Source organism: Pinus tabuliformis, chromosome 1_2 (genome assembly GCF_031772625.1).
Source record: "Pinus tabuliformis cultivar Carrire ecotype Pingquan chromosome 1_2, CPIR1, whole genome shotgun sequence".
NCBI classification, from domain to species: Eukaryota; Viridiplantae; Streptophyta; class Pinopsida; order Pinales; family Pinaceae; genus Pinus; species Pinus tabuliformis.
Genome location: NC_142298.1, coordinates 503122860 through 503194948, shown reverse-complemented (window position 1 = coordinate 503194948; position 72089 = coordinate 503122860). Strand labels below are relative to the sequence as shown.

At 37.7% G+C, this 72089-nt stretch overlaps 1 pseudogene; it reads left to right on the top strand.

Moving 5' to 3' along the window:
• The first annotated feature begins 24157 nt into the window (after positions 1 to 24157).
• On the top strand, positions 24158 to 56600 carry LOC149206547 (S-adenosylmethionine synthase 1-like; annotated as a pseudogene).
• The last annotated feature ends 15489 nt before the right edge of the window (positions 56601 to 72089 follow it).

Sequence of the window (72089 nt, the reverse complement as noted above, 5' to 3'; positions counted from 1 at the left end):
GGTAATCCGTGAGAATTTCCTGATGAACCTCTTGTATTAACCTGCTAACCCCATGAATGATCTAACCTCATCCACATTCCTAGGAGCTTCCAATTCCATGATAGCTCTTATCTTTTCTGGTTCCACTACTATGCCTTCCTTGGAAACAACATGTCCCAAATAGTGTACCTTTGTCTAAAGGAATCTGCATTTATTAATATTGGCATACAATTGATGCTCTCTTAGCAATCTCAATATTGTTGCTAAGTGTTCGGCATGTTCTTCCTCATCCTTAGAATATATCAATACATTATCAATGAATACAATCACAAACTTGTCCAGGTAAGGACACAACACATTATTCATCAAACACATGAAAGTAGTTGGAGCATTAGTCAAACCAAAAGGAACTACAACAAACTCATAATTCCCATACATGGTCCGGAAGGTAGTCTTGTGGACGTCCTCTTCTTTGGTGCATACCTAATGATGTCATGATCTCAGATCAATCTTCGAGAACACCACTGCTACCTTCAACTAATCAAATAAGTCATCAATCCTTGAAAATGGATACACGTTCTTAATTGTTCCCTTATTCAGTTGCCTGGAATCAATGCATAACCTGAGAGTACCATCCTTCTTCTTCACAAACAATACTGGTGCACCCCAAGGTGACACACTTGACCTAATTTATCCCTTGTCAAGCATTTCCTTCAACTACAACTTCAATTCTACTAGCTCGGGAGTGCTCATCTTGTAACATGTCTTTGATGCCAGTGCTACTCCTAATACCAACTCAATAGAAATGTCCACTTCCCTATGAGGTGGAAATTCTAAAATCTCTGCTAGAAATACATCCTGAAACTCTTGTAAAACCATATACCTCTTCAATACTTCAACATCCTTACCTTTCTCACTAGAAACGTGCATTGAAAACAATAAACACCCTTTCCTGCAACTGTGCTTTTCCTGCATAGTTGTAACCATTCTAATTGATGTCGCCTTCTTCTTACCCTATAATATTCTCTATTCACCATTGTCATCCAAGCACTCAATAGCCTTCTCATAACAATCCACCTTAGTCCTATGAAGGTACAAACAATCCATACCCAGAATCATATTATACAAACCCAACAGAAGTACATTCAGATGCGCTGATGTAGGCATACCATTCAACCCAAATGCACAAGCTCTTACCCAATTATGAACTCTTTTCTTAGTACCTGTAGCCAACTGCACCGACCAAGGCTCTACATGCACTTATTTTCTCCAACAACACTTATCCACTAGGTCAGGGTTATCATAACTATAATTAGATCGAGGGTCAATCAAAATAGAAATAACTCTATCACGGAGCTTACCTTCCATCTCAATAATAAATGCTTGGTGATTTGCCTACCTATTATCCAATGTTGCATAGATCTGAGGAATACTCTGTCGAACATCCTCCACTTTATGTCCCTCCTCAACACTATATATTTGAGGCCTACCACCCTAATACGATAGACAATCTTTCTTGAGATGCTCCTTGCCACATATCGAACATTGCAACTATCTCCTACCATCACCTCTACTTTATTATTCTCTAAGATGTGAACCATGTCCCTTCTCAACTGCGTTAAACTTCTTATAAGGAACAACATTCTCTTCCTCACCTACATCATGAGGTCTTGTTTGCTTCGGTGACCATTTACCTTTAGTCTTGCCATTCCCTTTCCAACCTTGCTTAGACTCATTCTTACACTTCAATTGCTCATAACAGTGCTTCAACTTTCCAATGTCTTCTTCCAGCAACCGAGGCTCATCATACTCAATTTGATCCTTAAATTCTAACGGTAATCCACTGATAAATATCTGAACTTTTTTCTTCTCATCCTTAAGATACAGCACATACAAAAATAACTCCAGGAACTTAGTCATGTTCTCCTCATCTGTCATTGATCCCATTTTCAGCTCATAGAACTCCTTGGTTTTTTTATCATATTACCTCTCTAACAAATACTTCTTCCTGAAAAGTCTCTTGAATTCATGCCAACTCAACTCCTTTGTCTTGATGTCTCTGACATGCTTCACATCTTACCACCAAATATATGCCTTCCCTTTGAGACTGAAAATAGTTATTTTGTCCTTCATGTTCTCTACGTAGTCATGAAGCTCAAATAATTTCTTCATCCCTAGTAACCATGCCTCTACATCTTTCAGTTTCTTCAACTCTCCATCAAATGTAGGTGGCTTGGCCTTCTTTAACTCATCCGGAAAATATCCCCTATCACTCCACCTGTAAGGATGATAGTGATGATGACCATGATACATGTCTAAACCACAACTAAAGTAGAACCCATGTCCACTGGCTCTCCTATCAAGTGTATCCAATAATCTTTCATCTCTAACGGTGTCATCCCTATCCAACCTGTGGCCACCATGAGACTTTCTACCATGTGCCCCATTAGTCTTGTCCTCTTGTCCATGACTAATCTTTGGCTATCCATGTCTCTGCAAGTCTGACAAATTATGAAGGATAACTACATTGACCTCTACTTGCTTCTCCTATGCCCTATAAAGTCTCTCTTGAGACTGAATGATCATATCATTATATGCTTTGCAACTTCTTATCTCTGCCTTCAAACTTCTCAACGTGTCTGCTATGTCCAAAGAGTACTCATCTTTTGGTTGTTCATCTAATCTGTAAGGGGAGTCTCGTGAAATGTAATCCACCATTTTGCTAGTCATCTTTGATCCTCTTCTTCCTACAAACATACCATGTCAGACAAACCAAATACAAACATAATCAACATACCTCAGTGAAGTTCAGGGGAGGTTATCTCATCTGCAAGATCAGTCCATATTAGCACAATACATATATATACACAATCATATCAATGTACCATCATCATGCATGTTAATACTAACTGCATACCATGACCTCATGCATGAAAACCATAACCATGACAATGCATTCATAAAAACCATATAGACATTGACATGCATGTATAACAAACACATTATGCCCATTAAGTCCAAGTATTGAAACATGCTCTGATACCAATCTATAACCATCCCTCCTACATTTACCCAATTTCCCTGGCCTGCTAGGGTAAAGATGAAACGGAGAGCAACTATGACATGACAAAACCTCCTAGATCCCATTAAGGAAGTGAGACCTACTACTAATAGAAAACTGACCTTTCACAACATCCTACAAGTGCTATAGAACACTCATGGGATGAGAAACCATCCCATGTGGCCAAATTGTAATAACCCTCGTTAAAAATCCATGTAAAAAAATATAAGACCACAGTCATTAGAGACATATTCCAAGATGAATGGTGGGAAAAACATCCTAGTGGGTGTTCATTTCGGTTATTATGGCTAAAGTAAATTGGCAAAGGAAATGGAAAAGGATTTGGAAAGGAAAAGAGACATTTATTGGCATTTTATTTATGAAAATAAAGGAAATCGGGAGAAAAGGAAGGTGAAAGGTCGCAGGTTGCATGTGAGGAGGAAATTGAAGGAAAATAATGGAAAATGAAGAAAATAAAGGCCTCATTGATAAAAAGGCTTATGAGGATCAGCTCATAAACCTTTTTTCAATTCAATTTTGGAGCTCTTTCATTATTCTCTCTCCCTCTCTCACTCTTGGACACTTAGAGTTTTCTTGGAGCACTTTGGCATTGGATCAAGAAAGGAAAAGGAGGCAAGAGGAAGGAAGGATCAAGCCTAGAAGAGCATGAGCAAGTACTACAGTAGCATTCTTTCCAGGTATCAATTTGCATGTATGTTTTGCTTGCTAGATTTGGCATACATGGTGTTGCATGTGGTTCTTTGCTGTTATGGCATGGGTTTTTCCAGGTGTGGCAGTATTTTCAGCCTAGCCTTGCCATTTTTAGATAACCATGGTGTGATGGGGTTCTCATGTGTTGGTTGAGCTAGATTGTCAGATGGATTTGAAGATGAGTGAGGTGAATCTTTGCATAAAAGAACACATGGCCTAGTGATCCCTGAACTAGATTGTGGATTGCGGTAAAGCCATTGGCTTAGTGACACCTGAACCGGACTATGTGTTGCGATAAAGCTAGGTATTGTATCCATCGGTGGGCCTACAAATCCTCGATCGGTTGATGGCAGGATATACGATAAATCCTAGAGGTGTTTGCCCTTGATTAGGCCTAGGAATCCTTGTCGTTGAACGGTGGGATATACAGTAAATCCTAGAGGGTGGAGTCTCGGTTTAGAGCCTAGTGATCCTTGGATCAGATTATGGATTGCGATAAATCCTGAGAGACTAGGAGACAGGAAAATTCCTCACGGTGTAGGTGGAAAAATTCAATGGCATCCATGCTTTTTGTTGCTTAGTGATCTGGTGGAGATCATGGTAAAGCCCGATATTACATGTTTATTGTTTTGGCCTAGTGATCTAGTGTGGATTGTGGTAAAGCATGGTTTCTATTGATGAGGGTGAGGTGGTTTAGCCTCGAGATGCCTTGGTTGGTTATTTTGGTTTGAGTCCGAAATATGGCATGGGGGTTATTGGCTAAAGAGAGATTTAGCTCAGCCAATCTATGGCAAGGTGGAACTTGGTAGTCCCATCCCAGGTTGTCTTTTAATAAGAGGTTCTTTCCTTGACATATTATGTGTAAATGTATTGGTTTATATGTGGATTCTATGGTTGATGTATCCTTGATATTTTTGTTGTTATTATGTTGGTTATAAGCATGTATTATGACAGTGATGATGTATGTCTCTCCTCATGTTTTGATTTGTAAATGAATGAACAATGTATCTATGACCTAATAGATGATAATGTAGCTAATGATATAAGGGAACAATTCTTCTTAGAAATTCTCAGATAAGTATGAGACCCCTATGCTCATATTTGTTGTTTAAACCTGTAGATTACATATTTGTGACATGTTTGATGAAATGCTTGTCATGGCTAGTAGGGGTCCAGTCAAGTCCTTGTTCAAATAATTGCATTTGTATCCTTATTTTGTTGTTATATTTCAGTTCTGAAAGTGTCATTGAGTTTTGGGCAGTGACTTGGGCTCTGGGCTTGAAAAAGTGGCACAAATCCCGAAGTCCCACGCACATGTCTGAGGATAAAAATCCCCAGATGCATGCATAACCATGTTGTGGGAACGTCTAGAGCCTCCTAGACGCATGCATGTCCATATCAAGGGAATGTCTAGGGGTTTAATGGTCTAAAACTTCAGTTGGTCTCATGGGTTGGTTACCTGAGTGGTTGGGATGGCTCCTACGAGTTTTGTTGCTGACGTGGAAGGTCTATGTGGTGTGTTTCCATTGATTCCACTTCCTTAAGGTCACCTAAGAGGTTGAATCCCATTATAGTGGCCTCTCGTCACATATTTACCCTAGTTGGTCGGTTACTTAGGTAGATGTGGGATGAGGGTGTTACACAAAACCTGAGTTAGACCCCTCCTTCTCTGCCCTGGACCCTCAACCGCTCCCACAACAAGCCCTCCATTTGGTTGGAAGCTACCAATCACGTTCACAAGCCTGCATCCATGCGGTTGCAACCTAAAATGTCCAATTCAGAGCATGCGGTCACAGATTCTGAACCTAAATTCCAAGTTAGCCTCCAAACCACTGCCCAGAACTTCATGTAACTTCTCATATGCATAAATGACATCACAACAATTCTATACATACAAAATTGAGTCAAAAACTTGACCTCTATAGGCCTAACCATGATAGTCATTTCGTCAAGCATATTGAGAACATGTAATCTACAGGTCATGAATGCATATCTGAACATAAGGGTTTGATACTTATGTTAGAATCATCAAGAAGGTCTAATTATTGGGTGTGGAGCATGATTATCTTCCTTATTGTTCAAATATTTTTTGTTTCATCCGCTTTGGATCCATGTTCCTAATGGGGTGGAAACTCCACCTGTTCAATCGTCGTCAATGGGGTCTAGTGGGGGACAACAACGACTTTTGTTAGGCCCCCCTAAGCGGGGATTCAAGGGCAACGCCCCCGAAGCTAAAAATAGATGAAAATTTGCCTTGTAAAATATTGTAATTTTGTAGTCAATCTAAGTCGTTCGTTAGGCAGATGATCTAATAGTAGAAGTTATGTTAATTTAGGGTTTCCCCCCCTCCCAGAAGACAACCCTCGGTTTATATGACGGAATTGTATTTCAGTTGTGTATTATTATTCTGAACGAGAAAGAGAGAGGAGGATGTGTGAGAGAAGAAATGAAATTACAACGGATCTGTTGTAGGTTATATCTCTTCATTTTGTTGGATGATATAAAAGAAAGGACCGGTTTTTTCTTCGTGGATGTAGCCCAATCTGGGTTAACCATGTATATTTGTGTCTCTCTTGGTTTACGCATTTTTGTATTTGTGTTTCCACAATATTTTATGTATCTCGTTGCTCCGTTAATTAATTTCTAACACTAATTCCCTCTCATAATAGTTACAATAACATTTATTAGCTTATGTATTCATCAACCATTCATTAATTAATCAAACATGTTAAGAGTCATAATTAGAAAATGTAATGAAACCACGCTTATAACCAACATATAACCAGAATAATAACCATGATAGAACAACCACCATATCCACATAATAACAAGTACAAGTACTCATGAAATATAAGGGAAAAATAGATCTTATTAACATATGAAAAAGGCAACCAAGTCAAGGACTTCCACGTACCACCCGACCATAGATTGAGTTGAAACAAATATTTCTTACAGTCAATCACCCCCGTTCCATATTCCAAGAATGAATATGGGACTTAAGACAACAACAACCAAGGCTTCATAGAGATTAAACCACCTCCACCCTCAGGCTTTACCGCAATCCCACCAAAACCAGTCAATCGATCACTAGGCCCAAAACAAGAACATAAACCGTCAAGATTTATTGCAATCTCACCAAAACCATTCAAGGTATCACTAGGCCCGAAATAATCTTCGATGCCTAATAATTTATTCACCAATACCTTGAGGAATTTTCTCATCTCCACCCTCAGGCTTTACCACAATCCCGCCAAAATCGGTCAAGGGATTCCTAAAGCCCTTGGGAATTTTCCTGAGACCATCTCACCCGATTCCCAAACCATCTGGCAATCCAAAACTCAACTGAATGAAAGAAACCCATCACACCATGCTATCTAGAAATGGCAAGGCAAGGCTGAAACCACTATTGCACCTGGAAAAACCCATCCCAATGACAATATGAGAACCAAATACACACATGCATGTACCACGCATTCTCAAACCAACTAGGAAATCACACATGCAACCTATTACCTGCAAGTATTCATGTTGAAGCTTCTTGATCCAACTTTTCCTTGCTTGTCCCTTGCTTTCCTTGTCCTTCCTTTGCCTTCCTTTGCTTTCTTTCGTCAATGCTAGAGTGCTCTAAGAATACTCTAAGTGCTAGAGTGCTCCAAGAATACTATAAGTGTGAAATAGTATGAGAGAATAGGGAGAAGCCCCAAAACTAAACTGACAAAAATATAACCAGCAAAAGTTGTGAATTGATCTTCAGAAGCCTGTTTAACATTAAGGCCTCTATTTTCTTCAATTTCCTCTATTGTTCCTTCAATTTCCCTCCTCGTGCAAATTTTGTGACCTTTCACCTTCCTTTTCTTTTATTTTCCTTTATTTTCATAATTAAAATTCCAATTAATGCCTCTTTTCCTTTTGAAATCCTTTTCCAATGCCTTTGCCAAATTCCCTTAGCCATAATAAACCAAATGAACACCCACTAGGATGTTCTACCCAACATTCAACTTGGAATACATGTCCCATGACATTGGTCTTATTTTGCCTTTATTAACTTTATTACATGAACTTTTAACCCGGGGTTGTTACACTCCCGAGTACGTGGGGGTTATAAAATACCGAAAGGGCCCTAAGGAGATCAACATTCCCCAATGATTTGCAAGCTAAGGGGGCACCCTAAGGCTTGCAATGCCTAAACCAAGCAGCATTGTGGTGCTTGTTGAAGACCTCCAAGACTGCTAAAAATGCAAGCCTAAGAAGCTTCTAGCGTAAATTCATAGGTTATTAGAGTTAAAATAGGAATTCATCCTCGGCATCAACACATGCCTCATAAACTGATTCACAGGCTAGTAATAGTATATATATATATATAGATAGATATGGAAGAACAAATGTTATCAATAGGTTGTCTTTCTTGTAATGTTACTCTGTAATATAAGGGTTCATATTGTAAATATTGTAATGGTTGAATATGATTCTTATGAACCATTTTTATGTCTTTAACCTATGTACATTTTTATTATTCCTTATTTCATAGTCTAGTTCAAATCCATGGGGACCATTTCAATGTTTTTAACATTTCACAACATATCAATCCTTCATGTTATATCCATAGTACATTCATGTATTTCGTAAGGCATATCAGATCAAACCAAAGATGCATTATACTTTTTTCATCACATTCATGATCAATATTTCAATTCAGAGTGCAAACACATACTCATTACAGATATAGGCATCATTTTAATCCAGAAATGAACACATGTGCTCATTACAGAGATAGGCACCATTTCAATCCAAAATGTAAACATATACATGCATTATCAGTTAGCAAAATACAGAAAGATCACTTATCTTGTAATATTCAAGGCAATTGAGTCTGGGACAAGGACTCTCCACCCAACCATAGACAATTGCAGCCAAGCTCACTTGCAGCTCTCACCCTCAAGCCAGATTCCAGAAACTGAGGAGCTTTCTCAAGGGATTGAAACACCAACTGCTAGGTGAAACATGGAATCTAGAGCACCTTCTTCCTCCACTCAGCAGTCCAATATTATACAAGGAATCCAGAGGCTAACTGCCTCTACCCTCCAACTACCCAATGGAAGCTAATCAACTCATACAAGGAACCTAGAGGCTTTTTTCCTTCACCCCAAAGCACACAGGCAATCCAGAGGCTTCTTATCCAACCAAGTACACACAAGGAATCCAAATGCCAACGAACTCCACCCTAAGAGTGTCAAGGGAATCCAGAGAAGCAAGTCTCCACCCTGAACATAGTGGTTCCACCCATTCTGCGGAATCCATAACCCACTGCAAAATCACAACAAGAGATGCTTCAGAGGTCCTCTCTCCAGGAATCCAAGGACATAATCCTCCACCCACACAATCAAGGGAATCCAAAGAAAACCATCTCCACCCTTTGCTTTTACAAGGACTTGAGAGGCATTTTTCCTCTCCAAGGAGAGACCATCTATATTCCAATCATGCCAATCAAAATTTTGTCTTTGGTGTAACACCCTCCTCCCACATTTACCCAAGTTAACTGGTCCATTGGGGTAAATGTGTGGCAAGAGGCTACTACAATCTGATTCAACTCCCCATGTATAGTTAGGGAAGTGGAACCAACATAGCACAACCAATCTAACCTTCTGCACATGTCACAGAACCTATAAGAGCCAGCCAACCCTTCCAGTTGATAAATCCCTGAGAAAAAATGACACTTCACTACCTTAGAGCCTCAATTTCTCCCATGACATGGGAATTCATGCAACTAGGGCCCTCTAGTTGCTCTCACAACATGGGCATGCAAGCGACTAGGGTATTTTTCAGCTAGTTTTGAGCCTACGACCCCAGATTCTGTGCCACCTTTTCAGGGCCAGGACTCAGGCCACTACCCAGAACTCCATGAAACTTTCAAGAATGAAAAGTAACATCGAGACAATGATACAAATGCAAATATTTGAACAAAGACTTGAATGGACCCCTACTAGCCATGGCAGGCATTTCGTAAAACATATCACGAATATGCAATCTACAGGTCATAACAATAGATCTAAGCATAGGGGTCTCATACTTATCTGAGAATCACTAAGAAGCATTGATACCTTATCACATTAGCTTAATTATCATCTATTAGGTCATATATTCATTGTTCATTCATTTACAAATCAAAACATGATGAAAGCCATACATCATTACTGTCATAAAACATACTCATAACCAGCATATAAACAACAAAAATAATAGGGATACATCATCCATAAATTCCACATATGAACTAGTATATTTTCTCATAAAATACCAAGGAAATGAACTCTCATTAATGGATGAAAAATCCAATCGGGTATGGGACTTCCATGAACCACCCGACCATAGATTCCCTCAACCAAATATTTCCTTCATCCAATCAACCTTGTGCCATATTCCAAACATGAATGTGGGACTCATAACCAAAGCTCAACCAGGGCTTCCCGAGGCTACACCACCTCACCCTCATCAAGATTTACCATAATCATCACCAAAGCACTAGGCCCAAAATATGCATGGATGTTGCTAGAGTTTCTCCTCCTACACCATGATGAATTTGCATGTCTCCTAGTCTCTAGGCTTTATCGAAATCCACATCGGATCACTAGGCTCTAACTAAGACACTAATCTCTAGGATTTACCATATATCCCATCACGGTATTCCTAGGCCTAATTGAGACTCCACCCTCGAGGCCTTACCATCTATCCCATCCTGGGATTCCTAGGCCTGATGGAGAGAACCCACCTCTAGGCTTTACCGTATGTCCTGCCATTCATCAGTCGAGGATTCCTAGGCCCACCGAGGTAACACAAAATATGGCTTTACCACAACCCACAGTCTAGTTTAGGGGTCACTAGGCCATGTGTTCTTTCTTTCAGATATCCACCTCACTCAGTTTCAAATCCATCCGGCAATCCAGCTCAACCAAAAACCTGAGAACCCATCACAGCATGGATATCCGAAAATGGCAAGGCAAGGATGAAAAACATTGTCACACCTGGAAAAACCATGCCCGTGACATAAATAGAACCAAGAAAACACATGCATAACCATGCATGCCAAAACTAGTAAGTAAATCACACATGCAAATCGATACCTGCAAATAATGTCATTGTAGTTGCTTGATCCTGCTCTTCATTGCTTAATCTTGGCTTCCGCTTGCCTACTTTGCTTTCCTTGATCCAATGCTAAAGTGATCCAAGAAAAATCTAAGTGTCCAAGAGTATGAGAGAGAGAGAATAGAGAGAGAGCTCCAAAACTGAACTGACAAAAAGGTACCAATTGATCCTCATAAGCCTTTTTATTAATGAGGCCTCTATTTTCTTTAATTTTCTATTATTTTCCTTCATTTTCCTCCTCACATGAAACCTGTGACCTTTCACCTTTCTTTTCTCCTAATTTCCTTTATTTTCTTAAATAAAATTTCAATTAATGCCTCATGCCTTTCCAGAGTCTTTGCCATTGCCTTTTCCATTTTTCTTAGCCATAATAAACCAAATGAACACCCACACTAGGATTTTTTTGCCCAACATTCAGCTTGGAATAAGTGTCCCATAATCGTGGTTATTATTTTACCTTTATTAACTTTATTACATGGAATTTTCACCAAGGTTGTTACAGAACCCTTCCCCTTGGGGGAACACCATCCTCGATGTTCAATGACACCTACAACCAACAAGACTACTAAAAGAAAAACATATTTCCCATGGAGCTTTATAACTTAGACCATTGTAGTATTTACAATTATCAACTTGCTGAAAATCAAACCAACATGACAACCATGATGACATGACACCCATACCGCTTATTGGAGCTTTATAACATAGCTCATGGCAGTATTTATATCCATATACATATGTACATATACCAAAACATCACACCAAATCATATACCAAAATAGAGAAGGATACATAGCCCGCATTTGATCCGCCATCTCCCATGTAGCTTCATCAAGCCCAAAGTGCTTCCAATGCACTTTTACCTGCTCGATTGCACGGTTCTAGAGCATGGGAATTTTTCTTTGCAATATAGACTGAGGTTCTAGTTGGAATTCTCCATCTAGCTCCACATGCAATACAGACTATTCAATCACATGATAGACATCTTTAACATATTTCTTAAGCAATGACGCATGGAAAACATCATGGAATTTCATTGTTGGAGGCAATGCAAGTCGATAGCCTACTGGAACAATCCTTTAAATAACCTTGAAAGATCCACAAAACTGAGGTGCCAGCTTTTCACATGATCTAATCCACAAGGATCTCTTCTTCGGCTTGATGCGCAAGTACACCTGTTCCCCAACCTAAAACTCCTTAAACAACTTGTTCCGGTCTATATAAATTTTCTGTTTGCATGTATTGTCTTTAAATTCTTCTTTATTACCTGCATTTCCTATTCTGTTTCTGCCAACATGCTCGGTCCAGTCAACACCCTATTAATTGTATCACTCCAACTTATGGGAGTATTACAATTCCGCCCATACAATGCCTCAAACATAATCATCCTCAGAGATTCCTGATGCAAGTTATTGTAAGCAAACTCAACCACTGGAAGATACTCTCCCCACCTCTGCTGATGATGCATCACAAAAAACTTCAACATATCTTCTAATATCCCATTGACCCTCTCTGTCTTTTCATCTATCTGCAGATGATAAGTTGTATTGAAGGCCAACTTTATCCCTAAACCTACAAACATCTCCTTCCAAAACTTGAGAGTGAGCTTAGCATCCCTATCTGACACAGCCTTCTTTAGAAGACCATGCAATCTTACCACATCTCTGATGAAGACCTATACTACATCACTAGTCGAATAAGTAAACTTCACTGGAATGAAGTGTGTTACCTTTTCCAACTTGTCTACCACAACCATGATGGAATCACATTGTTTAGATGCCCTCGGTAAACTTCTGATAAAATCCATGGAAATGACAACCCATTTCCACTCTGGAATCGCAATCGACTGTAGTAGTCCACCTGGATGCTTACATTCTACGTTTACCTGCTGATAGTCCAAGAACCTAGCCACAAACTCTGCCATGTCCTTCTTTAGATTCAACCAATAATAAAACTTCTTCATTGTTTTCAATGTATTTTGATATCCCGGGTGACCTGAATACGACTTAGCATGAAATTCCCTCAAGATGAGCTTCTTGAGTTCACTGTTGTCTGACACATATATCCTGTCCCTAAATCTGACCAAGCCATCTACTGTAAGATGATAGTCCACATCTTGATCACATTTACCTGCACATGTACCTGTACATGTACTTTGTTGTAACCTGTGCATAAGCTCTGTGTACCTGTCATCCTGTTGACCTGCCTATAAGATCCAATCCTGTAACTTTGTCCCATAAGAACTCATAGCTGCTATATGATTCACCTATATCCGCCTACTAAGAGCATCTGCAACCCTTTTCTCCTTACCCTTGATGTACTTGATCTCAAAGTCAAACTCACTAATCGTGTCCAACCATCTAGCTTGTCTGGCATTCAAGTTCAACTAATCGAATAAGTATCTCAACCCACTATGATCACTCATCAATACAAACCTCCTGCCAAGAAGATAATGCCTCCACATTTTCAACGCATGAATGATTGATGTCAGGTCAAGATCATGTGTCGGATAATTCTACTCATGATCATTCAGTTTACGTGATTCATAGCATACCACCTGCCCTTCGTGCATAAGAACCCCACCAAGTCCTCTCTTGCAGGCATATGTACATACCATTGTAACAGCCCTGGTGAAAATTCCATGTAACAAAAGTTAATAAAGGCAAAATAATATCCACGGTTGATGGGACACTTATTCAAAGCTAAATGTTGGTAAAAACATCCGAATGTGGGTTTCATTTGGTTTATTATGGCTAAGTAAATTGGCAAATGCAATGGCTAAGGCTTTGGAAATGCAAAGTGGCATTAATTGACATTTTATTTATGAAAATAATGGAAATTAGGAGAAAAGGAAGGTGAAAGGTCACATGTTGCATGTGAGGAGGAAATTGAAGGAAAATAATGGAAAATCAAGAAAATAGAGGCCTAATTGATAAAAAGGCTTATGAGGATCAGTTGGTACCTTTTGTCAGTTTAGTTTTGGAGCTCTCTCATTATTCTCTCTCTCTCTCTCTCACTCTTGGACACTTAGAGTTTTCTTGGAGCACTTTGGCATTGGATCAAGAAAGACAAAGAAGACAAGAGGAAGAAAGGAGCAAGCAAGGAAGAGAAAGATCAAGCAGCTAAAACAGGATTCTTTGTAGGTATCGATTTGCATGTGTGTTTTCCTTGCTAGATTTGGCATGCATGGTATTGCCTGTGGTCTTTGTTGTTATGGCATGGGTTTTTCCAAGTGTGGCAATGCTTTCAGCCTAGCCTTGTCATTTATGGATAGCCATGGTGTGCTGGGGTTCTCATGTTTTGGTTGAGTTGGATCACCAAATGGATTCGAATTTGAGTGAGGTGGATCTTTGAATAATAGAACACATGGCCTAGTAACCCCTGAACCGGATTATGGGTTGTGGTAAAGCCGTATTTTTTGTTGCCTCGGTGGGCCAAGGAATCCTCAACCAGTGAATGGCAGGGTATACGGTAAATCCTAGAGGTGGGTGTTCTCCATCAAGCCTAGTAATCCCAAGATGGGATATGCAGTAAATCTTGGAGAGTGGGTCTCGGTTTAGGGCCTAGTATTTGTTCTTCCTTAATATTTTAAGTTGGTATCAAAGCATAGGAGTTGAGATTGTGTTGTGGTTGAATTTGTTAAGTGTTGTTGGGAGTGGCATATAGGCTTGGTTGATCATTGTCATGCTATGTGTGGAGAGTTGATCTGCGGTGAGATTCGATATATCAATTGGAGAGTTGATTTGTGTGCGAAGATACATGTTTGCGCAGTGCCTAAAAAATTTAAGTTCGCATGGACTATTACTAAGCGTGGAAGTGCACGTGGGACTGTCACCCTCCTTCTTTGCTTGGTTGTGCCTGCTTGGCGAAACCGTCTTGCATATGGAGAGGTGTGAACAATTATAGTAGAGATAAGATCTTCATTGTATGGTATTGAGGCTCAAGATAAAAGAAGTTGTCGTTCAGGAGTTGCCTATGGAGATGTGAAGGCATCCATTGTGAGGTCAAAGCAGAGCTAATGATTTTGTAAGATATTTTGTGAACCGAGAGGAAGAGTGCCACATTTTGTTGGCAAATCAAGCTGCAATGTCCAATTGAACTAGTGTTTTTTGTTAATAGTTTCACACGATTTGTACATGACTAGTGTGCAAATTTGGATTTGAGATTTGGTGCGGAGGAGTTTTAAAAGTTGACTTGCTAGCGAGTTGCTCAAATCATAGTCGTTCATTGTTGTTATGAGGATCGAATGGACGTGAGCTAGCACTGTGAGTAAAGAGGCCAATTATCACTGTAATTTACATCCACAATTTGTAAAGCACTGTACAAATTAGAGACGTGTGATTGTTGTGGCATGAGGCTGAGTTTGTTGCTACAACTAATAGGTATGCTAACAAAGGTATACAGAGTTTAACATTGGGCAGAATAACTCATGCAACCACAAGTGTTTGTTGGAGGAGCTCAACTTGAGAAGTCGTGAAAGTGGAGAAAGGTAGGGGTGTTTGGAGAAAGGCCATTGTTGAAGAAAGGTTGTAACTGTGTGTGACGACTATAGGACCATTGGTATTTTTTTTTACTGGAAAGTGAAGCTGTGTGGAACTAGAACTTGACAACTGGTATTTGGCATGCGTAATGCCACTTTCAGATCTGGCCTAGCTTTAATGTTGTGGTGAGGAGCATTGAATTTTTTTTTATTTAGTCTTTTGTTTCTCTCGAGCGCTACTGCCTTCCAGAGTTGTGTCCAAGCAAAATGTGTTACCTTTGTGGTGAAAGTTTAGTTGTCGAGAGCTTTTTGTGGGACGATTTGTGTGGAAGTTTGTTGTGTTTAAACTTGTTGTGACAAGGAATGGCATGTGGATGTAGAGGAGGAGTGTTAGTCAAGAAGAAGAGCCTTTGTCATGCAGAGAATGTTGAATTATATTCCCTGGTATGTGCGTTGAAGCTCGTGACAAAAAGTTATGTGCATAAGTGTTTGCATCCTACATTGAGAAGACATTTTGGACTAGTTGAGAAGACTGGACATAGATCATATTTAAAGAAGACAAAAAGGAGAAGGAAATTATGGGTAGGAAAAGTAAAATTAAACAATTTCGAAGAGAATTTAAACAATTCAAGAGAAAGTATCATAGGGCAGAGGCAACATATGAAATGCCAAATATAGATTTGAATCAACCTGAAATGGAATGCAGTGAGATAGTTTAAGATGAAGGTGTTGTTGAAAGTATGCATGATGATGATAGTAAGTAGCATGTGATAGTAAGGAAACTCATTGTGATTCAATATTTAATGATGAATGTGCTACAACTTATGAACCACTATATGATGATGAAATTTTTTCAAGTGAAGGTTGGTTACAAATGCTACAGGAGAAGAAACTAATAGATGATTTGTTAAGTGCAAAAGTTCAGTGTGAAAATATTAGTAGTGACAAGGAAGAAACAACAAAATTTGAAGAAGAGCTACAATTCATTAAAGCGTGAGTTGAAACATTGTGTCTTGATAAAACCAGCACAAAAGTCACAACTACATATGAAGAATCAATGAACAATGAAGAAAGTGAAAAGGTTCATGACATTCTAATGCATTGGAGTCCAAAGGTGTTAGGGTCCAACCCTAACCCCCTTATTTATGTAATAGGGTCGAGTCATAGTATAGTTAGTTAAAGGGTAAATAAAGCCCATATTAATAATTGTAAGTGGTTGACCCGCATTTAAAGAAGGGACCATAGTTAGTTGCAAATGGGCCATGGTATTAGATAGATGGTATTAATAAGAACCATGGTACTGACCCATGGTATTGCATGTACGAATCCTATATAAAGGATAGAGACTCCCCATTGAGGAGCATTGTGTCTTACTTTGTAATCGAACCCTGCTCTATTGGAGGTTTCCCCCTCGAAGAGGCAAGTGAACATTGCTTTCCTTTCTGAATAATAAAATACATGTTGTTATTTCTCATTGTTTTGTGTTCTCGGTTATATTTTCTTCACATATTTGGTATTCTAGTATCTTCTCGCAGATCAAGAGCATAACAAGTGGTATCAGAGCACTTTCCAAGGCCGGTGGGATCTCCATTTTTAGAAGAATTTTCTTTTTGGCTAGAGACGTGTTTTGGTGTCTTTAAACCACGGGATCTGTCGTTGAGCGCATAAACCTACGGATTTGGGGAGGCATGTACGCAGGAAATACAAGAGGTGGTCATGCCTGTTGGAATCCCTTGTAACCCCTGTGGGTACCCCTTCGAGTAGTAGCACATTAGACAGAACTGCGCACAGACTGTCTTCCAAGTACCCTTTGGGTATATCAGAAGCCCCATAGGCTCACCTGAAACCTTGCCATAGATAAACCGTCGGCCGTCTTGCTGCTATAGTACACCGAGAACAGCACTCGGGGAGATTACTCGCGCGTACAATAGGGTAGTCGGGTAGTACGGCTAAGGGTACGGTTGATCCTCCTTAGTTAGTGCCCTGAAAGATTAGGCCGAGTACTGCTGTTGGACCCTTATGTATATTGCGATCTGTAGCACCTGACACTCCTTGAGACCATAGTTCCCTTGTCTCTCTATAGATCGCACATCATCTTCTTTGCCAGATCAGATCTAGCAGGTTGGGTTCTGTCACAGCCGCAACAATCAGATCCGCCATTCAGATCTAGCAGCGGGGGTTCAATCGCTGCCACATTCCTACTCATACTTTGCAGTTGAGGGTTTCGTCGACAGATCTGACTATTTGTGCAAGGAGGCTTGTGGCTCCTATACCTTGGAGTGATTCTTGCAGGACATTGGGCAGAATTAACTTTTCTCGGAATCGGCTACTGCAATATTCCTAAGCAAGGAGCAAAACTCCTTTCCGAGTTAAAAAAAAAAAAAGGTCTGAGACCCTCCCTGGATTCTTATAGGAGACTTAGCCATAAGAATCAGGTCGATGGGCTAAGCAAGGTGGTACCATTCACTTGTCAGCGTCAAAATTTCGGGTGGTCCCAAAAAAAAATCACAGTAACGACAAGTGCACCAGATCTGTGCATGGTACAAACCAGAGCTTAAGCTATGGCCAATGAGAAGATAAACACCCTTGAACAAAAGTTGGAGGAGTTAACGAAGCAGATCCAGTCCTTAAATGACACAATCACAAAGGGCAAGTCGGGGGTACAATCGGAGGCATATGCTTTTAATGAAAACCATGAGGGCGAATCTAGCCATTCTCTTCACTTCTATGGAAACCACCAACAGTCCCATCCTCAACCACCCAAGTTGGACATGTATAAATTTGATGGCTCTTATCTAGCCATATGGCTATCACAAATGGATCAATATTTCACTTTGAATCACCTCAGAGATGATGAGACTAATCTAAGTGTGGGAAGCCTTTACTTGGACCAAGAAAGATGGCAATGGTGGCAGTGGCATCAACAATGCTATGCAAGGCCAATGACTTGGCAGATATTCTCAAAATCCCTTTCTGATCACTTTGACCATGAATCTAACTTTTTGGGTCGTCTTACTAAGCTCCAATAGACAGGCACAATGCAAGAATATATTAAAGCCTTTGAAGCATTAGCCTTCCGCACAGGAGGTCTAGCAGATGAATTCTACTTGGAATGTTTTATCAGTGGTCTCAAAGACGCCATACAAGCCCACGTCCAGATGCACCACCCAGTCACATGGCTGGCAACTTGCATGACAGCTCGTGAAGTAGAACGCACGTTAGCGGCCCAGTCGACTCGTCCAAATTTCATAACCAAGGGACACCCCACCTAGGCTCCGAGCACTACCCAAACACTTAAGGTTCAAAAGGTGTCACCAGCGGAAATCGCAGAAAAAAGAAAGCAAGGATTGTGTTACTACTGTGATGACAAATACTCCTCGGGGCATAAATGCAAGGAACCCAAATTCTTTCAAATTGATGCTACTGATCACAGTTCATCTGAGGAAGCTCCACCATTTGAGGGACCAGAGGAGGAAGATGAGGACAACCAGTAGGACAATGAGCTCCCAGCTACACCAGAAGAACCAGTTATCTCGCTCCATGCTTTGGCAGGCATTTCTTCTCCCCAAACTCTCAAAATCAAAGGTTTTATTAAACATCGCCCTGTAGTAGTCTTGATTGATAGTGGCAGTACGCATAACTTTATCCATCAAAGGGTCACCGAAGCAGTGCATTGTTTTGTCAGAGTAGTCTCTAATTTCTAGGTCCAAATTGCTGATGGGGGGACAATGAAATGTGACGGCCGCTGTGAAAATGTCAAACTTCAGATGGGGGATTATCACCTAAAGACCCACATGTTTGCCATCAACATGGGTGGGTGTGACATTGTCTTGGGTGCTGAATGGCTCCACACACTCGGCCCAATCACAATGGATTTCCAGGAGTTATATATGAGCTTTAAGCAGAATGACCACATGCATACCCTCCGCGGACTCCAGGCAGGTGCTCCTTCTATCATCAACTCGCATAGGATGGAAAAGTTTTAAAAAAAGGGCCACCATGGAGTTATAGCCCAATTTTATTCCATCCAGGCCTTCGAGACCACTTCTCTTCATATTCATCCTGAGATGCAATAGGTCTTAAACAACCATCTGCAAGTTTTTGACAAGCCTCATGAGATTCCACCCTCGAGAGGGGAACATGATCATAGCGTTACTTTGGTCCCAGGGGCACAACCACCAAATGCGCACCCATATAGATATCCTTTCGCCCAAAAGAATGAAATTGAAAAAATCATTAAGGAGCTTCTGGAAATCAGTGTCATTCGTCCTAGCATTAGTCCTTATTCATTTCCTATGGTTATGGTGCTCAAGAAAGATGGGGAATGGCGTATGTGTCCAGACTTCAGAGTCCTCAACAAGCTAACGGTCAAAGATAAAGTTCCCATCCCAGTTGTTGATGATTTGCGGGATGAACTAAATGGGGCTCAATTCTTTACTAAGCTAGACCTTCGCTTAGGCTATCACCAAATTCGCATGAAAGAAGTAGACATTCTAAAGACTGCTTTCCGAACTCATGAAGGCCATTATGAATTCCTGGTCATGCCATTTGGTCTCTGTAATTCCCCATCCACTTTTCAGAGCCTCATGAATCACCTGCTCAAACCATATCTCAGAAAATTTGTCCTTGTTTTCTTTGATGACATCCTCATCTACAGCCTCACCTAGGAAAAACATCTTCAGCATGTAGACCTGCTCTTGCAACTGCTCCGGAAGCATAAATTATTTGTCAAATTGTCCAAGTGCTCTTTTGGCATGAAATAAGTCGAGTATTTGGGCCACATTGTGGGGCGTGAAGGTGTCAGGGTGGATCCCAAAAAGATCCAGGCAATGCAAGATTAGCCCCAACCAAAGACCTTGAAGAGTTTGAGAGGATTTTTGGGTCTCACCGGCTGCTATCGCAAATTTGTCCGCAATTATGGTCGCATTTCTAGACCCCTCACTCACCTTCTCAAGAAAAATTCATTCCTCTGGAATGATGAAGCGCAACAGGCATTTATAGCTCCCAAACATGCCATGTGTTCCACTCCCATATTGGCACTACCCAACTTCACCAAATCTTTTGTGATTGAATGTGATGCTTCAGGTACAAGTATTGGGGTTGTCTTAATGCAAGAAGGTCGACCCTTGGCCTTCACTAGCCAACAACTAAGTGGGACAAATTTGGGACAATCTACCTATGAGAAGGAGATGATGGACATCTTACATGCAGTGGATACCTGGCGACCATACCTATTGGGGTGGCGTTTCCAAATCTGCACAGACCATCAAAGCCTTAAATATTTTTGGAGCAACGCTTATCCTCGCCACAACAAAATAAATGGCTAGCCAAAATGTTGGGATATGATTATGAGATAATTTACAAGAAAGGGCGTGAAAATTTTGTAGTGGATGCTTTATCACTCCAATTTGAGGAGGAAAGCACCTTGCTAGCAATCTATCTTCCCATTCCAGAGTGGATTGAAGAGGCTCGCAAGGAATGGTTTTCACATCCTTCGGCTCCCAACTCATTAATAAATTGTAGGCAGATCCAAATTCCACATCGGGCTACTCTTGGCAGGATGAGATTCTTCGCTACAAGGACAAAGTAGTGATATCACCAACATCCACCCTCAAAAGTCGCATTTTGGCAGAGTCGCACTCATCTCCCACTACAAGACATTCAAGCTTTCAAAAGACTTATGCTCGCACTCGTTGTGCATTCTTTTGGACAAGCATGAAAAAGGACATTCTTACTTTTGTAGCTGAATGTGATGTGTGTCAACGCCACAAAGGATAAACACTCAAATCCCCAGGCACTTTACAGCCATTGCCCATCCCTGCCTCAATCTGGATGGAAGTTTCTATGGATTTCATTACTGGTCTTCCGAACTCAAGCAACAAGTCAGTCATCATGGTGGTTGTGGACAGACTTTGTAAGTATGCTCATTTTTGCGCCCTACCCCACCCTTTTACACCCGCTTTGGTGGCTCAATCTTTCATGGACCAGATCTTCAAATTGTATGGCATGCCCACTTCCATTATGTCTAATCGTGACCCGATCTTCACCAGTAACTTTTGGCAGGAACTCTTCAGGCTACAAGGTACCCAACTACAACTCAGTACTTCTTATCATCCCCAAACTGATGGTCAAACTGAAGCAGTCAACAAATGTCTGGAGACCTACCTCAGGTGTTTCACCTCAGAAAAGCAACATCTATGGGTACAGTGGTTACCTCTAGCCGAATGGTGGTATAATACTAACTATCATGCCACTACCAAGATGATTCCATATGAAGCAGTTTATGGTCGACTCCCCCCTTCACTTACTTCTTATATCCCGGGATGCTCTAAGGTACAAGCAGTGGATCAACTCCTACAGAACCGTGCAACCATGCTTGCCCACCTCAAAGATAATCTCCATCAAGCTCAAAATCGCATGAAGCAATAGGCAGACCAACATCGTTCAGAGCGCACATTTCAAGAAGGGGATCAGGTATTCTTGAGGCTGCAACCATATAAGCAAACATCACTCAAAGACAAGGGTTGTCAAAAATTATCTCCAAAATTCTATGAACCGTATCAAATACTTCAGCACATCAGAGAAGTAGCCTACAAGCTAGCCTTGCCAACCACTGCAAAAATCCATCATGTCTTCCATGTCTCATGCCTCAAGAAAGTGGTTGGGAACAATTGCAGAATTCAAACCAGTCTACCGGAACTAGATGAAGAAGGTTCAATCTGGCTCTAACTTGAACAGGTTCTTGACACGCGAGAACGACACCTCTGCGGCCGCACGATCAAGGAAGTCCTCGTCAAGTGGAAAGACACCTCTCCAGAAGATGCGATCTAGGAACCAGCCACTGTTCTTCAGCAGTGTCCGCAGCTTCAGCCTTGAGGACAAGGCTATTTTTATGGGGGAGGACATGTTAGGGTCCAACCCTAACCCCCTTATTTATGTAATAGGGTTGAGTCATAGTATAGTTAGTTAAAGAGTCAATAAAGCCCATATTAATAATTGTAAGTGGTTGACCCGCATTTAAAGAAGGGACCACAGTTAGTTGCAAATGGGCCATGGTATTAGATAGATAGTATTAATAAGAACCATGGTACTGACCCATGGTATTGCATATATGAATCCTATATAAAGGATAGAGACTCCCCATTGAGAAGTGTCGTGTCTTATTTTGTAATCGAGCCCTGCTCTATTGGAGGTTGCCCCCTCGAAGAGGCAAGTGAACATTTCTTTCCTTTCTGAATAATAAAATACATGTTGTTGTTTCTCATTGTTCTGTGTTCTGGGTTATATTTCTTCGCATATTTGGTATTCTAGTATCTTCTCGCAGGTCAAGGGCATAACAAAAAGAGATCAGACATTATTATAAGCTAATGTGGCAGCAATCCACTGAACATGGTATTCAACAATGTAATGATAAAACACAACAACCTATTTATGAATTTGTAAGCATTGAAGAAAAATTCAAGCCACAAGAATCTGATGAAGTACTACCACAACCTAATCATGTCACGCAGTTAAAGAGGAATAAATTAAGGAAGAAGTGTTATTATTATTTAACAACAAGAAAGGTAAAGATGAAATTGTTTATTGTAAGTCTTATTAAGACTTAGACCAGCAAGCATTATGATCCATTTCTCTATTAAGGAAAAGACGAGAAATTAATGAAGAAATATAAATTATTCTAAAGTGTATTATGATTAGATATTTATTGTGATTGCGATGTCTCAACCAAATTATGACATTTATTTAAGATATAAATGCTATTTATGAAAAAATTGTTCCAACTCCTCAACACATTCATAATCCTTTAAATGTATGAGCTTTCTCACCAATAAATACAAATGTTGAATGCAAGCACTCACCAAATTAAACTAGGCTCACCTGAAAAGGCCACATTTCATTTTCATATCGGTTTTTCCTTAATATTTTAAATAAAACTCCCTTTTGATTACATAAAAGTGGACCAATTACACCTTTATATTTAATATGCAACTTATCCTTTCATAAAACGATTTAATAAATATATATCATATGTACTAGTTATGGACAGTAATGATCACGTGCGTATCATTTTTGTTTGGGAAGAAAATGAAAGTAAAAAATCTATGATAACTTTAGCGCTGGAATTTTATAATAAATGTGGTCCCCACTTGCAAATCATATGCACATCGTAACATAAATTTCAGTGCGGGGTGAGAGGGCATTATTGTTGCCCACTAGTAGATATATAGTAATCATTCATGAGTACTTTGACTCATCTAAATTACAGATAGCGCTCGTGATAGGATATATAATAGAATATTCAAATGGGCACTTGATTGATCTAAAATCAGAATAGAAAGCGATAACGATAGGAATTTTCATAAGAAAACAAAAATTATTAATGTTGTACATATATTTATTTGTAGAAAATAATAAATTGTATTTAGTATTTTTTTATTATTATAAATATTTGAAATTAAGATAGATATATGTTTTTATTTTTTCACAATATCTTTTTTAATAAACTTGTCAAGTTTGTCTTATTTAAAAGACTTAAATTATATTAGTTAACACATAATCAATATTGATAATATATATAAAAATTTGTGGGGAAAATTAAAGATATTTCTAAACAATTATGAATAACATTCTTAATAAACTTATTAATGTGTCATATATATAAAAGTTTATAAATTTGTCAAGGATGTCTCATCTAAAAGACTTAAATTAAGTCAATTAACATGTAATCAACATTGGTGATATATATGAAAATTTGTTAATAAAATTAAAGATATTTCTAAACAACTATGAATAACATTCCTAATAAACTTGGAAGCGAGCGGGAGGGTTTGTACGCAGGAGTGGGAGGGTTTGAATGCAGAAAAGGAGCAGGAGCAGGAGGTTTTGTGCGCAGGAAAGAGAGCGAGCATGAGGTTTTGTGCGCAGGAGAGAGGGAGCATGAGCAGGAGCAGGAGCAGGAGCAGGAGAACTGGGAGGAGCAGGAGCAGGGGATCCGGCAGGAGCAGGTGAGCAAGCGGGAGGGTTTGAATGCAGGAGCGGGAGGGTTTGAACGCAGAAAAGAAGCAGGAGCGGCGAGCAGGAGCGGGAGGTTTTGTGCGCAGGAAAGAGAGCGAGCGGGAGGTTTTGTGCGCAGGAGAGAGGGAGCAGGAGCAGGAGCGGGAGGTTTTGTGCGCAGGAAAGTGAGCGAGCGGGAGGTTTTGTGCGCAGGAGAGAGGGAGCAGGAGCAGGAGCAGGAGCGAGAGGGAGCAGGAGCAGGAGCGGGAGAGCCGGGAGGAGTAGGAGCAGGTGAGCGAAAGGGCACAGGAACAGTAGCGGCGAGCAGGAGAACCGGGAGGAGCAGGAGCGACGAATCTGTGGGGATTCTCCAAAGGCGAGCGGGGCATGAGGAGCGGGCTCCCCTGAGTCGGGCGGCGAGAGGCTAGCAGAGGGGTTTCGTCCTGCAGGCTTGTTTTCTTCTTCTGGTCTCTTAGTCTTCTCTGAGCGGGGGCGAGGTGGCTTCCCATGCCGCCTCTGCCCCCGGTTCTCGCCTCTGCTCCGGTGGGTCTTCTCCTTCTCGGCAGCAGTTAGGTTTGTTCTGGCCACGGAATATCCTTTGGAGCGTTGAGGGAACAACGGGCTTTGCTCTGTTTCGTGCCGCTTCTATGGATCTTTCCGTTGGTCTTTTCTGTAGGCAGATGCGGTTGATTGTGGCAGTGATCTTGTTTCTGGTCTGATTCGAGTGGAGAGTTTGAGGGGGCGGGGAAGGAGTGGCTTCTTTTGCTGCTCTCTTCCTCATTTCGTGCCTCTCCTTTTGTAATGGGCGGTCAGATCTTGCGCTGTTTTCCGTTGCTTGTCTGCTTTGTGCTTCGGGGCTATTTTTGGTGATCTGTTTATGCAGATTTATATGTGGCTCGGTCCACGTTTTTGCATATGCTTCTTGCATTTGCATTATGTAATCTCTTTTTATATGAATATATTATGCTTTTTCTTCTGAAAAACATTCCTAATAAACTTATTAATGTGTCATACATATATAAAAGTTTATCTAAAAACTGTCTTAATACATATTTTTTAATGTTAATTTACTTTCATACATTTAAATGAAGAATAAGGTTTCTTAATATTTTGACAGCAACATTATAATATTTTATTAATATAAAAATATTCGATATAATTAATAATTATATTAAATAAATTTCATATAAAAAAATATTTTATTTGAAATTTAAATTTAAATCAGTATAAATCTATTTTAAAATTTATTAAATTTCTACAGAGATTAAATTTCTTGAGTGCAAATATTTTTTAAAATACAAAATTTGAAAGAAAAAAAAAAGTAAGTTATTTGATTCTTTTCTACATTTGATAAATTTAGAGTTAACATGAATCTATACTAGTTCTAGTGTACATATATAATTACATTATTATTTCATTTTGAGCAACACGTTCATAAAATGCTTTTAACTATAAGGAATTTTTTATTTTCAATTGTTTTATATTTAATATATACATCGTTAACATTGAAATATGTTATTCAACATGGACATTTAAACATTCTATTTTTTAAATACATAAAATTACACATCTCTATTTGTAAAATAGTTTTATTTAAGGTGACTATTTAAATTAATATTAGTTAATATTAAAAAAATAAATCAACTTTCTATCTCTAAATACATATAAAGTTGATATTCCTCGAGGGGGGGATAAATGTGGCGAGCAACGAGCCCCGAGGGGCATTCAATACCCCCACACATAGAGGATATGAAACGTAACAAAGAATATTGTTTGTGCGCCTCAGTTGAGAAGGCTCCAAAAGATGCAAGGTTAATATTGTCAAGGTGGATAATGGTGAGAGTTATTGGAAGGTTTTTTTTATTGTGGGAGGAGTGTTGTGGTCAGAATTATCTGTGTATGCAATGTAGGGTGGTCGTTGGAACAAGAAACGCCTTGGTTTCACTCCTGCAACGCTATATGAGTACACTTCTGCATTTAATGGGCACACTGGTTAGAGTTGTGAACTGGGAAAAGTTTCATTGTTTCGGACCCAAGCCTGGTGAAAGGAATAGAAGATATGAGCTGGTGGAGGATGCAACGACTGACCCATGACGTCATTCCTGACCTAGCTACAAAATGGCGACCTTTGCTTTCGACTCAGGTAATTTTGTACTCCACTTTGCGCTCATTTGCTAAGTTGTTTTATAATTTGAATATTAGTGAGTTTTTAGATAATGGGTGGGGTTGGAGGTGGATACCCTTGCCTTTAATGGTCAGAATTAGAGGGTTTGGGGCCCTGCACCTCTGAAATCCTTGTCTTTGGCTTCAAAACGAGCGAGTGCATGTAGGTTTCCAAACTTCAGCTATAGTGAGTTGTTTAGAAAGTGTTCGAAGGCAATGGTGGAAAGTGTTATTATACACAATGTGTATTTGGAAACCCGAGACCTAATAGAGTCGCTTTCCTCATCTGGAAGATTCAAGCTCAAGGGCACCTCTGTCTCGCTAGCGAAGACCGAATTTTCATTTCAAAGGGGATTTTCTGGCGAACTAATAGTGAGGAAGAAGTTGTTGGCTGTCACGAATGGGAGGTGCAGTGTTTATCTGGTCTTTTTGTCTTTTAAGAAGCGACACAGGTGTGGTTGTGAGGGATACGAGGTTTGTGACTTGGATTATGGTAGTGGAGAGATCAAGGAGTGGTCCTCCACAGTTTTGGTGATATTGATTCTAGGTGTGAAGTGTTGTGACTAGGTGAGTCTGGGTAGCAAGCCAATAGTGAAATTGTGGCAGGCTCCAAGTAGTGTTTTTTTCCTCAAAAATATGCGGCAACAGAGGGGCCACACAAGGAGGGGAGTGGGACCTCGAGGCTAAGGCATGGGGAATCAGGGAGAACCAAATGATTTCGGTGAAGTGGTTGAACAACAACTTCTCTCCTAGGAGAGTGGAATTGCCTCCACCATTTGACTCATTGGAAGCTCAGATTCACCAAGTGGTAGTTTTAGTGGAGCAACTGGCTCAAGATCGTCACGATGACAGGGGTGAGATAATAGCCTTCATGAACGATCTCCAACACAACCAATGGAAAATGTTGGATCAAATGGCCTCCCTCCATCGTGGACAGAAGCACCTTCAAGTGCAACTAGATCACCTAGAAGGGAGAGTGGAACACTTTGAGGCCCGTGTGCATGAAGCCTTCCACCAACAACATGATAATGGTCCAACGAACCAAGCTTGAGGAAACAGAGTGGGTTGTATTCAGATATTGGGTCTCTTCTGGGCAAGATAGGCAATCTATTTGCATAATAATAGTTTTTAATTATTCTGGTCAAATATTTTTTCTCTTTACCACCTAGCCAACAAGTCTGGTAGGAATGAGGCTAGTGGCATGCTTTTGAAAAACTCTCAACGATGTACCATTTTCCAGAATTAATAAATATTTTCGATTATATATATATATATATATATATAGTTGATATTGAAATATATTGATTAAGATGGTTATTTAAGTATTTTTTTAAAGATGATATTGAAATATTTTTAAATATTAAAAAGAATTATACATCTCTCTGATACTGAAAAGTGAAAATACAAGAAATTTTTACATTGAATTACTTCGTCTTTGTATAAAGTTAACATAAAATTATGTTACCTATATATACATGATAATCAACATTGCAAGACTTTTTTGTTATTTATTCAAAGTTTTTTTTATTATTAATATCTTTTAAATTGTTAATGTAGGTATTATTTTCTTATTTTTAAATATAACATTACAAACAACATCTGTTCCATCACACTATTAAATCCTAAATTTTTAAGAAAAAACATTTTTTTTCTTTATAACCCAAAAATATAAATCTATTTTTTTTCCATTAATTCTTCAAGAGATTACATTGTGATAGCCTCATAATTAAAATGCCCCCAACCTCATTCCCTACCAAACTTATTGGCTAGGAGGTAGTGGAAAAAACAGAAAGACAACATTAAAAGAAAACTAGATGACTTCATGTAGACTGCCCACAATAACCAGAATAGTCCCAAAACCCAAAAAAAAACCAACCAATGTCCCTAAACCTCAACATTACCCGAATAAGGAGCATATAACACCTTTCTAGGAGACAAAGGTTGACAAAAGGCATCATGCATGTGCGCTTCCATATGCACTAACCTTCCTTCCAAGCCATCCTACCTTTCTTGAATCCACTTTTGCCTGTGCCAGAGTGAAACCAACTTGTCCATCATGTGCCACCAGTTATGCTATAAATAATTCATAAAGGCTATGATCTCATTACGGTCATCGTGACGATCCTGAGCTAATTGCTCTACCAACAATGTGATCTGATGCAACTGAGCTTCAATAGAGTCAAATGGGGGGGAGGGGCGATTCACTCTACCTGAAGAGTTATCCTGTTGATGGTCCACCTCCTCCCCAATATCCATTTGTTCCATTGGATGAATCGCTCCCATACCTCAAGGTAAACACCCCTATGGGCACGTCCTCTTTGGTGTTGCATCACCCTCCACTCACCCCACTTTCCCAAAATTGTCGAGGGCTCACACCACGCAGGCCACCAAAGGAAAACGTCCCTGCGAGTCCAACCCTCGGACCTACGACTCCCAATTGATCCCTGAGCCACCTCGACCCCAAACAGAACCCCTCTTGACCACCTTACGCACTAAGAACTATCAAGCTCCAACGGCTTGTATCCACCACTCTAGGTCACTTTCCCACCCCCAACACAAAATCCCCACTAGCAAAATACACTCAAGGTGACTACCAAACACTTTAGGGTGAATGTCACGAACCACGGTGAAATCCAAGCCAACTACCTTTCCCACAAGGGTAATAGAACCAACCAACTCATATCTCCATGCAAGAAAACCATCAAAGGGGTAACCAAAAAAAATTACCTGCACAATAGCGAAATTGGGTGTCCCACGAGCCAAGTTGCGATTGTCCCACAATACAAAAGCCTCGCCAGACTCAAATTGCATTGAATTTCCACTTACCACTTCCATCCAGAGCACCCTAGGGTCCCAAGCAGCTACACTTTGAACCAACAGCAGAGCCAACGAAGCACTATACTACCTACATGCATAACCACACTTAACAGTCTGCACACAAGGAGCGAGGAATGGCTTGAGAAGTAAGCCACCTGGTGCACGTAGAGAAATTACACCCACCACAGTCTCAGTGCTCATCTCCCGCAACCCACAAATGAGCCTCATGACCAAGCCAATGCGAGTTAAACACAAGAACCTCTCTAGAACCTTCACCAAGCGTGCGCCAGATGAAACATTCTCAACATGCCTTAGTAATGGGATTAATATCCCTGTCCAAGACCGTCGTTCGTCAATCTACCACCCTCATCAAGGAAAAATATAGATATAAATTTACTTTAAGATTAATTTGTATTTTTTTTTATTTTTATTATAAAATTTTAATTTTTTTTATTAATTTTTTTTAATATTATTAAATATAATTTTTTTTAACGTGGTACAATAATATCTCTTCTTTACTAAACTATAAAGCACCTCTTCGTATAATCATAATTATAATTACCAATAAAAAATACCAATAAATCAAAATCCAATAAATTATATTTAATTTATAAATATCGACACTATGAAATTATATTATATTTACTTTATAAATATCAACACTCTAGTCCTTATGAAATTATAATAACTACATAATTCATGTAAAATTATAATAACTACCTAATTTATTTACTATGTGAAATTATGATATCCACCTAAATTATTCCGTGCAAAGATTATCAATAAAGAAATCCATATAAAAATCCTTTAAACACCAAAATGTGGCAAGGGAATACGACTTGAACCATATACGACTGTTATAGTATCCACCTAATTTAATTTATTCACATTCACTGTAACGACTATCAAATTAAAAAAATCATATTAAAACCTATTATAGAACCATATAACTTTTCAATTCATTCCAAACATTTTACGATCATATTATACGTTACAAAATTGTTATGCGTTATTCTAATGAACGCTAATACTAAAGATTTTAACGGCCCAACTTATAACATTATTTACTGGAAGCCACATATCCATTTGATGTTTTCCCTAACTTGAGGACTAACTCCCTTACTTAGGGTTAATGCATTTCAACGTATTCTCTTCCTCTTTTCTTTTTTAATTTAAGTATTTTATTTTTTGGGTTTATATATCGCTTTTTTAATGTAAGTCTTTTATTTTTTCGATTTATATATTGATAAGTTTGAGGAGTGGTTAAATTCGCAAGGGGGTGATGGTATTTATTTGGGCAAGTTTGTTATAAGGCTTCTTTTGTATGCAGATGACTTTATTCTGATTGCTAAACCGGCTCTTGGTTTGCAAGAACACTTACTATCCTTTGAGCATTTTTGTAAAAGTGTAGGGATGCAAGTCAATATCAGCAAAATGAAAGTAGTAGTTTTCTCTAAAAAAATAAAACATAACCAGTATAAGTTCTACTTTGAAGACAACATTCTGGAAAAAGTTGCAGATTACAAATACCTCGGAATTGACTTCAACAAAAATGTAAGTTGAAATGGTTGTAGAAAGAAAAGAACTTTGGGGGGTTGGAAAGCATTTTATGCTTTTCAAAATAGGTGTAGAGAAGCATAGTTATGGGACTCAAAAAATACTCAAACTCTTTTTGGGCTTCTAGTGATTCTGGTGATTCTCTATGGTTGTGAACTATGGACCAGCAGTACATCTAACATGCAGTGGAGACAAATTGAGAAAATTCAAAAGCGTTTGATTATAAAAAATTTCAAGATTAAAAGTGCAGTTCCTTATGCTATCTTGTTAAGTGAAACAGGGGCTGCTCCTATTGAAGTAATTGCTATGGTGTGAGACATAAGGTATTTAAAAAAAAATGAGCAAATGGAAGAGGGTAGATGGCCTAAGGTTGTCTTTAATGACAAATTGTGTAACAAAAAAAACAAAACAAAAAACAAAAACAAAACAAAAAACAAAACAAAAAACAAAACAAAAAAAACAAAAAACAAAAAACAAAACAAAAAACAAAAAACAAAATAAAACAAAAAAACAAAAACAAAAACAAAAAAACAAAAAAACAAAAACAAAAACAAAAACAAAACAAAACAAAACAAAAAAAAAGCAAACTTGGATGCAGCAAAATAACAAATGGTTTAGTAAATGGGGTATTTGCTTGAATACATGTCCCATAAACAACAAAGAGTTAAAAGCTTTTGTTATGGATAAGTTCCACAAGCATACTTGGGATAAGGAGCTAGGAAGAAAGAAAAAAGTACTATATTGAAGTGTTTAATCCCACTCATAGTCATCAACCAAAAGCATACATAGAGGTCAATATCTCTTAGAGAGCCAAAATTCGTATTGCTCAGTTAAGGACCAAATATTTATTATGAAGCTTCACATAAAAAAGACCAAATACATGAAGTAGATGAAGAAGCAATATGTTCCATTAATTATCTTTAGCTTCGTAAATATTAAATTAATTTCTTTCTTCTTTTTTTCTTTCAATAAATTAATTAAATATCCTAATTTTTTTTTAGAAATGTACATTACAATACATTTTATAAGTGATTGATTCCTTTAAGATGCGAATGGTTTGAATCATGTAGTCACTTTACCCATGTAACAAAGCCAAAAACATAAGTGATAAGTTTTAATTTTTTCCTCAATGTTGGCGTGAGATGGGATTGTTTAGGAAACCAGGGCATAATGTTCTTTGATTGCATAGGTGGAGTTATCTCATGGTGATTGAACCGATGAGATGGGATTGTTTATAGAAACTATGAGCATAATGAACCGATGAGATGGGATTGTTTATAGAAACTATGAGCATAATGTTCTTTGATTGCATAGGTGGCATTATCTAATGATGATTGAATCTTTAATATTTTTATTAGGTAGTTTTATTGTTTAAACATTTTTTAATTTAAGATGTGACTTTGTTTTTTGGTAAGAAGATGTCATATTTTTAAGTTCGAAAAAAAATTAATGACACAGGGCAGCGAGATTAATATCCTGCTCCAGAGTTGTCTCATCTACCACTTTCATCAAGGAAAAATATAAATATAAAATTACTTTAAAATTTATTTGTATTTTTTTTATTTTAAAATTATTTTATAATTTTTTGGATTTTTTTATTAAAATTATTAAATACAAAAAAATTAACATTTTACAACAATATCTCTTTTTACTAAAACTGTAAAACACTTCTTAACATAATCATAATTATAATTACCATTCAAAAGTACAATAAATCACAATCCAATAAATTATATTTAATTTATAAATATCATGCATCCATATGAAATTATAATAATAACCTAATTTCTTTAGTATGTCAAATTATAATATCCACCTAATTTATTCACTGCAAGGATTATCAAAGGATTATCAATAAAGAAATCCATATCAAAACCCTCCGCTCACCAAAAAAAATGTGGCAAGGGAATACAACTTGAACTATATAAGACTCTTATAAAATTATAAGAACCACCTAATTTATTTAGCATGTCAAAATATAATATCCACCTAATTTATTCAATGCAAGGATTATCAATAAAGAAATCCATATCAAAACCCTCTCCCCACCAAAGTTAATGTGGCAAGGGAATACAACTTGAACTGTATAAGACTGTTATAGTATCCACATAATTTATTCACTGCAATGACTATCAAATAAAAAATATCATATTAAAACCCATCATAGAACCATATAAGTTTTCAATTCATTCCAAACATTTTCGATCATATCATACCTTACAAAATTGTTATGCGTTATTATAATGAGCTCTTATACTAAAGATTTTAACGGCCCCACTTATAACATTATTTATTTGCTAGAAGCCACATATCCATTTGATGTTTTACCTAACTTGAGGACCAACTCCCTTACTTAGGATCATGCATGCCAACACAATATCCATTTTCTCTTTTCTTATTTAATTTAAGTCCAATCAATATATTAACATAATATTATAAAAAATTTAGTAATGTGATTTGCACTACATTTTCTAACTTGATTAAAGAACGATTCCTTGTTGATGTGAATGGTTTAAATGTAGTCACTTTACCTAGGTAGTAAACCCAAAAACATAAGTGATAAGTTTGATTTTTTATCTTAATGTTTGCATCTGATGGGATTGTTTACTAAAACCATGGGCATAATGTTCTTTGATTGCATCGGTGGAGTTATCCAATGGTGATTGAACCCTTAATCCTTTTGAACCCTTAATACTTTTACTAGTTAGCTTTAGTGTTTAAACACTTTTTTAACTTAAGATGTGCCTTTGTTGTTGGGTAAGGAGATGTCTTGCCTTTGTTGTTGGGTAAGGAGATGTCATATTTATAAGTTGGAAGTAAAAAATTTGAACATTGTTTTTTCCAGTATGGAAGTATAATTTCCAACTTCAACATTATTTTATTTAATAACCTATCCAATAGTTCCAATATTATTTTCTTTAAAAAATAAATAAATAAAAATTACAAAAATATGCTTCAATGTATATTCACACAATGAAGGTCATAATAATAAACTTCCCCAAAACATTACTAATAACTTATTATTCCAATATTTTATAGGGAGAATAAGTATACTGATCTAAATCAAAAATTTTAGTAATTGTTTAATTATCAATGGGTTGTCATCGAATTGTTATAGCTTCATAAACGAACCAACATATTCTATAGCGAGATTGAGCATTTTTACTTAAATCAAAATATTTAATAATACTTTTATAGTGAATTGACATCAAATTGTCATGGTTTCATAAAGAGATCAACTTTGTCCATGTACCAAGGTATCTTACTAATAACTTGTGTTTTTCCTCACTTCCATTTATAATTAGGGGGTAAAAAGGCTCTTTTGCACTTGGGTTCACTAACATCAAATCCTCTCAAGAAAAAACCTACCAAATAATAATATACTTTTAGAGATTTTTTTTTATCGATGGTCATAAACTATTCAACTCGTATTTGATCTCAACTATTTTAAGTAATGGGTTTTGGCATCCTTAACCTATATAAGATAAAGCTTTAGGGTCAAAAGTAAGGTTGTCTCGTTAGAAATGAAGGAATGAGCAGATGAGAAAAGAATTTAGTGAGATTAATTGGATGTTATTTATGGGTTTTGTTTACTGAAGAAATGCTCTTTTATGAAAAGCTGATTAGCTTTTACCTATTATTTCAAATAGAGAAATCTTTAGAAACACATAGGAAAAGGCCATGGCTTATTCTTGGAACCTCCATAAAGATGATGCCTATGTGTAGGATTGAGTCTTAATCTTAATATTGAATTTTGTGTGAGATTAATCTATTAAACTAATTTAAAAAAACAAATTATGTTGGCACATTGTCTATATACCCAATCATTAAATACTTTACAATCTATTATTTTATTTCTTTTAATTATATATATATATATGAAACGGATGAGGATTTATATTAAATCAAAATATGGTTTATGGTCCATAACCCTTACAAATTCTTGACAGTTCAAGTGCTCTACACGCCAAGAAAGACCGAAATTCAATTTTTTTATCCCTCATTAAACTATTAATGGCCATTTTGAAAAGGCTAATGCTTTAAACTTGGAAAAGAACTCCTAACAATAATACAAATCTACAGTCCCTGACAATATGAAAAGAAACTACAATTTTATGGAGTCGATACTCTATCCTCCAATGCCTTCCTCCACGCCTTAGCCTTGTTCTCATTTGCTTGTAGTTCAGGCTCAATAGTGCATCATGCCCTCTTCTTCAGTTGACTCCACGATCTTCCCACATCAACTTGGCTGCTTGTGCTTCCCTCCAACTTCTTGACTTCCAAATTTTTTAGCCTCTTGTCAATGTAAACAATGTCATTTTCTAGCATGAGCTTTGTATTTTCGAATTTCAATTGCAATGACTCATATTTCTTCCCCAATGTCACCACCTGAGCCTTCGATTACAGTTCTTTTAACACTTTCTTCTACTTTCACTTCTTCATTACTGCCATTATTTGGTCCACAGAAACTACTAGTATCTCTAATGAAATATTCATACGAGATTGAGCCTCCTCAACTGACTGGATATGTAGACCTTTCACCTCCATTAATGTTTCTTTATGATTCCAACAATGGCAAATACTCCCGACAAGATACTGTAACCACACCTCAGCTTCGAATTGAATATCATCTTCCGACCTACTCTTCTTCAATTTAAAAACACAAAGATGATACCAAACCATAAAATACTTTATGATATATTATTCCATCTCTTTTAATTTAACAAAAGTAAGATACACACACACACACCCACACACACACACACCCACACCCACACACATACACACACAAGAAACAGATGAGGGTTTATATTAAATAAAAATATGGTTTATGGGCCAAAAAACTTACCAATTCTTGACAGTTCAAGTGATTTACATGCCAAGAAAGACCAAAATTCAATTTTTTTATCCCTTATTAAACTATTTACTGCTATTTTGAAAAGACTAATGCTTTAAACCTGGAAAAGAACTCCTAACAGTAATACAAATCTATAGTCCATGACAATATGAAAAGAGACTATAATTTTAGGGAGTTGATGATCTGTCCTCCAATGCCTTCCTCTACGCCTTAGCCTCATTCTCATTTGCTCATAGTTCAGGCTCAAAGTGCATCACACCCTCTTCTTAAACTGACCCTGTGATTTGCCCACATCAACTTGGTCACTTGTGCTTCCCTCCCACTTCCCAACTTCCAAATTTTTTAGCCTCTTGTCAAGGTCAACATTGTCATTTTCTAGCATGAGCTTCGTATTTTCGAATTTCAATTGCAACAACTCATATTTCTTCCCTAATGTCACTACCTAATTCTTTGATTCCAATTCTTTTAACACTTGCCTCTACTTTCATTTCTTCATTATTGACAGTATTTGTTCCACAAAAATTGCCAGTATCTCTAATGAAATATTCATACGAGATTGAGCCTCCTCAATTGACAGAACATGCAGACCTTTAACCTCCATTAATGTTTCATTATGATTCCAACAATGGCGAATACTCCCAACAAGACATAGTAAAAACGCCTCAACTTTAAATTGAATACCATCTTCGGACCTAGTCTTCTTCAATTTAAAATTTCAAAGATGATACCAAACTGTCAAATATTGTACGATCTATTATTCCATTTCTTTATATATATATATATATATAAGAAACAGATGAGGGTTTATATTAAATCAAAATATGGTTTATGGGCCATAACCCTTACAAATTCTTAACAGTTTCTTTACATGCCAAGAAAGACCAAAATTTAATAATATTATACCTCATTAAACTATTTACTGCTATTTTGAAAAGATTGATGCTTTAAACCTGGAAAATAACTATTAACAACAATACAAATATATAGTCCATGACAATATGAAAATAAACTAAAATTTTAGTGAGTCGATGCTTTGTTCTCCAATGTCATCCTCGATGCCTTGGCCTCATTATCATTTGCTCATAGTTCAAGCTCAAGAGTGCATCACACACTCTTCTTCAGCTAACCCCACGATCTACCCACATCAACCTCGACGCTTGTGCTTCCCTCCCACTTCTCGACTTCCAAATTGTTTAGCCTCTTGTCAAGGTCAACAATGTCATTTTCCGGCATAAGTTTCGTATTTTCAAATTTCAATTGCAACAACTCATATTTCTTCCCGAATGTCACCACCTGAGCCTTCGATTCTAGTTATTTTAACACTTGTCTTTGCTTTCGCTTCTTCATTGTTGCTATTATTTTTTCCATAGAAACTGCTAGTATCTCTAATGAAATATTCATACGAGATTGAGCATCCTCAACCGACTAAACATGCAGACCTTTCACCTCCATTAATGTTTCGATATGATTCCAACAATAAAGAATTCTCCTGACAAGACACTATAACCACACCTCAGCTTTGAATTGAATATAATCTTCTGGGCTACTCTTCTTCAATTTAAAAACACAAAGATGATACCTCATTTGTTGCTTTTGATGCCATAGGCATTTGACATCAATTTCATCTTCCTTTGCATCAATAATATCAACCTGGACGAATACCCTTTGATCGCCACATGAGCAAACTTTGTTACGAAGAGAAATGTCACAATAAGTGACTTTGTAGGACTTCATTATCCTCTGTAGGGCTTTAATAGATTCTCCCTCTCGATCACATTCGACTCTAGTTGTCATCAAGTATCTTCGATACCTGGTTTCCATTATCCATCCATTCACATATTTTCAAGAATCAACAGGCTGTCGAAAGTGCATTGTCAGCATTATTTATCATCGACACCTTAAGGCATTCATCTGTCGTCCTCCCTGCCGATATTGGAGATATCCATATGGTTGTGATTCATATCAACTAAACGTGGATCACAATGACATTTCCCATATACATTAGACCATGGTCTAAATTGGCTCTATGATTTTCCTCTAACTCATCCAGCTTATTCATATATCAATACACGTGGAAAAATTATATCTCTTCAAATTGATGAATCTGAAGGATGATGCCTTGGAGGGGAGAAAAAAATTTCATGGGGGTGGCCACTCCGGCCTTTCTTACTTGCCTAAAAACTACCATTGAATATCCAATACCAATAATCTTTTGAATTTGTGTTGCTATTGATAAATCAAGTCCTTGGCATAGAGCTAAATATTATGCTTGATTATTCGTCATTATGCCTAGACCCCATGCAAATTTAATCTCCATTTGATCATCAAGGTGAAGGATAACCCCACCTGCTTCTACTGACCTTGTTAATCTTAAATATTTATTTTCTGTGCATTTTTTCTTCTTCTTTTTTCCATGTGGCTCACGGACCCTAGAGATTGGCGATCGCTACATCCACAGAATATTTGTTCCATGAAAATCCACCTGAAGGGATCCCTTCCCATCAACTCAACTACAGAGCTTAACAACAAGAGTGTCAAGAGAATTGAACCTATGACCTCTCAATAGCAAAGGTGCTTTAACAAAGGGGACTCTACTGAAATATTTTGTTTATTTAATTTGCAAGAATTAACTAAAAAATCCCTGAAAATATCACAACATAAATTTGTTTCCAGAAATACTGGTAAAATGCAACATAGATCCAAAGAAATTATTGTGATACCACTGTAATATTCCTTTTTATTTATCTTTTGAATTTTTTATAAATCTTCTCTTGGGCATTCTTTAGATAATTTAAATAAATAAATTTTCCGCAAAAATAATACCATGACACTTTTGCAAAAACTTAGCAAGAAAACATGGACAATATTTATTATAAAATCAACCTTATTTCATTAACTGGAATATGATATTACATGCTAAAATTGGATAATAATCGGATAAAAAAGACTAGCAAATATTTGAATGGTTGATAATAGTTGCTCCACTAAATCATTGCAAATGAAGCCCAAATTGGAGATATGGGTGATCCCCACTTCCAACCCACAGATCTACTCCATCTCTGCTCACCAACTGATGCCCATGAAGCTCTATTATTCTTCTGGATGAAACCTTCATAATATTGAGTTGGGGTTTGATGAGCCTCCCAAATAGATACACCTTAAGGCCCATCTAACCATCCCTATGCACGTTTAACCTTTTCTTTTGCACTTGACAATGTATTTTTCTGCTTTAATATGTTCTTAGGAGGGTTAAGAGAGGATTTTCATATCTTGTGTGCCTAATGCATTTATTGTGTAGGATATTGAGAATATTTTATGCAGATCACGCAAGATTCCAATAAGAGAAAAATATGGGGTATGTCCCTTACTGAAGGATAGTCAAAACTTGGTTGGCTCATGGTAATTATAACCTCCCTATAGCTATGAATTCATTGGGGAACCATATCCTACTTTTTAGTGTTTTTAGAGGAGAGGAGACCTCCCTTCAAGGAGGTTACCCCTCAACCATTTTTTGTATAAATAAGGGGCTTAAGTACCCTATTAGGATTCAAACTTTTGGAGATTATTGTTAGTAGTAGAGAGAATTTTACCTGATATTTTAGTTTTTTCATATTTCATGTATGAGAACATTTCTTTATTAATGAAAAGAACTCCTTGGTTTCGAAACTAGTTTTCCTTTAAGGGACCTGAGTCTCCCTGGGTTAGGGCACAACCCAAGTGCTCAAGCCCCCTTCTTGTATTCTTACTTTCCATGCATTTATGAAAATCTCATCTGTGAAAATATTGCCTTTGCAGGGTTAGTGAATGAGCTTATCTCTAAGTTTGTTTATGTATCTTTCTTTGATGAATTTAGCAATAATCTCTTTCATGCAGTGATTTTTCATTTAGCAATTCAACTCATCCTTCATGTTATTTTATTTTCTGCAGCTAGTTAGTTTATCAGTCATTCATGCATTCTGATTTTAGTAGACAGTAGTGCTTAATTTAGATAATAGTTATTATGTATAATTAGTACTATTTTGTGCACTTACCTCACTTAGATCATCATCTCTTTGCTCATTGTTACACATTTTTTCAATTTGTCAACACATAAAAAATTTACTTGATGGGCTACGAGAAACTCTAGATTTCCCTATTTGTTGCGTGAATTGATCCATCAAAGGTACCTGAGCTTAGTAAAGACTTATTAACCCTTATATAACCCCCTTCACCTTCTTCACCCCTCAAACCACATGTAGAACACATAAAATTGCTCTCAGGTTTGTTGCCTATAGCAAAATAGGGGCATCTTGTAGTGGTCCACCAATTGCATTTAAACACCTCCATATTTGCACTCAAAGCATGTTTATCATTCCTTATCACCTTACAATGCACACCATACCTTGAATATGGAATTTAGAAGATCATATACACCTTTGAATCCTTAACCTAGTAGTTACATCAAAATTGCTTTATTTTATGCAAATTAGGGTTTGTTATTTGGATGTTCTCTTTTAGTTGCAAGTTTCTTTACCAAGCATAATACAATAGAATTGATTTTGTTCCATATTTCTTGAAATGATTTTCTTTCCTTTCATATAGCTAGACTAGGTTTATTTTTTATTCTTTCCTTTCCTGGAATTAGACTAGGTTTATTTGTTGTCCTTTCCTTTCTTGAAATTAGAATGGGGTTATTTGTTGCTCTTTAATTTTTTACAAATAGAGTAGGTTTACTTTATGTCCTTTACTATTTTACAAAACTAGAGTAGGTTTACTTATTGTTATTTGCTTTCCTACAATTTATGAGTATTTCTTGTAGCCTAGATAACATAAGTGGTCTTTGTACAACCTTGTTTCTCTTATTTTGCATCAGATCAACCAAAGGAGAATACATTGCATGTTGCACACATATTGCTAACCCCTCTTAAGTTTTTACGCACCCAGGGTTAATAATTAAATTCAAGGCCCTGAGGAGTTTCAACATTCTTGTTGTAATACTGAGGGCCATCACATTTTGGTGCCATTATCAGGGAGGTGTCAAAGTAGGTACTGTTTTCTTCTCTATTTGATTCACTTCCTTCATAACTTGAAAAATGAAAAACAAAAAAATTGCATTAGCATTTTTATCTAAAAACAAAATTAAAAATTTCATTTCTTTCATGCCTCGTAGAGTTAGGGATAACATGGAAAAATTTCTACATAAAACCTCCACTACTACAAACAACCAGCCTTCACTTGCTAACTATCAGCCTCCCACTCTATCTATAGAGGATATAGAGGCCCTTTTAGGTGAGAAAGTGAGGATTTCTGAGGAGCTCGTTGGAGGATAAAAACCTCCATAATACACTGATACCATGGCTAGAAACAAGCATCCTGAAGTCTTTCCTATCAAGTAGGAAAATAAGGAAGCCAAAATGAAAAATATCAGCCCCACTACTCTTCCACATTTCCATGGAATTCTTACTGAGGACCCTGACACCTTCTCTTTCAATTTGTTATAGTCTGCAGGATAAATGATTATACATCAGTTGAGCATAAGCTCAAATTGTTTCCCTCTACCTTCAAGGATGCAGCCTCTCACTAGTTCATGATATTAGAAGGAGGCAACATCACTACATGGGGACATATGTAGCAAGCCTTCAACACCAAATAAAATGATTATTGTAGATCAAGAGATAAAAGGGGTGAAGTCTTCAGAATGACCCAAGGGCTAAATGAATCACTAGAATACTATGAGGAAAGATTTCAATTTAGCTACAGGAGGGCACATAACTGCACTCTTGATTTAGATTCATTGAAACTAGTCTTGCTTCGAGAGGTCAGAGAAGAACTTATGGAGACCCTCAATATGCTAGCCAGTGGATATATTTATCAGCTCAACTGTGAAGACATCAAAACAAAGTTCAAAAACCATTATAGAGCTGCTAGAAAAATAGGTGGATCCAACCAAGGTTTGGTAAGTCCTTTATCCTCCACTTTAGCCATTAAGAATGAAATATGAGGTATGTTGGAATATTTTAAAAGTGATATATTACACACATTTTCCTTGCAAATAGATAGACTACAGAATAAGAAAAAAAGAGAGGAAGCAGAAAGGGCATTAGCTATATGCTTCCCTAGATGTACTGAGAGGTATCCTAGAAATGAGTGCCCTTAAATGTTATATAAATTTTCTCTATATGTGAAGAGAATCATTTGAATGACAAATTTCCATCTTTTCCAAGTTTGGAAGCAGTGTACCAAGGAGCAGAAGGAGGCATGGAGCGGCTCTGCTTTGTCAACCAAAAAAGGCCACAAGGCCCCAAACCATATTAGTAAGGTATGAACTATCCCTCCTCTTTCAATACAAATTATAATGCACCATTTCAACCTTGGTATCCACCTAGAACCTCACCTTGGTATATACCTACTCCATGGTCCTATCCTCCCCAACCTGCCATTTCTCCTTTTCATCCATACCAACACCAACCTCCTCAATGGGGTAATCCATCATCAGGGTGGAGGCCTCAGATAACCCAACCACCTGCCCTAATGCCTCGTCCTCCTCCTCAATGACAATTACCCCAAAAAATCCTCTAAAATAGCCACAAATTCCTGCTCAACCAAATGCAAACCCCAACAATAAGTAGGCCCAACCAATATATAATGGAGAGACATCTTATCCTACCTATGTTGTAGAAATCCAAGAAATAAACCTCAGATCTGGGAAGGTACTTCCTAATGCTCACCCACCTTCTCCAACAAAAAATATTGAAGTATAGAAGGAAGGCCTCACTCCTCAAGCCAACAAAACTCCTTAAACTAAAAGGTTGATCCCTCCTAAAACACGCACCCCAGAAGAAGCTGAAATTTTGGGAGAATTGAAAATTATGTGTGTCAAGATTCCCCTCTTGCAACCCATCAAGGATGTTCCTATATAAAACATATTAATCAAATAGGAATGTCTTAGGAGTCCAGGAAGGAGAATTAAATATGCCCCTGCTATCAGTGTCATAGGGAAACTAGCTTATCTCATGCTTGGGAAGATAATCATCCCAAAGTATTTGGATTCTTGTAACTTGGTAGTAGATGTGCACATTGATAACATTGCAGTCCCTAATGCCCTCATTGATTTATGGTCTGCAATCAATTCCATGACCAAGGATACTATGCTCAAGCTTAATCTCCAAGGATCCCTAAGGAAAACCACCACAGTGTTGCAACTTACTGACAAATCCACAGTAGCACCAGAAGGAATCATTAAGGATGTCATGGTTTCCAATGATTCCGAGGAATATCCTACTAATTTCCTTGTTCTTCATCCTGAAATCAAGTTTAATGGCTATCCTCTTATCCTAGGAAGGCCTTGGTTGGCCAATGTTGACACTTACATTAGTTGTAGAACTGGAAATTTGACAATTATAAATGGGCAGTTAAGAAAATAACTTGTACTATTTCCTCTTGTTCAACCCCTCACTAAGCATGATTTTACTATGTGGGTAGAAGAGGAAGAAGAAGAAGAACTTTATCATTCATAACCCTACCCTATATATACATTAGAAACCACTGTTGGTAGCAAGTAATTGGATGAAGACAACCCGATTGACAATTTTTTGTAAAATGAATATCTTGTTGCCATGGATATTGACGATTTGAAAGACAAATCTTCAGGGTAACCTGCCTGCTCTCAGGAAATCTCATGGGAAGATTTAATCACTACTGGTTCTGACCAAAGTAATGTAAAAACCTTAGAAATCATCCCCTCTAAGACTCTGAAAATCAACCCCTTTACTTCAGCTAATCAAGAAGAAAAGCTTCTCACTATCTTGAGACAGAATATTGATGCCTTTGCATGGGATTGCAAGGAGATGAAGGGAGTCCACCCCTATATATGCACTCATCATATATACATTAAAAAATAACATAAACATGTTCACCAACCTTAAAGAAGAATGAACCCTACACTAAAAGACATTGTAAAAGAGGAATTGTAGAAATTATTAGATGCAGATTTTATCTATCCAATTTCAGACAATGAGTGGGTGTCCCCTTAGTAATTGTCCCTAAGAAGAATGGAAAATGGAGAGTCTACATTGATTACATAGAACTTAATAAAGCCACCAAGAAATATCATTTTCCCTTGCCTTTTATTGACCAAGTTTTGGATGTTCTTGTAGGGAAGAAGTTCTTTTCATTTTTGGATGGATTTAGTAGGTATAATCAGATCCAAATCAGTCTTAAAGACCAGGATAAGACCACTTTCACCTTCCCATGGAGGACCTTTTCTTATAGGTTTGTTCCATTCAGCCTATGTAATGCCCCTACCACTTTCTAGAGGGCAGTATTGAGCATTTTGTTTTAACCTTGTACATGACTCAGTAGAGATTTACATGGATGATTTCACACCTTATGGAGATTCTTTCCAAGAATCTCTCTCCAACCTGTGGAAGGTTTTGCAAAGATGCATAGAGATGAATCTCTCCTTAAGCCCTAAAAAGTGCCATTTTTTTATGAATGAAGGAATTTTTATAGGGAACTTCCTCTCTAAAGAAGGAATTTAGGTTGATCCCAACAAAATAGCCATCATTAGAAAGGTTATTGTTCCTAAAAACAGAAAGATGTTAGGAGCTTTTTAGGACTTGCTAGGTACTATAGAAGATTTATTAAGGATTTCAGCAAGATTGCTTCACCTTTGTTTTGTCTACTAACAAAATATTTAGAATTATGTTGTACATACCTATGTCAAAAGGAATTTGAATAAATCAAAGGCAAGTTGACAATGACACCAGTCCTTAGGGGCCCAAATTGGGCCTTTCCGTTCCACATCCACGTAGATTCATCAGATAAAGTAGTTGGGGCAGGTGACTAGGACAAATTGAAGGTAAATTACCTAATGCCATCTATTTCATTAGCAAGAACTTGTCCAAGGTTGAGCTTAATTACACAGTTACCAATTTTTTTTTGTTTTTGTGCTTTGTTTGAATAAATCCATGCACTACATTACTAGATATTAGGTTTTTGTGAATATTGATCATGCAACAAGTAAGTACTTGATGAATAAACCTGATGTAAATGCTCAAGGCATTAGATGGTCACTATTGCTACAACAATTTGTCCTAACCATTGTTGACAAACTAGGGAAAGAAAATGGTGTTTCATATTTCTTGTCTAGACTAACCTTGTTTACAAAGAATGAATAGATGGTGGATTACCAACTCCCTGATGAGCACCTCTTTTCCATATCATTATTGTCTCCATGGTTTGTTGACACAACAAACTTTTTAGCTATTGGCAAGTTCCCCCCTCCTTTTCCTTCAAAGGAGAAGATAAATATTGTCAGGAAAAGTGCTCCCTATACTTGGATTGGGGGAAACCTCTTCAAGTTGGGACTTGATCAGATCCTAAGAAGGTGTGTAAAGGAAGATGAGGTTTATGATATCCTCTCAATGTAACAGCCCTGGTGAAAATTCCATGTAATAAAAGCTAATAAAGGAAAAATAATAACCACGATTGATGGGACAATTATTCCAAGTTGAATGTTGGGCAAGACATCCTAGTGTGGGTGTTCATTTGGTTATTGATGGCTAAGGAAATTGGAAAAGGAAATGGCTAAGGCTTTGGAAAGGTAAAATGGAATTTTTGGCACATTTATTTATGAAAATAATGGAAATTAGGATAAAATGGAGGTGAAAGGTCACAGGCTGCATGTGAGGAGGAAAATGAAGGAAAATAATGTAGAATGAAGAAAATAGAGGCCTCATTGATAAAAAGGATTTTGAGGATTATTTGGTAACCTTTTGTCAATTCAGTTTTAGAGCTCTCTCATTATTTTCTCTCTCTTTCTCATACTGTTGGATACTTCAAGTTTTATTGGAGAACCCTTGGAGGGTGTGGCATACTTGGATTTTTGGAGCAAGAAGGCAAATGAAGAGTAGGAAAGCGCAAGAGGACATTAGGATCAGCAGCTACAATGGGTTTTTCTTGCAAGTACAGAGTTTCATGTATGTTTTTCTCACTAGTTTTGGCATGCATGGCATATGCATGTGGTTTTTTGGTTATGCTCTGTCATTGGCATGGAGGATGGTCGGGATTGATAGTGGACTGCCTAGCCTTGCCATTTCCTAGATAGACATGGTGATTGTGGATTTGTTTTCCTTGTTTTTTTATTGGTTGGTTCTCATGTTTCCTTAGCTTGGGTTGAGTTATTAGTCCTGGAAGCCCTAGTTGGACAAACGCTCTGGAAGCCCTGTAACAATTTGGGTTTAGTTACTAGTCCTGGAAGCCTTGGTTGGACAAACACTCTAGAAGCCCATGGTGGGTTGAGTTACTAGTCCTAGAAGCCCTGGTTGGAAAAACGCTTTGGAATCTTGGTAAAATATGTGGGTTGAGTTACTAGTCCTAGAAGCCTTGGTTGGATAAACGCTCCGGAGCCCTAGAAGGATTAGATAGAGACCAATCTGATGATGGTTTTTTTATGTTCGACCATGAGGTGAAATCATTGTTTGATGGATTGAGGTGGATGGCCTCTGGAAGCCCTGGATGGTTTTGGATTGATGTGTTCTATGAGATCCCACATTCATGCTTGGAATATGGCATGGGGGTGAATGGCTGAAGAGAGATTTGGCTCAACCATTCTACGATTGGGTGGAACGTGGAAGTCCCGTCTTGGGTTTGGATTTTGCATCATCAATATGAGGTTATTTCTGCTTGTATTTCTATGCATATTATATTGGTTTATATTTGGATTATATGGTTGTGATTTCATTGGTATTTATGTTGTTATTATGCTGGCTATATATATATGTTTTATGGTAGTAGTTATGTATGACTCTCATCATGTTTTTAATTGTAAATGAATGAACAATTTATCTAGGACCTAATAGATGAAATGGCAGTTGATGTGTTGAGGCATCATTGTTTCTTTGTGATTCTCAGCTAAGTATGAGACCCCTATGCTCAGATATATTATTTACACCTGAAGATTACATATTCATCATATGTTTAACGAAATGTCTTTCATGGCTAGTAGGGGTCCAATCAAGGTCTTATTCAAGTAATTGCATTTAATTGTCATTTCTCTATTATTTTACTATTCTGAAGATGTCATTCAATTCTGGGCAGCGACCTGGGCTTTGGGCCTAAAAAAGTGGCTCAAATCCTAGGGACATTGCATAGCACTATGTAAAATAGTCCTTGGACGCTGACTTGCAGGCCTTTGAGAGTGTACATAGGTCCCTGGATGTTGGCATACCCATAACATGAGAGCTTCTAGAGGTCAAGTGGTCCAAAATATCAATGGAACCTAGGGGTTGGTTGGCAGAGAGGATGGATTGTTTCTTGAGGGTCCTAATGCTGATATCGAATGTTTGTATGGTGTGTTTTCATTGGTTCCACTTCCTTAACGTGAATTGGGAGGTTGAATCATATCATAGTGGCCTCTCGTTGCATGTTTACCTCGGCTGGCCAGTTGCTTAGGTAGATGTAGGAGGAGGGTGTTACACTCAGCTTGTCATGATGGACCCTGTGGGGGGGAATTTTATACTAAGAGGACAACCTACAAGATTCTTCAGGCAATATACTATTGGCCTACCCTTCATCGAGATGCCTAGAGATACATTGCACAATGTGATGACTGTTAGAGGATGGTGAAACCTACTAAGAGGGATGAGATGCCTTTAAAACCTAAAGTGGATTTCAAGCCATTTGAGAAGTAGGGCATGGACTTCATTGACCCTATTGATCCTCCATCTAGAAAAAATAAGTACGCAATTGTGTGCAGAGACTATTTGACCAAGTGGTTTGAGGTGAAAGTTGTTAAGGCAACAACAACAACAAAAATGTAGCAAAGTTCTTAATGGAAAACATCTTCTATAAATTTGGTTTCTCAAGGGAACTAGTGACAGAACAAGTTTCTTAGTTCACTTCTAATATGATAAAGGGGATTGTGATGAAACATCATATCAGACACATAAAATATACCCTATATCACCCTCAAGCAAATGGGCAACTAGAGGTGACTAAAAGAATAAGGGAAAGCACTCTAAGGTAGTTAGTAACAACAAGAAAGATTGGGCAGAAAGGCTTGTTGAGGACACTTGGCCCTACAACACCACCTATAAAACCACTACTGGGTTTCCCCCCTTTGAGTTGGTCTATGGAAAGAAGGCCCTACTATCCATTGAGTTTGAGTATAATACACTAAGAATGGCAACACATCTTGAAAGGGACATCACAAAAGCACAAGTAGAGAAACTACATCAACTAAATGAACTTAATGAACTCAGACTGTAGGCTCTAATGCACACTAAAGTAGTTCAAATGAAAAGGGAAGTCTGGCATGATAAACACATTAAGTCAATAATATTCTAAGAGGTTGATTGGGTCCTCTTGTATGATTTTAGGTTCACATATTTCAAATAAAAATTGATGACCTGATGGTTGGGACCTTATCTGGTTGAAAAACGACATGATAATGACTCAATTCATATTAGGACAATTAATGAAGAACAAATCCTACTTCTAGTGAATGGATACAAGTTGAATTTCTACAGGAAGCCCCTCTCAAGGGCTAAGTTTTCTCATTCAATAAGCAAAGAGCTTAATGTGATTCAGAGCATTAGAGCTCCCAATCCATTCAACCACTCATCAAGAAAGAGAGAAAGAAGAAAAGAAAAAAAAAAAGAAAAAATGGAAGAGAACAAAACCTTAGGTGAAATCCTCCCTTGAGGCACCTACGGCAGAGCCCTGAGGCTGAAAAACTCCATGAGGAAGCCAGTGGACCTCAAAATAAAATTTAATAAAAAAAAAAAGGAAAAAAAAAAAAACTTCTTTATTCTATCCATTCTGATAATTGTGCATGTACAATAGAGAACTAGCAAAAAGACAGGTAGACCATCCTGCAGTTACCAACACATTCACCTTCAAAGAAATCAAGAAGCTTCTCCACATCCTCTTCATCAATTCCCACACCATTTATAAGCTTCATCCATCATTCTAAAGTCTTTCCCATTTGTTTTCTTCACTGTCCCAAGTTGCCACATGAAGGTCTTTTATTACTACTAGATACCATAAAATGAATAGAAAGAATGCAGGGTTGAAGTTGTATTCACCTGCAAGTGAGACGAAAGTACCTAGGGCTCCCTAACATCTATACACTCCATCAACACTTGCCACCTTGCATTCTTCCCTTCATTGTCTCATTGTTCATTCACAACAGTCCAACATTTCCACTTTTTCCTATCACCCACAAGTGAAAAAAACCTCTCCATCACCACCAACAAATTCCCTCTAAATTATCAAAATTTTGTGAAGGTTCCAACAATTAAAAAATCATGAGTCCAAGTAGATTTTGTGACTGCTACAAGAAACACCAATCTTGTATCAGCCTTTAGAATCCCTACAAGCCTAAGTCTTCATTATGTGTAAAAAGAGCCACAAATTCCACCTTATCCGAAGGACAAGAAAATCAACCTTGAGCAACCATATGACCTCTTCTAGGTTGTTACAAGATCTCCTGTCCACCTACAACAACATCACTTCAACCACCTACAACAACAACACTTCACCCATTTGTATCAGTCATTCAGAGCAACTGTAGCAACACTGAAAAGATTCCAGAAGGTCTCTAGAAGTAGTAGTAGCAGAGTTGGAATATTCAGTAGGATCAACAAAGACAACAACAACATCCAAGTCTTCAACAAGATCATAAAAAGCAACCTCAACATCTACACCAACAACATCCATTACACCTACAAGAAACATTGAAGGTTAGGCACAAGTATGCATCTCTCAAAACCTCACCCTTCAAACATATTTTATCTTGAGGAAACATTAAAAGTGTAAGAAGGAAAGGTTTTATATCCAGATTTAGTTAGAATAGTAGCCTCGACCATATCTAGTAGTGAACTTGAATTTTCTCCAAAAGACATGCAAATGTGTGGGAGAAGAATGTGACAAAAAAGGAAAAGAATTGAGAGGGTAAGCCGACATTGCTTACTCATTATGGAACATGAAGCATGATGAGGTAGGTGGCTTCCAACTTACCATTGCACACTAAGACCATCATTTCAACAAATGACCACCTAAGTCAGGGCCCTCTGTGCTTATTTTGCATGCAAATCTACTTTAAAACTCCAACGAGACCCTGCTATCACTATAGGAGATCAGTCCAACTACAAAGTCTCCAAGCCAACCCATTATAGGAACTTATAGGAATCTATAGGAATTATCTACAGGAGGTTGACAAAGTGCTACAAGAAGGCCAATTTCACCCAAAATAGACATAAAAGCCTCGAGAAATAAAGGAAATCTTCATAGGAAATGAAGTGAAATTTTTTTGGCAAAAGTATTCCAAAAAACACCTCAATTATTAGAAAAACACACTCTGCATTTTACAATTTGAATTTCAATAAAGAAAACAGTTGGACTAGCTGAGTATATACAGAAGAACATGGTGTGTCAAGAAGGGAGGGGTGCATTTAACCTTGAAAAAAATTGTTAACTTTTCTCTGCTACAACATTTTCCCACTGTATAGGAAACCATAGGCTCATGTAGTAGTAGAAGACAAGTCCCTTGCTCCAATTTTTCAGAATTGTATTAATCCATGGGGGGGGGGGGGATTTAATAGGATAGAGCCAACAGAGACCTCAAGAATCCATTAAATCCCTCAGGTCATATTTTTTTTTAATTGTCACTGGTTATGGTTTTTCAAGAAGTTGAGAGGTTTTGATGATGAAGTTTCTCTAGAATTTGCCTTAAATATCTAATAGCTAGAAGGGCATGAGGTGTGGTCAGAGGCCTAATTATCTATCTAAATGAGGATCTTATTAGTAGGGTCACCACACTTCCCAGGGGGGTCAAATGGAGTAAGGAGGAGAGATCTAAGGCTGTCACAGGCAAGAAAAGTTTTTTCCCTCTAGAATGAGAAGCCTATGGAGGATAAGAATGGAGTGAGAAGAGAAATTATGCAATATCCATGGGATGAGGTAGCTTATCATATGCTCAAGTACATTTAATGTGAGGGAAGGCTTAGCATTGTATATGCCTACATGTTTAGGTTTCTTTATTAATTAAGATTTAAAGTAGATTTACCTTCCCAAGAGAGACTCAACATTCCTTATTTCCTCCTTCAGTCCTTAAAAGAGAAGAGCATAAGAGTGAAAGGGGGAAGAATAATTATCTAGATCACCATGGTTTGATCATATTGATAGTCCTAGATGACCTGGAAAGCTACAGAACCCTACCTCTTGGACTAATTTCATCGACATGGATAGGGAAACTTGCTTGGAGACCCAAATAGAACCTCAAATGGAGCTAGAGGAGGCAAAACAAAAGAGGAAATTGAAGTAGGAGCAAAACAAGAAGCTGATATAGAAGGGGAAGAATCAAAGGAAGAACTTGAAGAGAAGACAGAGAAGGAGGAAGAAAAATAGGTAGAGGCACAAGTTGAAATAGAGGTAGAGGAAGAGATAGTTGAGGCAAGGTTGGCTAGGATAAATTTAATAGAATCAAAGGCTCAAAATCCCAGGAAGCTATTGAGACATCATCAAGACCAACAAAGAAGAGGAAAAAGGGGGAAAAGGAGAGCACTCCAGAAGAGAACTTAGAAGAAGAATTTGTTTCTACCTTAGCATCCCTGAGCACCCCAACAAAGTCCAAAGTGAGGAAACCAAGGGAACCCCTTATTTACTTCAGGATAAGGAAGAGCAACAGAATAAGGCCCATTGGAAAACCTTAGCCACCATCTCCCACTCTGATTACCATTGAGGAGTCACCTAGCCTTGAGGAGGAAGAACCTTGAAAGGAAGAAGAACAAAAATTAGTGATAACCTCCACATCACTCAAAGGAAAAGAGCCACAATCTTACCTAGAAGGTCCAAGCACTCAAGGTACAGTTCTTCTAGAACAAACAACAGTGCCACATCAACATAATATAGAGCTACAGGAAAAGACTATAGAACCGCAGGGGCAAGCTACAAAGCTACAAGCACTAGATGCTCATCCATGCCTCTCTTATTATTATTCTTAGACTAATGCAAGGAAGGTGCTCCCTATCCACCTTGCACCAATTTTATTCTTTGATTTGGAGGCAAAAAGAGGTATAACCCATAGATGGATGTAAACTGCAAAATCTAAAGGAGTTGTTGATGTTGGCATCATGGAGGAGAAGATGAAAAATATGGGAGAAGAAGTGGCCAACCTAAGATTTTGTGAAGCTAACATAAGAGATCATCTATAGGTGGAAAACAAGAAGTTGAAAGCCCAATTGTAACAAACACAAAATATGTTACAGGAGAAAGAAGAACAAATTACCTATGACAACCTAGGTTAACCTTTTTTGTTTATTGTAAATTAAATAAATTAAATGGGATGAGTTGGGGAAACTAACTTCTAGAGCTGAGGAGGTAATTTTTTTGTGATTTTGTTTCTTATGACAACCAAGAATGCTAGTAGATGGCATCACAAGAATTGGCTTGTGTTATGAAACTAGTGCACAAAAAGATAAAAAAGATAGATCAATGCCTTAGAAATAAGCCTCTTCGAGGGGGCAACCTCCTTTACATTACACAAATGAACAATTCGTAGATGATACAAATGACAAGACCTCCTTTCTATATATAGGAGTCTAAGGGGTCATAATATAATCAGAGCCGACATAACAATAATAATGTAAGGGCAAAATAATAACAATAGTGGGCTTCTATGGGGCACAATAATAACAATATGAGGACTACATGGGCACAACAATATAATACGGGGGTTGCACTAATAACAATAAGGGGTTACACTAGTCGTATAGGGACCTAACATGCCCCTCTCCTTCAAAAAGTGTTGTCCTCAACGCTTGAGTAGTTATTGATGCTTCTGTAAAAAATTCTTGTCCTCCCATGTGGAATCTTTAGTGGGTAAGTTCTTCCACTTGATGAGATACTCTGAAATTGATCGATTTCGTAGCTGTCGGGTTCTTTTTTCTGTGAATGCTCCAGGTTCCAATATGATTTTTCCTTCCTCGTAAAGTTCTAGCAATATTGTTTGAACTGAGATCTTCTGCAACTTTTGAATGAGTGGCCACACTTCTTCGTCCTTCTTCCATTCATCCCTTGCTTCATGTATCCAATCTGGTTGGATAATAGAAATAGAACAAAACAATGCTTCCACATCCTCATCCTTTCTTGAGAGTGCATCTGCAACAAAATTTTGCTTCCCCTTTTTGTAGATGATTTCAAAGTCATAACCCAACATATTTGTGACCCATTTTTTCTGTTCTTCTAAAGATAATATTTGTTCTAAAAATTATTTAAGACTATCATGATCCATTTTTACCTTGAAGTGTCTTCCCATTAGGTAAGGTCGTCATTTCTTAAGTGCATGTAGTATTGCCAACATTTCCTTCTCATAAATTGCTTGCTTGAGACGTAGCCGTAAAAATACCCAATCGCCTACATCAAAACTTCTTTCACTGCAATGTTGATCTGCCTGTTGTTTCATTCGATTCTGCACCAAAGTGGCGTTATCCTTTAAAAGTTGGAGAACTTGTTGTTGATACTTGATGTGATATTTCACTACTTGAATCTTTTTCTTCTTGATATATCCTTCTATCTTGAGAGTTTGAGGAGTGGTAATTTCTTCCAATGCATTACAAGATATGGTTGGATTCATTTCTTGATGCTCGATGTGATCTTTCACTTCTTGAACATTTTTCTTCTTGATATGTCCTTCTATCTTGAGAGTTTGAGGAGTGGTAATTCTTGCAAATGCTTTACAATATATGGTCAGATTCATTTCTTCTTTCTCTCGGATTGACCCTGGCGTATATCCTCTTCTTTTGACGTTTCTTGATCCTTTTCTTCCTCCTCTTCACAATCAATGTAAAAAACTTTCTTCACAGCACACTTATGACCTTTAATGTATTTTTTATCACAATTGTAACAAAGCCCTTTTGCTCTTTTTTCTTCCAATTTTTGTGGTGTCAACCTTGTAGGTTGTGGAAGGATAAGAGAAACAATACTTCCATCTTTATAGTTTTGAGGGGTAGACTTCCTTGTTGCCATAATTTTGCTTTCCACTTTTCTTGCCCTCTCCAATGAATCAAGTTCCCAATGATGAACCTCATCTTGAATGTTATCCTTTAAAGTTTCGATGGAGACATCAATCCTCTACTTCTCTGGAATATCATTTTCCCTTATATTCAATTTTTGAAAGTCCTCAATGTTCTCTACCATTGAACACTTTTGTTTGAGATTTATTAATAGGCTAAAGAAGGTGTTTCTCTTTGTATCCTCATAATGTGCTATCATTTCCTCCGTGAAATTGACCACGTAACAAGTGTTTTACGAGAAGAAAGCCCTTTATACCATAAAAATTGATTTGGTTCTAAATAATTAGATGCAATACGTACCTTTTGTAACAGTGGTACACAATGTAGCTCAAAATATTTCTCCATTTGTAGTATCCAATTTATCGGATCCTTGCCATCAAACTTCCTCATCTCGCTTTTTCTTGATTTTAGGAGCTCGATCTTGAAATGACTTTAACTCTGTAATTTCGGATCTTTAAGTTCTGAAATTTCGGCCTATAATAGCCCTCTGAGTCCTCTTTCTAACTCTGCAAGTCTGATCACAATTGGATTCCTGAAGAAATATTTATTCCCAATATCCCGCGATGACCTAATTATATATTAGTTTAGTAGAGTGAACTTGTATGACATGCCATGTGTCATTGTTTCAACCTTAGGTTCTAAAAGTTATACCTAAACAAAATACGGTCTGTCCTCTTTCTGTAGCTTCTTACAAAATTTCAATCTAATGCTCAGAGAGAAAGTTAGGACGATTTTCCCAAGGTCACCTGTTTAGGATTCGGGATTCTGCAAAAACCCTAACTTCTTCAGATCATATATCCGAAAATATAGCAATCCAAGATCTAAAATTCAGACCCGAGGTTCAGATCGATTTCTTCTCAAATGGGTTTTTTTTTATCTTCTGAAACTTCATGGAGAAAACGGTATAGAGAAAATTCCACGATGACCTGTTTTAAACGAAATTTTAGAGCTTGCCAAAACCCTAACTTCCTCAGATTATATATCTAAAAATATAGCGAGACAAGATCTGAAATTCGGACCCGGGGTTCAGCCCGATTTCATCTAAAATGGGTTTTTTTTTTTTCACTTTTGCAATGTCGCATACAAAAAGGTATAGCGAAAATGCCACGATGACTTGTTTTGAGCAGCGAAACCCTAGAATCCAAAGCTCTTATACCAAATGTTATGAAACCAACTCACAAAAAGATAGAAAAGATAGATCAACACCTTAGAAATAAGCCTCTTCGAGGGGGCAACTTCCTTTACATTACACAAATGAACAATTCTTAGATGATACAAATGACAAGACCTCCTTTCTATATATAGGAATCTAAGGGGTCATAATATAATCAGAGCCGACATAACAATAATAATGTAAGGGCACAATAATAACAATAGTGGGCTTCTATGGGGCACAATAATAACAATATGAGGACTGCATGGGCACAACAATATAATAAGGGGGTTGCACTAATAACAATAAGGGGTTACACTAGTAGTATAGGGACCTAATAGCTTGCAAGACTAGGAAAGCATACACAAACTAACCAGCATTGAAAAAAAAATTGGAACAAGATGGATTGTTGGGGAACAATTTATTGGCTCACTAGCTCTAGGCCAGAATGGAAAACCAACAAAAAGAGAGATTGTTTTTAGCGGGCCTGGGATATACCTAGGGAGGGGATCTTTCGAAAGGTGGAGATAGTGCACTGGCAAGGAAGGGGACAGTTCAAACTCTACGAAGGACAATAATCCATTGGAGGTAATGTGCAATGAAGATGGTGAGGAGGAGATACATGAGGGAGATATGAGTTTTTAAATGAAGGACACCTTGATAAAATTTGCAACTGGATCTCTGATGCCATCTTGGATGCTTGCTTGGAGCGATATCCTGAAAGCAAGGTTTCCTGCGAAACATGTACAAAGAAAAACATGACATTTTGAAAGGCCTTGGTACATATTAAGAAACAAAGCCCTGACATTGCATAGGGTTTCCATGGCCACTTTACTAAGAAGCCTAAGATATTGGTGCAAGAAATCAGGTTCACATGTTTAGGTATGCTATAGACGAAACTCCAACGTTAATGCTTTTTACTCACATCCTAGCAACCAAGATTGGATCAAGATTGACTGACCCAAGTTACTGTTGAGTATGAAAATGAGGGTGGAGCAATGGTCCCTTTAAGAGCTCACACTGTGATCATATCTACCCAACATGATAAATTTGTTACCGTCGATCATATTACAGTTGATCTCAAGGAACATATCATTAAACCAATGATCCCTTCTCAATATCTAGATGTAATACAATATTATATTTGAATCTATCTAGGTGTTTTGTGATTGGAGGGCCTCCTGGAGATGCGGGCCTGTCTGGGAGGAAAATTATTATTGCATATGATGGTTGGGGTGCTCATGGTGGAGGATATTTTTTTGGAAAGGATCCCACCAAGGTGGATCATAGTGGTGCTTACACCGTTAGACAAGCTGCCAAGAGTGTTGTTGTTGTTGGGTTAGTACGTCGCTACCTTGTGCGGAATTCATATGCCATTGGTGTGCTTGAGCCACTTTCTGTGTTAGTTGACACATAGGGAACTAGAAAAATTCCACATGCTAAATCCTAAAGTTGATCAAAGGAAGCTTTGACTTCCGCCCTAGCATGATTTCTATCAATCTTGACCTAAAATGGGGAGGCAATATGAGGTTCTAGAAAACAACACATATGGCTATCTTGGGTTGAAGATTCCTAATTTCACTTGGGAGACTGTAAGGGTTCTTAAGAGGGAGAAAGCTTGGAAACCATGAAGTAAGAGGCAAAACATTTTTCTAAAGTAGACCACAGGTTTTTGGGTTCACTACTTTATGTCTTTGGCAACTCTTGAATATGAACATAAGGATGACTATAATATCTTCTCTCAGGTGAGGAATAAGGAGCTATAAATTCCTTGTTGGTTGGAGGGTGGAGGTGATCATCTCTAGATTCCCTCGATAGCTGGGATGGAGGCTCATGTCCTTGGATTCTTGGTAAGAGAAGTCTAAGGTCTCCTATGCTTAGTAATCTAGCTTTTATAGTGCATTCTAAATTCCCAAAGTTGTGTGGTATCAATGTGCTTTGTGTTGGATGAGGGTGGAGACATAGGCCTTTGGAGCCCTTGGATTTACTAAAGCTAGAGGTGGTAGACCTCTAGAATATTTGAATGAATATTAACTACAGTAAAAATCAGTTGGTGGGTGGATGTGACTAGCCTTATGGAGTCCCTAATTCAGCTAGCAGTGTTAGTTTCATCCCTCACACAATCTTCCTCATGCTCTAGAGTCTAGCTCGGGGGTGGTCAAGCTACAAGAAAAGACACAATGCAGCCCAATGTATGGTTAGGAAGATAGTTGCAATCCCCAACTCAGTTTCCTAGTCTTAATTTGAGATAAGTATCCTTCATGTTGACTTGTTTAATGAATTTTAGGTTATGTATGATATGATTTTTTACATCGTTGTGGATACTATTACAATGCTTGTATAATGAGGAATGTGATGGTATTCATAGTTGATGAGATACCTAAACATAATATACTCTCCACCGCCTTTAAAAGCATTTAAATTTATCTAAATTATATGGTGAATGTTGTTGGATGCTTATAAATTTTCATATGGACGATGGTGTATTTATTATATTTGTGTGGGTTTGAGTGGAATTATTTCTAGGGGCGTACATATCATGTTGAAGATTATTTTGAGCCAGTTTTGATTCACTAGGTAACATCAAAACCATACCATACTTTAGGCACCCTGAATCTTACGCATTTTGTTGTCATAATAAGAATCCTAAATGCTTTAATTAGCCTTGTGTGTATGACAATGTGCTAGAATGTAGACCTCACTTTTAACCTCAATTACCAAAATTTGTTATAGGGAAAACTACTGTGTAGGTATATTCTAAAGAGCCTAAGTGAAGGATGATATATCCTTGTAGGGTATGGCACACTTTGTATCATCTAAATAAAGAAGGAAAACTTAAAACTTAAAATAAGTTTTGGATTGAATCATATTGGTGAAAAAAATTCAATGTATGTGATCAATCTTCCTAGTCTAACTCCAAGCTCTTCTAAGAGACATGGGATATTTCTAATTTTATTGGGAGAGTTCACAAATTCATAGTGGAATAATTCAAAATATATTAATGTGGCTGGTAATTTTTGGACTTCAACAAGTATGTATGCAGTTGGTCATTGCTTATGTGCATGTTATTCTATGATCAAAGGGATGGAAGGGCCAGTACACTAGATATCAAATGCACTTGTTTTCTACCTCACTTCTTGATTCATTATCCTTAGAAACCCCAAAATTTGCCTATGGTTTGTTGAGATTAATAACACTTGCTCGCAAGACAGTTTTGGGTGAATTTTAAAAATTAACCATGATGGATCTTTTATGTTTAAGTAGTGATCAGAATTGATGCCAATTTGTTATGTTTTCTTTCTTTACTCATGTCAAATATGTGGATGGCTTAAAATCGTAATGAACCTTTCCATCACACACGTTGCAAGGCTTCTTTTTCACTGTATTTCTAAGGGATTTATAACAAGGATTTCATAGATTTGTGTTATTGTTGCAGTCAAGATTAAGTCATGTTCGACTAAGAACTTACTTTCATAAATATTTTTGTTTAGAATATAATCTTGTACAAATTCAATATTTCCCTCGGTATAATCTTCTGTACAATCTATTCATAGTCAACTAATGCATTTTATTTGATTTCCATGCTCAACTTGTCTCCTCCACTCACCAACAACAATTTGAATTAATGAATTCTATGAATGATGTGTGATAAGGGTATGTGACCTAATCGACATTAAACAAAAGTATTACATCATATTTAAATCCATAAGCCCCAATGAGAAAATCCATAAGGAAGTTCCAACATCATCGCTTCACAAAAGATGCAATCACATGTAACCCCAGAGGAGAAGGCATAGTTGAATTTTCTTCCTTTAAAAAAACCTACGATTAGACGATTCACATCAGGTGCAATCCTTTTGCATCCTGATAAAACATATTTGATTTTCAACCATGTAAATTAGTAAAGTGAAATTATCCTTTGGGTGGCTCTTACTGCATTGATAGAGCTTAAAATAATTCCTTCAAAAACTATGGTTAACATGCTTCCATGTACTCCTTAAATATCCCCTTATAATTCCTCATTTCTATCCTATTATAACATCTACAAAAATTGTTCTATCTTTTGGGAATTTTCAAGGTAACTGATGACCTCAATAAAATGTCTCCTATTGAATGCAATCCAATTAGATGGAAATGTATCCCTTGCAAAAAGTTGTTGTACAGAATATCTTTGATTAAAAAAAATTACAAGTACACTTTTGAGGTGTAAAAGGTAGAAATTGAGATCCTTCTATAAAGGAATTAGTCAGGGGGATATGTTATCCTTCCCATCAAATATTTTAAAGGAACTTGCATCTCCTAATACATCCTTAGACACATAAAAGTATCTTCCTATTCATCCCTTTTTGACACAATCTAGCTTTTCTAAGAATCCTTAACATGTATAGATATGGCGTAGCTCTCTTGTAAATTCGAAGGCTTGTTCAATGATTACTCTTTGTGGTATTTTTTTTGTCCAACAGTTTATTTTTTAACTCTTCATTGGATTTTTTAATTACATTGAAGAAATTTAGTAAATATATCTCTTCCATTTTTCCTTTCTTTCTTGGAACTTGCTCTTGAAAGTTTGAATTTCACCACCAATTTCTTTTGTGTTCAATTTTAGAATTGTTGTTTATGGCATCTGCAACTTTTAGGGAAGTTGTGTCTCTTATGGAATACAAATATTTCTTTGAACATTGTAGGTCTTTTCTTATGGTTTATTGAATAAGGGTCCCTCTCTTTTAGATGTTAAAACATACTTCATGACATGGGTGTATTGAGTGCTAGTCGTGGACTCAACATTTGAATTGTTATCCTCCCTAGATGAATAAATATTAGCCTGTTTTTTTTGGGATTCAATGACAATATCATTGCACTCAAGATGGAACCCTCATTAGCTCCACTCTGCATTTGCTTTTGTGTCTTCTTTTATAGAATTTTCATCTTCTATTTAAAAAATATGTAGATACAACTCCATGACTATCATTTTTAGTCGTAGGTCACATTGGATTGACAAGCAAAATATAATATTATGGTTTTGATAGAAGAAGAGCCAAAACAAACCATCATTGACCTTTGATTATTTTAAGATGGTAAACATTAGACTGCAAACATAACTCCAAGATAATTAGGCACATGTGTTCTCATCATGGCCTTAGGATTTGGGAAGCCCATATTGGAAGCTTATAAATTTAGTCATAGTAGTCTAGTGGCATAGAAAACTCACCAAAACATCTCTCGAAATGGACCCACCAAAGTTGAAAGTTATGAACAATACAACCTATTACTTTACCTTCACTAAATAAATAAATAAAAGAAACAATGTAACAACAATGCATGGACCAAAAAGAAATAAATTTATAGACCCAATTCTCTTAACAATACCTTGGATTTGGGTCTACATAATAAAAACCACCTTAGGTTCAGGAATGTGAGGGGGTATGTTACATTACTACTATGGTCAATCTCTCCATGGAGACTATACATTGAAAACACCCTTCAAAAACGTATTCTCTGATTCTAAAAGATCAATGGTGTCAGTTTCAGATCACAAAATTAACCCAAAAAGGTTCCCTTCCCCTGCAGGATGTAAGGCAACTCATTGATTTTTGTCTCTAATGTAGTAATGATGACAGAGCCAAAATTGCATAATTATACATGCATAATTTAGTACTGCGTGACATGAACATCTGAGACTCTAATTCTCAATTGGGTGATGTACAATTGATGGCTCTAACTTCATGGATGAACTATGAAAAAATTAGGGCAGAGGAGGTCAAGGGATTACTAGTTTAGGAAGTAGAGGAACCATTATGGGTTAGGATAGACCTTCCATCCCCACATCTCCTCATTGCTAATCACAAGTTCATATTAGAAGATCCTAACCTAGCAACAATCTACAAGGAAAGGCAGGAAAAGGAAATCCTCCACTTTAAGGATACCTTTAGGTTGTTGGGTGAGGAAATCCTGCATGCATGCCAAAGAAGATGGCACACATTGCCACATAGTTTAAGGGAAAGAGAATATCATTCAACTAAAAGGTTAAGGAATACATTAACCAAAACCCCCGCATATAAAAGAATCATCCAGAGATTTGGAGTCCACTGGATTGGACTCAAGTCCTCCCATACTATTGGGCCTACAACAACATCAAAATCAAGAAGGGGAAACAAGGGAACGGAAAGAAATTGAGGAAAATGAAGGGTTCCATCCATAAGATACTACTAGATCAGAGACATATTGGAATGTGAGACAGACCATCAGGATAATGAATGAAGAGAAACATAAAACAGAGATGAATAGTTTGCTCAGAGGATGAGCAACAATTTTAGTAGGGGGTATGATGGGACTCCCAAATAGGTACAACTTAAGGCCCATCTAACCATCCCTACGCACATTTAACCTTTCCTTTTGCATTTAATAATGTATTTTTCAGTTTAATATGTTCTTAGTAGGGTTAAGAGAGGATTTCCATACCTTGTGTGCCTAATGCATTTATTGTATAATATATTGAGAATATTTGATGTAGATCACGTAGGAGTCTAACAAGAGAAAAATATGGGGCTTGTCCCCTACTGAAGGATAATCAAAACTCGATTGTCTCAAGGTCATTATCACTTCCCTATAGTTGTGAATTCATCAAGGAACCATATCCTACTTTATAGGGTTTTTGGAGGGAAGCAGTCCTCTCTTCAAGGAGGTTTCCCCTCAACCATTTTTTGCATAAAGAAGGGGCCTAAGTAGCTCATTAGGATTCAAACTTTTAAAGATTATAGTTAGCATTAGAGAAAGATTATTTTCTGATATTTCAATTCTATCCTATTTCATGTATGAGCACATTTCTTGATTAATGAAAAGCACTCTTTGGTTTCCAAACCAATTTTCCTTTAAGGGACCTAATTCTCCCTAGGTGAGGCCCCAACCTAGGTGCTCAAGCCCCCTTCTTGTATTTTTACTTTCCATACATTTAGCTTAGTCATGCACTTTTGCAAATCTCATCTCTGAAAATATTGTCTTTGTAGAGTTAGTGAATGAGCTTATCTGTAAGTTTGTTTGTACATCTTATTTTGATGAATTTAGAAATAATCTCTTTCATGTAGTGATACTATTTTCATTTAGTAATTCAACTCATCCTTTTTGTTATTTTATTTTCTACAACTTGTTATTTTATCAACCATTCATGCATTCTGCTTTCAGTATAAAGTAGTGCTTAATTTAGATAATAGTTCTTAGGTATATTTAGTACTTTTTTTGTGCACTTATCTCACTTAGATCGTCATCTTTGCTCACTATTACACATTTTTGCAATCTATCAACACATAAATTTATCTCTTGATGAGCTATAGGAAACTCGAGATTTACCTATTTGTTGCTTGAATTCATCCATCAAAGGTAACTAAGCTTAGGAAATACTTATTCACTCTTATATAACCCCACTTCACCTTCTTCACTCCTCAAACTACATGTAGAACACATAAAACTGCTCTCAGGTCTATTTCCTATAGCAAAACAGGGGCATTCTATAGCAGTCCATCGATTGCATTACAACACCTCCATATTTGCACTCAAAGCATGTTTATCATTCCTTAGCAACTTAAAATGCACATCATACCCTGAAGATGGAATTTAGAATATCAGAGACCCCTTAGAATCCTTAACCTAGTGGCAGTGGAAACATTACTTTCTTTTCTACAAATCAAGGCTTGTTGTTTGGATGTTCTCTTTCGGTTGTAAGTTAGTTTACTAAGCATAATAGAATAGAATTGATTTTGTTCTAGCTTTCTTGAAATGATTTTATTTCCTTTCCTACAATTAGACTACGTTTATTTGTTATTCTTTCCTTTCTTGAAATTAGCCTAGGTTATTTTTTGTTCTCTCTTTTCCTACAATTAGAATAGGGTTATTTGTTGCTCTTTACTTTTCTGCAAATAGAGTAGGTTTACTTTCCTTTGCTTTTCCACAAAACTACAGTAGGTTTACAAGTTGTTCTTTTCTTTCCTTCAATTTCTGAGTATTTCTTATAGCCTAGATAGCTGAAGTGGTCTCTGTACTAGCTAGTTTCTATTCAATTGCATCAGATGATTCAACCAAAGGAGAATACATTGCATGTTGCATACATTGTGCTGAACCCTCTTAATATTGTACAAACCTCGGGTTGAAAATTAAAGTTGAGACCCTCAGGAGTTTCAAGATTCTTGTTGTAATACTGAGGGCCCTCAGAGTTTTATCCAACACACCAAGAAACCCAAGGGTTTATGTCCTAGGAATCTCTAAACCTGAAAACCAAGTTCACAAAAACTCCCTAAGAGACAATATTCTAGATCCAAGGTATCCCAAAATGACTTGCTTCCCCCTCTTTTAAATATTTGATGGATCCCTCTCCAACCTTCTATAAGCACTTTTATTTTATTATTTTATTTTCATTCTAGAGGCTTCTCCTTTTTATTTTATCTAAGTGACTCTTTAATTTTATTTTATTTCAGTCACTTTTAATCCCATAAAATGATTAATTTGCCTCTATAGTTTCTCCACCCATTGAAATCAACTTCTCATCATCCCATCCTATAGATCTCTTCATCTCAGTTCCAACGAGCTATTACACTAAGATGTACCTCCAAATAATACCTTTAGCGTATTTAATTAAAATATGCATGATAATAACCCTGTTTTATGAGAATCATCAAAATGCAATAGAACCAAGAACAAATTGTGTGGAACTGACCCTGAAGATGAAATATAGCAAGTAAACCTCGTCATACCCCATTAAACTCCTCCAAAACCCTCCAAGACCATTGATGACGTAATATTGCTCCTATGACCTGACTATCACCAACCCTGGAAGTCCATCCTAACCACATCATAAGGGAAACCAAAAAAGGGGATATTACAAATCATCCAGCCTCGAGATTCCTTTCCCTAAAGCAATCCACATATATTAATTATAAATGAATTTGTACATTGATAGCAGGATCCCATATAAACCATTGTGCCACATCATGCCTTCGTACTACCCAATCTTGTATGGATCCCTCGATACCTAAATCCCAAAAAAACCTCTGACTCATCCTGCCACCAATAGATCCACCTGGATCCCATTTCCAACTCAGGCATCTCATATCCCTTATGTCTAAGGGCTCTTATTGTGTTATGCCCCTAACTAAGAATATTTTCCCACTAGTTGCCCCATCAATAGAATACCAACTCATAATCTCTTTCCAATCCATGGCATGTATATTGTGCATAAGTACCCACAAAGATACAATCCCACCATGTTGAAGAAGTGTCATTCTGATTCTAACTAGGATGCTCCTAAACTGGCGGCCCGTCACTAAGTCTTGGCTAACCTGTAAAAACCATCTAGAAGTCTTTGCACCTTCTTCCCTATACAAAACCTCCTTCCCACTACACAGAGGTGGCCTAATAGTATCACAAGATCTATCTAGATACTCCTCAAGAGAGTTTCTCTTATACTCCCAAGTACACTTATCTTACTTCCTCACTAGGGATTTTAGTTGTTCCACAACAGTAGAAAGCTTGGCACTCATCTTGGCACACCTAAATCCAAGGACCTCAAGTTCACCATATTACTGCAATATGGTGTCTTCGAGTATTTTGGTCTTCACCTTAATTGTTGGAAGATCTACCCTAAGTTGCTCAAACTTCTCCTAGTGGCTATCATCCAGAAGCTATGGAACCGCATTGGATGTCTCATCACCTACTTTCACTTCATTGATGGTTGGTCCCAAGGATGAATGCTCAACCATCTCATCCATCATTATAACTTGAGCCTTCAAAGGGCTCTCCAAATAAGGAAACTCATGATCCTTATGATGCAAATTTGAGTCACGCCCCCCCTCATGATAATGTGATTCAAAGTTCTCCTCATGTGTCTCCTTGCCAACCATGGACCTTTCCACCATTTCTTCAACCTGCTAACCTGAATTATTTTTCATTTCTCACTCTCCTACAATTTTTGCAGCCCCATATGTATCTTTGTCCTTTTTATCTCCCCACATGTGATATGGTGTCCAAGTTACCTTGAATGTGAAACATATCTGGTCTCTTCTCGTTTTATTTCTGCTCTTTTTTTGAATTTCATGAGACTACTTTTGCTTTGGCTCCCCATCCTTTCTAGATTTGAACCCTCTAAAAATTCTCCCTCTCAAATTTTTTATGACTAGAGTGTCAGCATTGAGGGCTCCAAGCTGCTTCAACGACTCATCCAACCACTCTTGGCCTTTGGCCATTTCACTCTAGATCCCTCACGGATTATCCATGTTCCTAATGTTGCCTGATGCTCTACCTATCACTACAATACCTGCTTGTAAGATCACTTGTACCTTAATGTACTCCCAACTTTGCCATGTTCTTGTATCTGTAACCTACAACCACCCGCTAAAAATTATCCAACATCGGACCTGTGTTTATGGGCCCACAATTGTCCAAAGTCAATCTCTATTGACTACGAGTCACATCCAACATTAGCTAGTTTTTTTAAACCCAATAATTGGCAGTGTGATGGAAGAAAGAAGCACGAAAGGCAATCTGGACACAACGCAGAGCAAAAATAAAACTGGCTATAGGCGCTACGAAATATTTTTGTAGCACCCTTTTAAAAACTTGTAGGCACTGTGAAATATTTTCACAGCGCTTCGAGAAATTTTTTTTTGGCTTGTGGAAGGCAAATTATTATCTATATCTTTGCAACTCGACTCTTCACAATCTCAACATGTCCTCCACACTCAGGAATGGCCTCCCTCGTCTCCCTTACCAATGATTATACTCAGGCTCCTAACAAAAAAATATGTGGCAACATTCAGACCAGAGGCTTTGTTCAATGCTCAAGTTACCCAAATTTCCACATTGTCCTACTCAAAGAATGATCTCCTCCTGCCTCTTCTAAATCCACCATTTCCTTATCAATTTAATGGGCATTCCTCCATTAGAAAAAAAACGTGTCACTGCCTACAAAACGGAGACGTTGCAAAAGATACAGTTTGGGTCACATTAACAAGTACACATAATGACCACAGGTTAGAAATTGAACATCCATAAGAAGATAATGCTACGGGTCTTGGGTCACACGAATTCTAGGATGAAATCAAAGGTAAACACAAGTTGAATTGACAGAAAATAACATAGAGATAATAACATGGAGTTATGGAATTAATGTGTTGTGCACTTCTTTTATTTATTTCACATGTACAGACACGAAGGCAGTAGAAGAAGCTCCCCTCCTCCCCAATCGATACTCCTTTTATGCACAATCTTTGCAACAAATTCACTTCCCTTTATTTCTAATTGAGGGAAGTTGAAAAGACACAACATAAATGACTCTTCATTCCTAGACTCTTCAACTTATTCAAACTTTGTATTTACATTAAATGTTTAAAATTTCTTCAAAGGTAACAAAATTTATTTTCCAGCTCGACATGTGGCCAATCCACCACATTGTCAAGCCCCCTCCATTTATTCATCATAAACTTGGTCTAATGCTCCTGCATCATACTCCCTAGGAAGGAAATGTCATGAGCTCCTACTCATAAGATCCTCTACAAAACAACCCGCCTTATGTAGAGTTGCAACACTCATCCATGTAGAATCCTCCACTGTACAATCCTTCCATTTCACCAAATACTCTTGATACTCTTTTCCCGTGGTGTGCTTTGCAACTGTAGTGTCCAACATTCTCTCAACGTTTGGACCCTGTGCCTCATCCAACTCTGTTCACTAACTTCTCCATTGCTCCCATTTGTTGTAGTGGCACCTTCATCACCAGCTTGATAGGGATACAATATGGCCACATTGAAGATAAGTGAGATACCTATGCCCATAAGTAACTCCAATTCATAGGCATTTTTAGAATTTTTTCTGAGTATTCTGCAAGGTCCTATTTTCTTCATTTTGAGCTTGTTATACTCTCCTCCTAGGAATATCTCTTTTCTTAGATGTGTTAAGAGCATGTCCCCTACCTCAAAGTTTACCTCTCTTCTTCTTAAATCTGCTCTCTGTTTGTATTTTTGGTTGTTGTCTTGTAGCTTCTATTTTATTTCCTCATGTAATTCACTCATTGTTGCTACAAAATCCTCCCCATCAACACTCCTCTGCTCAAGTTTTCCCAAATCTCTCAGCTCACAAACTCCTCTAAGATGCATTCCATACAAGATCTGAAACAAACTCTTCCCGGTGCTCCTATTTGGCGAATCATTGTATGCAAAATCATCTTGAGCTAATACACGATCCCTCTGCTTGGGATGCTCTCCCACAAGGCTCCTCAATATTTTTCTGAGACTCATATTCACAACTTCAGTTTGCCCATCAGATTGTGGATGATAGGCTGAGCTGAAGTTCAATTTTGTTCCAAGCTTCTTCCACAAAGTCCTCCAAAAATGTCTTGTGAACCTGGTGTCCCTGTCAGAGATTATACTCTTTGGAAAGCCATCAAATCAAACAATATCAATGAAGAACAAATGAGCCACATTGGTAGCATTACTAGTCTTGCAACATGGGATAAAGTGAACCATCTTTGTAAATCTGTCCACAACTACAAGTATAGAATCCTTACCTTGCTACATCCTTGGTAAACCCAAAACAAAGCCCATACTCACCGAGTACCATGTTTTGTTAAGAATGGGAAAGGGAGTATACAGCCCAACATTCTGACTCCTTCCTTTCGCATGTTGACATACTTTGCATTTGCCTACATATTTCTGCACATCAGCTCTCATCTTTGGCTAGAAGTAGAAGCATTCTAGCTGCCCAAGTGTCTTGTCCACACCAAAATGCCTTGCCAACTCTCCATTGTGCTTCTCTTGCATCAAATCTCTCTCATGGAACAACGAGGGACACATAATTGACTATTCTTGAACAAAAAACCATCTTACAACATAAACTCCCTCCATGGGCTACTATCTCTGCTCACGGGGTTCTTGCATGCTTCAAAGGCCTCTCGAAAATCAACATCATCCTCATACAAGTCCTTCAAATAATCAAAGCCCAAAATTTTCACATGGCACTCTTGCATGATCAAGCTCCTCCTGCTCAAAGCATCGACTACCTTGTTCTCTTGTCCACTCACATGTTTAAGAACAAAGGTGAAACTTTGTAGGAATTCCATCCACTTGGCATGCTTTGTTCAACTTGTGTTGTTGCATATACTGTAATGCAGAATTGAAAAAGAACAAAACAAACTCCCTGGGCATCAAATAGTGCCTTCAATGTTTGAATTCTTGAACCACCACATAGAATTCCTTTTCATAAGAGGAGTATTTCTTCTTTGAGTCATTCAACTTCTCGCTGAAATATGCAATAGGTCTGCCTTCTTGACTCAATACTACTCCAATGGTTGTACCACTAGCATCACATCTGACTTGGAAAAGCTTATTGAAGTCAGGTAGCTTCAACACCAGTTTCTCAGTGATCTTTTTCTTCAAGAGCTGAAAGCTTTTCTCTATTGTTTATGTCCAATACAATGGTTGTCTATCCTTCTTGATTGTCTCAATGATGGGTGCACAAATACCACTAAAATTCTTGATGAACTTCCGATAGAAGCTAGCTAACCCATGAAAACTCCTAACTTCGAAAATGCTCTTGGGTGAAGGCCAACTCATAATTGCCTCTATTTTTTCCAGATCCATTTTCAAGACATCCTTTGAAATGACAAATCCTAGATATACCAACTCAAACCTCATGAAAGTACAGTTCTTCAAGTTAATCAATAGTTTTTCTCACTACAACTTTTTTAGAACATACCTTACATGCCTAAGGTGTTCTTCCTTTATTTGGCTGAAAAACAAAATATCATCCAAATAAACAAAAACAAACTTATCGACGAACTCCTACAAGACCTCGTTCATCAACTGCATGAAGGTACTTGGTGCATTTTTCAATCCAAATGGCATGACCAACCATTCATATAGTCTGTTATTGGTCTTGAAAGTTGTCTTCCACTCATCCCCTTCTCTGATCTGGATCTAATGGTAACCACTCTTCAAATCAACCTTTGAAAAGTAGACTTCCCCACTCAAACAGTCCATCATGTCATCCATTTGGGGTAATGGAAATCTATACCTGATTGTAATATTGTTAGTTGTTGTGGAATATGTGCACATCCTCCATTCTCCATCTTTCTTTGGGCTAAGCACAGCAGGAACAACACATGGACTCAAGCTCTCCCTTATCAATCCTTTGTCCAACAACCCTTAAACTTGCTTCCTTATCTCCTCAATCTCCTTGGGTGCCATTCGGTAAGAAACTTCATTCGAAAGGCTTACTCTTGGTATCGGTCTATATGATGGTTGATACTTCTCTTAGGTGGAAACTCATTTGGAAAGTCATCCACCACGATATCACTAAAATCATGCAACATCTCTTGAATCTCAACAGGAAAATTTGCAATTTCAGTGTGCAAAAGTATTACCTTTGGCTTGCAGACCATTGCATAGTTGGCCTATTCTTCCTCCATTTGTTGCAAAAATTCATTTCCTCCCAATAGCAGTGCTTTTGAGCTACTTGTCCTAGTTGTACTTTCTTCCTTTAATGGTACAAGAGTGTGCTTGATACCATCTTTTTCAAACTTATATGTGTTATTCTCTCCATCATGAACCACTTTCCTATCAAATTTCCAGGGTCGTCCCAAAAGAAGGTGGCAGACATCCATTGGCATGATGCCACAAACTATCTTATCCTAATATTTTCCTATTTGGAACTCCACTTCGCTCTACTCACTTAGCAACAATTGGTGACCTTTCTACAACCATGACACTTTATATGGTGTTGGATGCTTCCGCTGTTTCAATCCAAGTTTTTCCACCATTTCTATGGAAACTAGATTACCATTGCTTCCACTGTCAATCACCACTTTGCAACATTTCCCTCTGACATTGCAAGCAATCCTAAACAATGTTTCCCTCTGTGTTGGTTCAACAGTCTCCTTGGTTGGTTTCAACAAGACCTTATTCATCATTAAAGCTTCTCCTGTCTCTAGTGCATTTTCTGCCACAGGTGCATGTGCTTCTGCTGCTTCTGGTTGAGCTACATATGCATATCTCTATCCTCCTTTTTCATTCTCAGGACACTCAAAAGATTTGTGACCCAGCTTCCCACATTTATAACATCGGTAGATAGTCTCTCTGCCTCTTCCTCTACCTCTACCTCTACCTCTCCAGTAAGGTATTCCTCCTCTGGAGTCACCTTCTTTCTCTTGTTGCCCTTATTGTCTTGGGTTATTTGCATCATTCTTTTGAGCTAGAGCCTTCCCTCTTCCAACTGTCTGTCCTCTTCCTCTAGCAAAACCATGACCTTTGCTTGAATTGTGTTTCCTCATTATCTTATCTTTTTCCTTCGATGCAAATTGATATTCTTCTTCCATCGTCCTAGCAAAAAGCATGTTGATTTCATCTTGAATCTCTAGCTTCAAGCCATTGATATACCTTGCTATCTTCTTCGGGGTGTCTTCTACATAACCTGCCCTCAAATTCACCCTGTAAAACTCCTCAGTATACTCTCTAATTGTTAGCAACCTTTGCTTGAGGTTATGCACCTGTTTGTAGAGGGATAGCTGATAGTCTTTTGGCAGAAATTTCCCCTTCATCTTTGTTATCATCCTGTCCCAACTTTTAATCAATGGTTTCCCCTATTTTCTCCTTTCAGCCTGCACATTGTCCCACCACAATGCAGCATGGCCTTTCAACCTAGTTACAACAAATTTTACCCACTTATCTTCTTCAATCTCCTCGTATTCGAAATACTTGTCTAGTTCACTAATCCAATCCATCAAATTCTCGACTACCAGACTGCCATCATAGGTGGACAACTCAGGTTTTGGTCTTGAACTTGAGCTTAACACTGACCTCAACAGTTTAACCTCTAGAGCTTCATCCATAGGTGTTGCTCTTTCTATTGTAGCTTCTTCCTTTGATCTGCTGTCATCTCCAACCTCAGGGTCTCGCTACCTACTGGTCTCCATGGCCTCTAAACAAGCTTGCAGCCTCTGTATCTCTTCTTGGAGTTCTGCATTAGCTACGGGTCTCCCTCCATGACCTCGTGCTCTTCTTGCTCGCATTTCCATCTCCCTTTTCCATAGACAACACCACTAATGTCAAATGCAAGTCTACCACAAATGTGGCTCTACCTCAAACCTTCTCTGATACAAAAAATTGATGGCAGCAAGCAACCTAGAAGGCAATCTGGACACAACACAGAGCATAAATAAAATTGGTTGTAGGTGCTATGCAATACTTTCATAGCGCCCTTTTAAAAACTTGTAGGCACTGCGAAATATTTCGTATCGCTTCCAGAAACTTTGTTTCAGCTTGTGGAAGGCAAAACGAGTAGCTCTCTCTCTACAACCCGACTCTTCACATTCTCAACACATCCTCCATGCTCAGGAATGGCCTCCCTCGTCTCCCTTACCAATGGTTATACTCAGGCTCCCAACAACAACAAAAAATTGGCAACATTCAGACTAGATGCTCTATTCAGCGCTCAAGTTACCCAGATTTCCACGTCGTCCTACTCAAAGAACGATCTCCTCCTGCCTCTTCTGCGTCCAACATTTCCTCATCGATTTAATGGGCAGTCCTCCATTAGAAAAAAAACGTGTTACTTCATGCAAAACAGAGACGCTGCAAAATATATAGTTTGGGTCACATTAACAAGTACGCATAACGACCACAACTCAGAAATTGAACATCCACAAGCACATAACGCTACAGGTCTTGGGTCACACGAATTATGGGATGAAATCAAAGGTACACACAAGTCAAATTGAGAGATAATAACACAAAGTTATGGAATGAATGTGTTGCACACTTCTTTTATTTATTTCACATGTACATACTCCGAGGCACGAGAAGAAGTTCCCCTTCTCCCCAATCAATGCTCTTTTTATGCACAATATTTGCAACTGGTTCACTTCCCTTTCTTTCTAATTGAGGGAAGTCGAAAAGACACAACATAAATGACTCTTCATTCCTAGACTCTTCGACTTATTTGAACTTTACATTTACATTAAATTTTTAAAATTTCTTCAAGGTAACAAAATTTATTTTCGAGCTCGACATGGCCAATCCACCACATTATAAACCCCCTCCATTTCTTCATCACGAACTTGGTCCAATGCTCCTGCATCACATCAC